This window comes from Camelus dromedarius, chromosome 11 (genome assembly GCF_036321535.1).
Source record: "Camelus dromedarius isolate mCamDro1 chromosome 11, mCamDro1.pat, whole genome shotgun sequence".
Taxonomy (NCBI): Eukaryota; Metazoa; Chordata; class Mammalia; order Artiodactyla; family Camelidae; genus Camelus; species Camelus dromedarius.
Window position 1 is genome coordinate 15,253,565 of NC_087446.1, and position 72,089 is coordinate 15,325,653.

Here is a 72,089-nt window from a genome sequence, read left to right on the forward strand (position 1 = left end):
AGAAAATTATTTTCATTTCTTTTTTCTTCTCTATGCACTTTAGGAATTCTCTATTTTTCCCTCCACATTACTGATACCATTTTCTATGGGACCAATTTTTATATTTACTGCTTCTATTGCACATACTTCTTTGTTAACTTCTGCATTTACTTATTCCTTCCCTTATTTCATGTAGCTTTTCAATAAAACTGTAATTTATCAACCTATCGCTTCATTTTAGTTCATTGCCTTATCATGTCAGCTCTCATCTACCCATTTGTGGTATTTCTAAAAACTTTTTAAGACTATAGAGGATACAATTAGATACTTTCTAAAATTTACATTTTTTAATTTAATGATAATATAGTTCATTTTTACTTAAAAACAGAAAAAATGTATTCCTTAAATTTTATATCTAAAAAAAGACAACCAGTGACCTCAAAATTTCCAAGTTCATAAGACATATATTGAACATCAAAGGACCAAGGGTATTCAGGTCCCCAGAACCTACTCACCAGTTCATAATATTTGGCTGTGAAATCTGTTTGAAGCTGAAGAAAACAGCATCTGTTATCAAAGCTGGTTTCTTTTTTGAAACATTACCTTTAGATCTGATACCCTCTTTCCAGAGGAATTTGAGAGGATCAGTGCTATCTTGAACAACATCATCTGGAGACACGAGACTTTGTTTTTATGACTTTCTCAGTTAAAAGCCCAATGAAGGCAATTTTTTAAAAAATCCTCAGGCTCTCTGATCAGTGAGATGTGTCTCATTTCTGAAGTACTTTTCACAGCAACCAGTATCACTAATTTGTAAGTTAGAAATTCAGGTGTTCCACGTATTTCTCCTTAACAATCATCATTGTCAAATTTCAGGCCATTAGGTCTGAGTTTTTCTGAGTTTTACAAGCAAAATCCTGCTGACAGTCACTTGCTCTAATCTCTGGATAAAAGGACTTTCTTCGTTTGCTTTATCATCATCCATTTAGTTTTTGAACAAGTAACTGCAAATTCTTCATCTTTAGATTTGCAAGTTGAATGGTCACATCACTCTGCTGGAAACCCTATAAATCTGGAGAGACTTCTTATATTTCAGTTTTCTCAGTGATAATTCCCATTTTTTCTTTTCAGGTGGACCTTTTGATTCTCTAAGTATAATTCTGATAGAAAACTTCTGGAGAAATTTGCGTGTCCTGCCAGCTCATGCCTAACATCTATAAGGCATGCTTGTTTACGCAAAACTTAGTGGAGTCATGATATGATGCCTTTGAATCGTTTTTCTTTTTAAAAATTCTTTGAATCAAATCTGTGACACACCACAGGGTATTTACAAAGTTCCTCCTCCTGGTACATCATCACTCATCTCAAGGATATCACCTTGGCCAATTTCTTTTTGGTTTTCAGCAGTCCTTTTACTTTCTTAAAGTCTGTATCATGATCACTTATTTCCCCCGCCTCGGATACCAGATATCACCAATAGCACCCACTACCTTTTCCCTAAGCTTTGGTGAAGCCAGGGAAGGGGCTGAGATGCCTAAATCAAGTGGCATATGAATGCCCACATCTTTTTAACTCCCGGTAGTACTCAACATCCAACTTCATTAATTTTTCCCCGTTTGGTATGGAGGTGTTGACTATGCATTCCACAATACTTAGTTGAGATTCCAAGGTCCTTCTATTTTATTTTCATTTCTACCCAAAGATATTTCCATGCACGTAGATAAGTGGAAAGTATACTATTGACAAGAAGTAAGATATTTATAAGATGTTAATTTAAAAATCCAAGACATAAACCCAGCCTCCCCAAACCTTTCAGAACTTTCTGATTTGCATCAGCAAGTTGACCATGCCCATTTAATTCATGACTTTCTAAAATTTCTCTTGTTTTTCCCTTACAGAGCAATTGGATATTGTAACCATCATGTTGAAGGCGGGCATTTAAAAACAAAGTATATTATCCTGGATAAGCTTGATAATGTTTCTGTAAATAGATATAACCATATAAGGGAGTATGGACATTTCTCTCTCTTTCCCTGAGATGGCCTCAATCTTGTTCCAAAGCTTTGGCGCCCTAAATTGGTGTTCAAAGTTATTGCCAAAAGATGTTCCTGCTTTCCTCACACAGCATCAAGAACAATTACCCTACCATGATACTAGAGATTGAAAGTGCTGGGGGCCTCTCCCCCCACCCCCAATACCTCCAGGAGAAAAATCTCTTTGCTTTTTTTGCTTCATGCTCTGGGGTAGATGCTCAGACATGACTAACCCATAGGAGACACTGCCCACAAAATTTTGAGACATGATGAGAACTGGCGGTAACAAAGACATAAATAATGGCCCACTATTCGCTATAACCACCTCTCTTTTCCCCTGCTGTGTGGCTGAACCACTCTGACTTTTCATTTTGTCAGCTCCATCATAGGTCCACAATCCTACCCTTTCCCTTTTCTGTGTGACTGAACATTAGCCTACCCACAAGGAATGCGCCCAAGCCAGAGAAGTTCCCCTCTGTTTACCCTTGCTTTCATCTGGTAGGAAAACTGGAAGAATGCTTTTTGCTGACCCAGATGGTTAATGGCCATGAGCTCCTGGGGGCGGGAAAAACCTCTGGTTCCCGTCGGTAAGGAAGTGCTTCTCACTTGGTAGTCAGATTCTGCTTTTAGCTTTGGCTGCCTTCAATCCCCCTGTACCACTTTTGGGAGGTACAAATGCAGCTGTGAAGTCCTCTGGATCATTGTCGGCCCCAACCTGCCTGTGTGCAAGTTACCCACAGTAAGCTTAATAATCACACTTTACGGAGTTGCCTGTGTTGCTTTCTGGTCTCAGAGTTCCTTCTCTGTTCAGAGGATGTTATTCAGCGTCCTCACCGCCCAACACCTGCCCTCTACCTGGGTGCAAACATCCGTCCTCCTCTCTCGGCTTCTGTCTTCTCTGCTTGCTTATCTAGAGATCACATCAGGAATGTTCTGCTCAGACTACATTTCGGTATTTCTTTTCTAATATTTTAGGGGCAAAGTCTTATCAGGGAACTCAGGTTCTTTTCCTTTTTCTTATTTTTATTCCCCTCCTTGTTTTCTGTTGTTGTGCTTTATTCTCCACGTAAGAGAAACTGGCCTAGATCTGTTGGGAGTCAATAGACAGGATCAGTGGATTCTTCTCAGCTGCTTTCCCCCCTCCCCTGTCATCTAGGTGCTGGGTGCTTGCGGACACCCTCTCTGGATGCTTCTGAAATCCTCTAAGATTTCAAGCAGGAGAGATTACCGAAATGCACAGACCTTAAGTAAATTCCTCCTGTCTAGATCATGTATCTGATTTTTCTCTGCTAGTTAAAGAAAACTTTTGCTCTTGGAGGTAATTTGTGTAGCAGTGTGACAGAAAGCTACCCTTATGCAGTGTAGAGTAGTTTGAGGTGCTCATAACTTCAGGCAGGGCATAGATGACTGTAATATTATATAATAGGTATCTCTACCCTTCCTTCTGCTGAGGTCACAGCTCAAGTTATAATGCACCACCATCTGGTAATTTCTGCCTTTGACCCTGCTGCTCTAAACAAAGGAGTGTAGAAGAAAAGCTAGTAATAAACGAATGACCTCATGTAGCTACCTGTGAACAGAGAATGAGATACTGTGCTATAGAGTTAGAAGGACCTTCTGAGTGGAGTGCCTAGGTTTTCAAGGCAGCAGAACTCAGTGGGGTTGGTGCAGTAACTTCTCAAGTCTTTCTGTCCTGCTGTTTTACTGCAGCATAGAGCACGTTTTTGCTATGGGAAATCCCACCTGGGCCTTGGTGGAGTTGACAAGTATTGCTGGTTTCAAATTCTGTCCCCACTTTACATGTTCTCTGAAATTCTTCTCTGTTCAACACCTGCAAAATGTTATTTCCCTCTATGCTTTTACAACAGTTATGAAAACACTTGTACAGAATTTATCAGATAGCATGATGTTTGTTCCTAAATATTGTGAAAAGAGAAACTGCCTGTGTGGTCAGAGTTGCTTGGTTCAGAAGCCTACGGATTTACTGAATCTGATTATGCATCCGTAAAAGCTAGAGGTTTTCCACCTTATGACCAGCCCATCATGTTTTCTTAACCCTATTGATTGGACTGACTTGGCACCAATGGACCTAGCATGTCAACATCAGGATCTTTAACATTCATTAGACAGTTGTAGATACAAGACTTGGTCATTACTGTGGAGCATCTTAATTACAATAAAAAGCTCATAGAGCAAGAGATTATAAATAGTAATTTGAGGCATGTCTTTTTTTATTATAGTCTGGGAACTCCTTGTTACCATGAATCTTGTCTTAGTTACCCTCTTATTAGCTGACTATGCCATAAAGTATGGCCCAGGGAAAATAATTTTTAATCATTTACCATATGAAATTGAAATGTTAGATATAAACATGTTGGCAAGGACTAGAGTTTACCACTGAGAATAATTTTAGAATCCTCCTTAAATTATAAATTTATTTATTCGATAAAAATTTTTGTGTCTACTATTACTAGAGAGAGTATTTTCAAAAACTCTTTCACATTTTAGAGATTAGAAAAAATATTGGATAGAATTATTTGAATGCTACTAAGCATAATGCTTAAAAGTAGGGAGGCCATCAAAGAATTGAAAACTAAAATAATCCATTTGTCTGGTCATCATTAGAATTTTGTACTTCCTCTTACTGAGCAATTTGCACAAGTTGGACCTTGTTCACAGATTCTGACACTTGGCTGAACTTAGCCTACCTGTAAGTTATTATAACTCATATTTATTGAAAAATAATAATGATAAACATAATGAAAGTTAGGGCCTACCTTCTGAACTCTAAGATGTCTCATTACTTCCTCAATAATTTTTCTTTTATCATTTTGGCCATTCTTTCTGATCTCAGAGTCAGACTGGCCAGGCAGCAGATCATCTAGGCACAGGGAACTAAAAACCAGTTTTAGCCCACCGATGCCATTCTGGCATGTTTCCTCAAAGGGAAATCTCCCACCGCACTGTGAGTGGAGCTCTATGCATTCTTTTCATCAATCGCAGAAGCTTTACAATGGATTGAGCAGGATTACAACCATAGTATTTATATATTTATAATTTCAGTAGGCTCAGAAAGATGAGAGTGAATTTTAATCAGAATAATGGGCTTTAACTCATGTAAAATATCACACTTAAAGATAGACATGAGTGATAAAAGAATGATTATCTTTTTATTAATCACACGGGTCATAGACCAAAGGTAAGAGTGTAATTCCTGCTCAATTCACATCATGGGTTGCTGTTTACAATCAAGATAACGTGATAGTAAATTCATTAAAACAGAAAGATTTCTCTTTGATCCAAGTAGCCTTCCACAGGGAAATGACTCAAATGGAAAAATATATTTTGACGGATTCCTTCCAATCCTAGTATTCAGGGCTCCTAAAGCTATTATGTCAACTAGGAGGCATTTTAGTAGATATAAAGTTCATAAGGCTGTCAAATTTGTTCCTCACATCTGAGAAATCTGTGTGCATTTTAATGGAAAGTTAACATATTAAGACATTCCAATTTGTTCTTTCCAGGAAGTTGGATTAAAAGAAGGAAGAAATACATTATTTTTAATATATCAGGTAGCTCAGAAATTAAGCCTTTGATGTTACAGAAAAATATTATAAAGTTTTATACCAAAAGAGTATCTGAATATGAAAATATATAATAGTTCAGAATTTATTTCACCAATGGAATCATTGTACAGTATATCTCCATATTGGTTTATGTATAATGTATAAAGCAAGCTTTGATTATTTTTAAGGCAGAAATACTGAAAAAGAAACTCTAAAATTTTGTCTGCAGCTCTATTGATCTCTTAGTAGATGTGTGGTCATGAAGTTCTAAACCTTGACCTTTTTTCACTTTTTTTTTTAAATAGATATACTGAAAAATACATTTAAAGGTGCACTCTTTGGAGTAGCAAACATGGCAATTAATACATCTTTTTCAGAGCTGTTTCCATTGATCAAAACTTTTTTGGACCCTTTTGAAATTGCTATCTGAGATTTTGAGTAACATACGACTGTTTATCTAAGTTGGCATTAAATAATGTTTGGATGTTTTAAAAAAACATTTGCTAAAAAAGTATATTGAAATATTTCTCGCCATACACACATGAACAAAATGATAACTATGAAAAAAAAATCTATGGAAACCTAAAAGCTAAAATCAGGATTTTGATGATATCTGGTATAGTTTGGCAATGAAAGGGGTTTCAGTTCTATATTGAGTATATAAATGGCCCTTATCTTATTTGCCACATTTTCCAATATGCCCCAAATATTTCATAATTAAAAAATAATAAAGATAAAAATAAACTCACTCTTAAAAGAGAAACCGTTGGTCTGAGGCTATGCCAAATAATACAGTACAAATTCTGAAAGAGTTCCATAAGTGTTTTGGGTAAAAGCATTACTATGAGAAGTTCCCTTCTGATTTAACAATTTCTAACATTAAATTGTGATGGATTTTCAGGTTTATTGGCTAAAATACCGTTGATGTTCCTTTACAGTCAAATCACATGGGTTTGTTTGCTGTTGTTGTTGTCATGTGGGGATTTTTCCTGAACGAATGTCCGTATTGCATTAATTTTTTTTTCTTCTGTATTTCAGACACACACATGATAGATACAGCATGAGATCTAAAGCCTGTAAGCCTCCGCTGCGCTAGGGGCAGCCTCCTGTGTTTCAGTCTGCTCTCTTCTCTTCCGTGATCAGTCAGGGGTCAGTTCTCTTTTTTTAACCCGTATGACACATAATGGACGGTATCAACACACATGACATATTCCCATGACGTCTAATTGGAACTCTACTTTCCCTGCCACTTGAGAGGGGAAACCTTAATGCTTTATTCACAGAAGTAAATCCCATGCAGAGCACCTCACAACTGGCTGACCCGTGTGAGTTCACGGCTGAGGATATCAACACTTGTTTCAGAAGAACTGTGGTTCAGTGCTGTCTGTTCTATGCCAAGATGTAGAGATGGAGAACCTATTCAAAACCAGAGTCCTTTGAGAGGCCTACCTGTGTGTCCCCACAGTGTCCCTGACCTGCAGGGTGGCTCTCTTCCATCCGTGTCCCATAGGTACCTACCGTAACATTTTTTTCTATCTGATTTTAGGGGCTAATATTTGAAAGGGTTACCCGTTTGATACCAGTTTATAGACCCTTTCAAATTCTTTATTCCTGCAGAATATCTTACTTTCCTTTTCAATTTATTGGGGTGGGTAGTGGTTCCCAATCCCTTCTTGTCAACATCTGTTCTTGTCTTTATAAGATAAGAATATATCTTATTTTGGTTTACACAACCTCAGGTGGAAATAAATAGGACCTACTATGCTTATGCCTGGAAACAATTCTTTCATATTTGTCCTCTGAAAATATTTCAAAGCAACCTTTCTCCTTAAGGCTTGCTGCTGCTGCTTTATTTCAAGATACTCTTGTGTTTTTAGAATATGACCTCTTTTAGGTCATCTTTGAAATCTTAGCACTTGGCACAACACCTGCCTTAAAGCAGGCTCCTGAAGTGTTTGTGGACTGAAGAAATGGTCCAGCCTCGCGCTGCTGGTCCAGCCTCTGCAGACCTTGAAGATTTTCCCTAGGTTCCTCCATCCCTGCCGGCTCCAATTAGCACTTGTCTCTTCTGAAGTCCTGTGCGCTTGTTCCCTGCATTCATTGCAGCCCACGGGGAGCTCTTTAACAATGCGGTTCAAACTCCGGCAGCACGTGGGCCAAATAAGGCAGTTCGGGTTACACACTGCTTTAAACTGTTCTCAGTCTGAAAGGCTTTAACTGGAACATTCATTTTCAGGTTTATCAGTCACCACCATCATCCCTCATTGTTTTACATAATAAGCCCGGCCCTCACGCTTTTGTTAATGTCTAGCTGGGAGGGATAAGGAAATCTTGACTCCCCTCTGTGCTATGTCCATCGCTAGCTAATGACAACATCCAGGGCTCAGGTGAATGAGATTTATTCTTAAAAAGAAGAAGTGGGAGACAAAGAGGAGGAGGAAGAAGATAAAAAAAAAAAAAAAAAGAGGAGGAGAAGAGGAGGGAGCAGGAATTAAAAAAAAAAGATAGGTTAAAATTTGAATATGAAAATTCAGATTATTATAAAATACAGAAAATGGACACCTATAGGTTTATAAACCCATATTTGCCAGATTTATTTTTAAGATTTATTTAGATTTATTTTTAAGAAATAAAGTGTTATACATATCACTAAAGCTCTATCCCTCCATTCACTTGATTTCCTTTTCAGAGGAAACGGCTATCGAAGTTAGCGTGTATCCTTTCTCTGCAGTGTTTTAGTAACTTTATTATATATTTTGCATGCTCCCCCCACCCCGAGTAAAATATAATATCGTGTCCTAAAATTCTATCGTATTGTACTACCTAAGGAAATTTTCCAACTTTTTCAGCTATGTTATATTTTGAGAAATCATTATTTTGATACTTGACAACTTAATTCACTTATTTCTACAATCATGTAGTGACAGATGGAATAGACAAACAGACACTTGCCATACCACGTACAAAAATAGAAGTCGGACCCACAACCTCTGCATCAAGCAGCCGAAGACAGTAAATTACTGGGTCAAATAACTACCAGCTTTTGGAATTTTTGTCCCTGCTTCCACCTTAGGACCAACTAGAGCAAGTTAAATATGCTCCCCTCACTAATTACACGGATGCTTTGCACTTCCCCAAGCCAGCAACCTCCAACCACCGTGCACCTGAAGCCTTGTTTTCCCCAGTTTCTGCAGGTTTCTCACTCCTCTGCCTGCCTTCACGTCTCTGCCAAAGGTGAGTGATGGTGGCTGACTCCTTTACTAGGCTTGTTCTCCACCTGTGGTCTTCATTTATTTCCATGGTAGAATTCAAATCTTATGTCTGTTCTCACAATGATGGATATTTAAGTTGTTCTTAAATTATCATTTGTATAATACCAAAACTACATCTGTGTACTCCGTGTGCCGAGTTTACATAGAATGTTTACCTCAAAGATACAGTTGGATTTTAGATTATTTATAACTTCAACTTTACTAGTTATTCCCAAATTGCCATTCAAGCTTGAAAAATTTTATTTTTTTTTTTACCAGTAAGAGTTTCTATTTCCCAAATCTTCCTGACAATTACTCTTATCAGACTTCATATTTTTTGGCAGTGACCAGAGTTACTGCAGGTTAGGACTGTAATAAGGAAACAAATGTTAGCAGCTTCATGTAATAAAAAATGTATTTCTCATTCACGTAGAACATAATGTTGGTCTCCATGTAGATCAGTTTGGAGAAGGGATTGATAGCCTAATGATATTGAGTATTCCAATTATCTCTCTACTTATTAGGTTATTCTTTTTTTAAATTTGTGATGCAGATTTCTGTGAAAGTCTTGCATAGTTTGGTAGATTTATTCCATGATATTAGATATCTTAAGAGGTTCTTGTAAATGTATCTTAAATTTTTTACTAACTGCTGGTATATATAAATATTAATTTTGTGTAAAGACTTCATAGCCAGCTTGCTAAAATCCCTTATTAATTCTTTATCTATGGATCACTTTAGATTTTTTGGTTATCTGGAAAGAAAGTGTTGTTCCTTTTTTCCCTATATTTATATATTTTATTCCTTTATTCATTTTTTATTGTTGGGTTTTTGCACTGGCTAGGACCTGCAGGATGATGTTGAGTTGAAGTCGTAATGTCAGAGTCTTTGTTAATTCCCGATCTCGAAGCAGGGAGTGGGGTCGTCTTTTCAACGATTCAGCGTTAAATTTGATTTTGATACAGGTTTTTGGAGAGTATTTTCTCAGGTGAAAAAAGCTTCCTTCCATTCATTTAATATTTACATTCATTAACTAATCAGGATTTTAAGCATCTTCTCATGTTGCAATTGTTTGTGCTTCCACTTTGATGAATTGATTTCCATTTCTATTGCCCATTTTTTTTTCCTTTGGAATGTTTGTTTCCTAGTTACATGTTGCTTATTTCATTCTTATTTACAGTTTTATGTATTTCTGTATATTTATCATTTATTAATTATAGGTTTGAAAGTATCTTTTCTTATGACCTTTCTTTTCGTTATGTTGATTGTATCCTTTATCATATTGACTTTTAATTTTAATGAAGTGGGTTAGATCTTTCTTCCTTACAGTAACTCTCTCTATTGCTAATAGGCTTTCTCTTACAGTCATTTCTAAGCTGATCTATCTATATATTATCTATCTGTCTAGTTTATTTCAGTTAGTATTTAACCAGAATGCATTTAAAAAATCGTTTTCCTTGCAATATTACAAGGTCCTTGTCTTCTAGGTGTGTTTCTCTTAAAGAACATACAGCTTTAAATAAAATAAAATATGCATTTCTTTTAACTGATATGCTGAGTTGATTTATATTTATCATGATTTTTAGTATTTTCAGAATTTTTCCTTTCATCCTATGTTTTTCTCTTTTTGAATAAATTTTGTAGTACTATTTAGTACCCTTTTTGCCTGTTTTTATTTGTTTTCTCTTTTTACCCTATCTTACATATTTTTTCCTCCTTTCATTCTTTCTTACCTATGTATGCATGTATGTACGTACGTGTATATGCAAGTGTATAGTTTTCACTCAATTTTTGGAAGTTATAATCCTATTTTTACTTATAATGCTTATTCTGAAAAAAATTGTAACATATTTAGCATATGTAGATTCATATAATTTTCTTTATGATTTCTCTCTGGATTAGAGGTTATTCAGAAACATGTTTTTAACCTTCTATATACATGGAGTTTTAGAGTTTTTTTGTGCTGTTGTTTCAATTTTTTATTTTATTTTAATAAGAGAACTTTATGTCTTAGATGATATGGATTATTTAGTTTTGTTGAAACATTTTTCTACTTTAGTAAATGATTAATATTTATAAATTTTCTAGTGTTCTTGAAAAAATGGATAATCTATAAAATTTCAATGAGTTAATATTCTATACGTATGCTAATTTGGTTTGCTTTGCTTATTCCTATCTTTCTGACTATGATATGTTAAAAACACTCCTACTGTAAGTGTGATTTTTTTTTCAATTTATCCCTGTAATTCTGTCTATCTTAAATTTATCTATTTGGAGGGTTTATTGTTGTATGCATAAAATTCAGCATTATCATATTTTTCTACAGGTTTTTCCTTATGCTGTGTAATGGCCTTCTTTATCCCTAATAATGCTTTTTACCTTAAAATCTATTTTATCTGATAATAGTAGTACTTTACCAACATTCTTTAGTTTTACATTTCTTTCATATGTATTATTTTCCATTCCTTTACCTTCTATATTATGTTTTATCTCAGTGGTTGTATATATTTTAAGAATCTAATCCAATAATTTAATTTTTATATATGTGAAAATAATCTATTCACCAACATATTTGTATTTAGTTCTTTTATATTCTTTTTATTTTTTATATCGAATTTGAGATTTTCATTAAAGGTTTCTGATTATTTGAATGTTAACTGGGCTACAGTTAAGGCACTAAGACAAAATTATTCCAGAAAACTATTTGTAAGCTTCCAGATTTATCAGTATACAATCATGCTTTATCATTCTGTACTATAAAAATATAAATATCTATCGGGTTTAGGAAGGGCTTTGGAGAAAATCATGTGAATGGCTGTTTTCTGCTGACACTTTCAATATCACTGCCATGGCCTTACTAACTGAGCACATGTTGGGTTTTTTTTTTTTTTTTTTTTCCAGTAAAGGACTTGAATAATACCTAAATAATAAATTGAATATTAAAGTCATCAGAAACTGTTTAGTTCCATTTTTTTTGTTTCAAAATGTAAATACAGATGTATTCTGGTTATGCCACTGATTGTCCAGGAAAAAAAGGCCTAATATTCGGTGTTTGCTGACATCTGTGATATGAATATTCCCACTGCAGTGAAGTTCAGGCTTCTAATGTGAGATCACAAAACACAGAATTTTGAAAGAACCCAGTTGGCTCCTTCTTGCTAGCACAAACCACTGGATGTACATGTGTTCACATTAATTATCAATCTGTTTTTTAATAATTATATTTTAGAAAGGATTTCAGGTGGCTCATGTAATATCCAATAAAATGAGACTTTTTAAAAACCATTAGCCTTTTGGTTTTTCTATCAACTGCATACATAATGGAGCAAATTTTATAATGGCTTTGAAGAGTCCCAAATGTGTCAGCAATATAAATTAATATAAATTATAACAGTTCTTTTAAAAAAATTAGTGGTAATAGCATGAAATGTAATTATTAAAGCATAAATTATTAAATTATTTGAACTTATTCCATATCTGTTTCCAGTCAGATTTCTGAATTTCTTCACTGATATTCCTCTGGGAAGTCAGTACATTTTCTGTGACTATACATAATTGATGTTAAGGAAAGTTTTATGAATCTAATGTTAATAATCTACTGTCCTTAGATTCTAAACCAGGCTCATGTTTCTTAGCATTATGTTAATTTGATTATAAGCATGGTTGGAATCCACAGATTATAAGATCACAATTATTTTATCTAGTTGTGGAGAAGGTCTGTCTGAATTAATATATCCTTACAGGTTAATGAACAGATAAGACTCTGTCATTAGTAACTTGATAGCTTTTATTTAAAGTCATTGCAGCAACACATGTTCGACCGTATGTACGGGCTTCAGTTGGATTTTGTTGACCACCTGCACGGTTGACACTCCTAAACCCAGAAGTGAAAGTACAGCTTAGAGAAGACCACAAGAAGAAGCTAGAATCAGACAAAAGGAAACAGTAAATTCAAGCTGAGAAGAGTGAAAGATTCAAAGATCTATTCTAGATAGAAACCGGTGGATGGTACACGAGCAGAGCATTTGGTCTGGGGACAAGCATCTGGGCAGTAGAGACAAACGAATTCACATGGAGAAAATTTAGTTATGTTGGTACCTTTTTTAAAAGGCTCCCATTCTGACCCTGAAATCAGGCTACAGTGAACTTAAACATGTCTTATTCTGACTGTACTGCCCCTTGCCTTCCCTTATGCCACCAAGTAGTTTATTATGTGGCAGGACTACCTTCTATGATGAAGTGAATTAAAAGCAGACATATTCCTAAAAACTAGAACTCTGACGAAAATGTTCTGAGAGCACAGCTGCGGTGCTCTTTTGTTGTGCCATTATAAAATAAGCACCTTGTCAAGAACACTGAAGGACTTGAGAGTGTTCCCCTGCTTGCAAGCCCAGAGGACAGCCTGCCGCAGTTTCATGGTTTCTGGCAGAAGATATAAGACTCCTAGGTCAAACACTTTGTTACCCTCACCTCAGCAGGCAGCGTGAACTGTGTGTTCACACCCTTTTCCCTTGTCCTCTACGTTCCATGAGAGCCAATGTGAAGTGGCCAGGTGGAAGCTGTGCATGTGGTCCATTTGCAATGTAGCTAAGGATGAGCTAAAGAAACTCCAGTCATTGAAAGGGATTGCAAACAAAGCTGTTCAATCTCTCATTATCAGGCATCAGCTTTGCTCTATTGGATGGCAAACAAATCTGCTCTCTGAACCAGGAGACACTATCTCTAGCTTCCAAAGCCGTTTGCTATATAAACCTCCTTGTAAAAGGAGTCTGAAACAAAAGTTGTCATTGCCTCTGCTGACAAGGTGTGCAGAAACATGAGAGACCTATGAAGAACATACCCATGATGTGGGCAATATTCCATTACTTATTAATAAGCAATAAACCAGCATCATTCCAGAGATCAGTGCCCTCAGCTAGCATAACAGTTTGGGAAGTTACTCTTCCAACTTTCCTATTTGTAATCAGCCAGTCTACTGCCGACTCTGAGGACTCAGCCAGATGTGTGTAGATTTTGAGTGTTCCTACTATAGCTACATTTGCTTCTGACAACATGTCCTTTACTCACTATGGGTTTTTCATCTAATGTCACCATCTCCTAATGCACCTGCTTCTGCAGTAAATTTCCATCCTTGGTATTACTCTTAGGTCTTAGAACCACCTTCACCCCTGCACGCCAGCCAGCAACTAAGGGAATATGAAGATGAGAGAGATGATGTCTAGATGTCCAAGGAATGGTATAAAGATACATGAACCAGTGTTTGGAAGTATATCTACATAGGAGATACTATTTATGTCTTCTCTTAATGAACAGATGTGAAGAAAAAAAGCTTAAGAAGTAAAACCAGGAGGCCTGCCCTACAAAAACTCCCCACACTCCTATCCTACCCTCTGTTCTAGACCCTTCAAATGAGTCCAGCTCACTCACACCGGCCGAGGTGCCTGAGAAAATTCAACTCTTCATCACTTCTACTTTGAAACAATGTAACATTCTCTAATTTTGCTCCTTTTTATCTATTCTTGTCACTGGAGCCAGAGCATTATTTCTAAATTGCAACTTGTAAACTCAAATCATGTCACTCTCTGGCTTAAGATCTTTCAATATCCAGCTTCATATACCACTACTTTCCCACATGCCTCCTTTCCCCCCCGCAACTACTTTAAGATATTTTAAGCAGTCATGTTTTACTCATGGTTTCCTTTTGTCTGGACCAACCTGTATGTATGCCCCATCGCCCCTCTTCTCTCCTCACTAACTCCTTCTTCAAGTTTAGTGTGGAACAGACCATCATAAACTGTAAGCCCCCCACAGAGCGATGAATTTGTTTTACTTACTGTCAGTCTCTGCTGTCTAGCAAATTATAAGGGATCCCTATACATTTTTAAATTAATGGTAAGCATGGGTCTATCAATTTTTATATATTAAAGTGAAGAGCTGTCATAGTTTAGAAATATATTTCAAACCACTTGTTAAAAATCAATCTAGATACCTTTGTCAATTACAATGTGAAATTTCAGTAGGAATTCGATTGTTGAGTTACAAGTAATACTCCTGCATATGTAAGTAGAGGCTTATGATTCTTTGCTGTTGTACAACCTGAAGAATTAATTTAGATTCGGGGCTACAGATCTTCCTGCTGATAGATGCCATGAGGGTGTCAGAACATTCAGCTGAACTCTATCAAACTGAGTGGCAGATTGGTTTATCCAAACTGAAGGGCTTTTTCCCCCCTCTACCTTTTAATTGTGGATCCTTCTTAAGGTGTTTTATTATAATTGTTCACAGCTTGCGCTGCTTTATTGATTAAACTGCTGTGACGCTCGTGGTGATCGTACAGCATAAACCACGCGATACAAGCCTTTTCAGTTATTGCTATGCTTGTAGTCTGACGGCTGCGGTTGTGATGGTGGTGATTGAAAACCAAATGAAATGTGTTTAGAAAACTGTAATCACATTAGTCTTGACATTCCACTACTCCCCTCTGGGTAAGTAATAGGTTCTTTCCATTTCTAAAAGGAAACTTCTAATTGAATATTATTTTTCTTCTTCTTTTTTTTTTTAAGGAAAGAATTCTGATTCTATAAAGACCTAAGAGCTTATGTAAAATTTCGTCTCTTCATAGTTGAGTGCCTACTAGACACTAAACGTGTTTGTGTATACACACGTATTTCAAGATTTCAAGGTATATTTCCTTAAGCTTGTAGGCACAAAGGATATGTGCTTGTGAGTAATTAGAGTAGAAAAATAACATAGAGCACACACAGGACTCAGAATGGATTGGTCACGAGTCATATGAAGTTACTAACTTCATTGAGAGTGAATGAGAAGCCAACAAAAGAGATGGACTGTGAGTTCTTTAGACTTCATAACACTGGCAGATACTCTACATTTACTAAGCCAGCACAGCAAAGCTTAATCAGGCTTGAGTCAGATTGCTGGAATTTGATACTAGGCTTTAACAGTTACCAGCTTTGTGATCTTTCATGTTCTTAACCTTTTATGTCTCCATTTCCTCATCTATAGAAGGAGGAGAACCAATATGATTACTGTGAGGATTTAATAAACTACTTCAAGGGAAGTATTTGGAATAGTTTAATCTCTCAGCAAATGTTAGCTCTCAGATCTATTTCTGTTATCCATATTTCTTGTCTTCGTTCAACTGAACTCATTATGAATAGATAGAGCACCTGCTTTAAGAGGCACTATGAGATGTGCAACATAAGGAATTTCTGTCCATCAGGGCATTCAAATATCCATCCTTTGGATAGACGATGTTTTGAATACAAACTTGGTGGAATTAAAGTATTGGCATCATTTCCCTTGGGCCGAAAAATGAAAGCCTCTGGAAGCATTACTAAGTCAATAGATGAAAACTATGTTGCATATGAAAAGCGTTTGTGTTTAAAGGAAACATTCATCCTGGGTCACTAATGCTGATGAATAAGTTCAGGCTATGGCTGGTCAGTATTTTCTTGAGAATTGATGTTACCATTTGCTTTGTATTCAGAGATTATATATAAGTAACATTGAACCACACATTGTAGCTCATTAGATGTGCAAGTGCATACACATAGTCAACTAAAAAAGAAATATTTAATTTTCTCTGGTAGGCAAAGTCTCAGGATATACCCATTATGGATGAATCTGACCAATATTAATTATTTGGCCATTGCAACATCAATATTCAATTTGCCAATGTTAGGACCCTTCTCAGGAGTGAAATAGCCATGATTTATCTCTCTAAATTAAAAAGGTTGAATGGTATTAACTCATATACGTAATTCATTTTAATTAAATGCATATTCTTAAATAGCTTCTTAATGGCTATCCAATGCCTCATTAATCTTAAATGTAACAAACTGAGATCCGTTGGGAGGTCATGTGATAACTCAGAATTCACAAACATAATGTGTAATGCCCAGCAGAGGGTCTATTAGGCAATCTGTACAGGTTGAGTATATACCAGTCATGATGTTTATTTCTGATATAGTTAGGCAAATATTAAAGAGATGGAAGCCATGGATTCAAAAGAGCTGATTTTTCCACCATCATCACTTTCAAAATTCTGTTCCAAGTAACACTGAGATACCCATGATCTTTTAATTTATCTTCTAGGGGGAGAGTTTATGGAAGTTTAGGATATGCTAGGTTAACCCGGATTAAATTATGCTTCTTTTGTGAAATAGGGGTTTCCCGTACACAGTAGACTATGGATTTCCAAAAGCAGAAATTTTAGTCTGTTTTGCTTAATTCTTTGCCATCAGAATCTAGAAAACTTCCTGACACAGTGGCATTCAGTAAATCTTCCATGAATGAATGCATGATCTTTGAATACATTAAAGTACATTGTGGCTATTCAAGAAGTGGATACATCATCACTGATCTACTTGATTTTGACATCCTTTGTTACATCTTTTGATACAGTAGTGTACCAAAGGAAGTAATTTGGGTTACATTCCTCTGGTCCATAGTTACATCTTCCACCACAATCTCTGGTGGAATTCATTCTAATTGTGGACATCAAACTAAAGAATATGATGTATGACTGCATAAGGAAGAATAGATGTGACCCATCAAATTAAAACAAAACAGAATTCTTATCCTATGGCCTCCCCAAACTAGAGGAATTAACCATTAAACAGCTGAGAATACCTTGTATGTTCCTTTCTTTGATTTTTTTTCACAATTCCTATAAGACATAAAACCACAGTATACTGTCTTTCATTATTTTGGCATGTTTATTTTTATGCTCTAGTTTCTTTACAAGGAAGATACTTCTGAAAGAAGAAAAAATAAGTCTCTGATGTTTCTCTAGTACCAGTTAATAGGAGGGAAATAATGAGAGTGATGCAGGATACACACACACACGCACGCGTAGGAAAGCCTGCAGAGGCTCGAAGACAGACAGTTACAGACAACTTGCTTTTTACTATCAAACTGCCTTCTTATGAAGTTTGAGAAATGCATGAAGCACTCTGCTTTCTGAAGCACTTTTATTTCATTAGTTAGGCAATGCCTACAGAAATTTAGTGAGCTGAATCAGAAGCATGGTCCCCATTTGACAGATAATGAAACTGTGACACCCTGAAGTAGGAGCAATTTGTTTAAAGTCATGTGAATAGCAAATTGCAAAGACAAGAGAAAAACCTGTACTCTTCAAATACATACAGTGCTGCGTCTATGAATGAAACAGAGAAGAGTGTTGTGGTAGAGAAGGGACAGAAATGGACAGGGAAGTAGAGACTGATATAGAAACCTGGTAATTTGTCACTGATCTCTGTAAGCCTTGAAGGAAGTTCTGTGGAAGAACTTATGCTGAGAATAGAATCTTATAATGCACTGTCACTCTGCTGGTGCCCCGTTGGTGTGGTTGTAGGTGGGAGAGCAGGAGCATTTTAGAATTTTCTGAATAATCTAGTCTTTTAGTGGCCCTGTTTCTTGGGGTTGTGACCTTCACAAGTGTTCCTCAAGTGGCACAGCTTTGATTCTCTCTTCCCCCTACTTTCTTTTTGACGGGGTTTTCCAATCTGTTTCCTGAAAGCCCTGAATGGAAAGGAATTCTCTTTCTGGGTTCCAGATGTGCTCTGGCCAAGCCCTTTCCCCTGGAGATCAGGTCTTTGTTGTGGAAAAGACTCTTAAGTGTATTTCAAAGTGGCTTCTCTTGCCCTTCCCTTCCAGAGCCACCTGGGGAATCCCTTGGATTCTTACTGTGAGAACCTGGGGGGTTTCCGGAGGAAAAACACAGGTGTATCCCCTCCCACCCACAAATGCAGCCCTCAGGAGTTTCTCGCCCTCTGGCTAGTCCATCATCAGCCTCCACTAGTCACTTTTCCCGTTAAGTGTCTCTACAAGTTTACGGCTCGAGCGGCTTCTGCTTTAGGGAAACAGGCTTCAGTTGTATCTCTCTAAGATGTTTCTGTCTCTTCACAGATTTAAAGGTGGTGGCTTGTTCTCAGATCTCTTAGGGGTTCAAGAAAAGTCACCAATTTTCAGTTTTTTCCACTTTTTCTGGTTGCCTGGTTGAAAGTAGTTCTTTACATGTTAGAACTGAAACCGGAAATTCTATAGCATTTCTTACACGCACCATGTAGTTGGATCATTCATATCTAATCTGACAATCGCCTGGAGTGCTTAGTCCATTTGTATTTACTATTATTATTCATGCGCTTCTATTGGTTTTTATATTTAATTCATCTATTCTGTTTCTCTGTTTCTCCTTTCCTGACTTTTTTCAGTGAGCTGAACATTTTTTTTTTTCACATTTTATCTCCTCAGTCAGTTAAATAGCTATACTTTTTTGTTTTGTATTTGAGTGGTTAATATCAAGTTTATAAGATTTGTCTAGAACACCACAACCTAGGTTTAAATAATATTATGTAACTTCATGGCAAATGTTTTAGCCTGACAATAGTATTCCATTTGCCCTTCCCTCCCTTTTAACTCCGGTCAAATTTGATACTTCTTCATATGCTAAAAACCTCACAGTGCATTGTCCGATTTTGTTCTGCATGATCAATAATTGTTTAAGGTGTGTTTACTCGTTTAAATGTGTTATTAGATTTCTGCAGCTGTTCCCTTAAAGTTGGTTAAGGCAGAGAGGGCTTCTTGGAATTTCCTTTCAGCTCTCTTGTCCTGACTCCATTCTTCAGTCAAGTGTTGCTTTGTTGAGTGCAAGGCCCCCCTTGCCTCTAGAAGGGTCTCCCAGTTATTTCACCTCGAACCCAGTCTTTGGTCTACTACTCCTGAGTTTGCTGTAGGTCTATGAAAAGAGTTGATAGGTGAATATGATGCAGGAAAAACGGACGTGGGGTGTGAGGAGGGCCACGTTCCAGGTCTCGGTTGAGCCCATGGGTTGTGCCCCAACAAATGTGGGTCCTTGCCTTCACACAGGAGGGAATTCAAGTGTGAGCCACTGTTGAGTAAAGGTAGATTTATTTACAGAGATCCATACTGCATAGAGTGTAAGGCAAGAGAAAGGCCAGGAAGGAGGTGTGGGAATTGGGTGCTCAGGTTAAAGTAAAAGTAGGCACACACTCCATAGAGTGCGGGCTGAATCCAAAGAGGAGGGAGTGGGTAAAACAGGCCACTAGGCGTGGTGGTGTCAGTTTTTATGGGCTCAGTAGCTTCACACGCCTACAGGTAAGACCATTCCAACTGCCCTGGAGAAGGGGCTGAGACTCCCAGAAATTGGGCCACCGCCCATTCTTTGGCCTTTTGTGGTTAGCCTTGGGGCTGTCACGGCACCTGCGAGCATGTTATTTGATCACGCTGTTACAATGAGCATATAATGAAGCTCAAGTTCTGCTAGAATTTAAACCTCTTAATCCTCAAGGCCAACTAGGAGGGGAATCTTCCACCATTTTGGTGTTAAATTGCTGTCATTCCTTGAGTGGCTGTGCCCTGCCCCCTTCCCTCCTGTCTCAGATACGACTGGCTGTGTGTTTGCGGCTCTTTGGGAGTCAAATTCACTATGTCAGCCCAAACGTGGCCTTAACAAGTTCGATGTGAATTTGTCTGGTGTCTTCTGTCCTCAGTCTACTGTGGAAACTTCTTTCTTCTTCCACTTCAGCAGGGATGAAAGCACTGATGACATCGTCTCGTACACCATGGACGTCTCCCTTTCCGGATTAGCTCATTTTGACTTTTTTTTTTAACATTCTCATCTCTCTGAATCTGAATCTATTTCAAAGTACTGTTTACATAAACATATTTAAAACTTGTTCAGATTGTTTTCATTTTTATGGGTAGACCAGCAGTATTACATTTTAAATCCTAACTGGAAGTGGAAGCCCTCTTATTGTTTAAAATATCTTTCTCCTCGTTGGTGGGTGCCGTCAGCCAATTTGTAGATAACCTATTTCACATGCAAATAAAACTGCTCTACATCTAGTCTTCTCTATATACTAATTTATGCAGAACAACTCTGCTTGGGGGGCATGGATGAGGAATCAGGGCTATAGGAAGATCTCACCAGTCTAACTCAGAACTAATGCTGAGTATCACGCAGCGTTGGTCACAGGTTATGCAAGCAGTTCAGCTTGACTGGTCAAGCACATGCCTGTTTTTACTGTGTCAATCATAGGTCTTCTTAAGGCTTTGATGTCATCAGCCTCAAGGAGGATTATATGCACACTAGGCTACGAGCAGCAAGGGAGAAGTGAAAGCAGGAGTTTTTGCAGAGATAAGAACACAAATAAAGTCAGAAGAATATCTGTTCAGCAATCTGTTTAGAATTTCGGAATGTCTAGCTTCTTCTGTGGTGCCCACCCCCCAGGGAGAGGCGGTATAAAATGACAGTTCTTAATAATGAGCAGTCCCTAGTCTTAAAAATGCACAGCATGATGGTGGGCACTCAACCCAGTCATGGAACTACTCATTGGATAATTACCTTTTATAAGGATGCTGCTTTCATATCCTTTCTCCTCAAGTGCACTGTTTCCTGGTGCTTAGGAGCTCTCTCCATCCACACCCACCCCAGCCTCGCACACAGGAAACTGCATGTGTGAGCACATATTTTTGTGAAGAGAGCTCTTTTATCTTTTTAAAATAAATTTTATTTTTTTAGAAGTTTTATATTTAAACAAAAACTGTGAATAAGTAGTACTTCCGTACACCCTAAACCCTACTATGAATATTACATGTTACTGTGATATTTATTGGAAAAAGAATAATTTAATTAAATCTGTACTTTACTCAGATTTCTTTAGATTTTACCTAATCTAAAAATCCTGTTTCAGGATTTCCATCTAGGATGCTGTATCCCATTTAGCTGTCATGTTTCCTTAGTGCTCCTCATGCCTGTGACAGCTTCTCAAACTCTCCTTGTTTTTGATGACCTTGACAATTTTGAGGATTATTGGTCAGATATATTTTAGCATATCCCTCTATTGGAATTAAAAAAAAATTTTTTTTTCCTCTAATGATTAGGCTGGAATTGTAGGTTTAGGGGAGGAAGATCACAAAGGTAAACTGTTCTATCAACTTGACTTGATCACTTGGATGAGGTTGTGTTTGCAGTCCTTCTGCTATAAAGTTACAATTCCTTTTTCCTTTTATATATTCTGTACTCTTTTGAGGGAAGTCACTAGGGGCAGTCCACATTTAAGGCATTTGGATATTTACTTCCCCTCCAGACATTTGTCCCTCATCCTCCTTTGTTTATTTATTCAATCATTCATTTATATCAGTATGGACTCACTGAAACTTTAGGTTACAGTCTAATACTATTTAATGTATTTTGTTGCTCAAATTTTTCCAGCTTTGGACATTGAAAGTTCTTTCATTTGACTTCTGTTTCCTTGATTTACCGCCATTATTATGTGTTTGTTTGTTTTTTAACTTCCTTACTTTCTGATACTGCAAGATGCTCAAGCCTCATCTCATGCAGTTTCTGCTCCATTTCTAGTCATTCGTTTTGCCAAGGATCCCTGGCTCCTTATAAGGAAGTATGGTATTAGACACCAAGATCTAGGTATATTATTTATTGCTACCTTTGTGTATCATTTCTTCTATATATCTTTGGCTGACAGAGTAAGGAAATATATGTGTGTGTACTATACCTGCCTTTATATATTTCTATATGTAACCAATAATATCTTTAAGCTAAACATGAGCTCATATTTATGTCTCCAGCTCTAGTCCATTACCTCATGGACCATTCTTGCCTTATCCTATTGTTTATCTATGAAACTGGGTCCCACCACATCTCAGTTCATCTCATATGATTAAAACAGACAAAATTTTGTTTTCTGACTGCAATGGTATTAAATAGAAATCAAGAGGAATAGCAAGAAAATCCCCAAATATTTGGAAATTAAGCGATTCTGGATAACTCATAGGCCAAAGAAGAAATCATACAGGAAATCAGAAAATATTTTTAACTGAATAATAATAAAGAAAAACTTACAAAACCAACAAACAGAAAAAGTCCCATGTGTTGCAGATGGGCTCTGTGGTGGAGCCTTTCAGCACTTAACAGGGGAGATCACTTACAACTCTGACTTAGCCTTAACTTCCTGTTTGCATCAAGACTACAGATTAGTCAGAGATGAAAACTTAAGGGTCTTCTCAGGTCTTTTCTGAGCATGCGTCCTGCCCTAGACATGCACACGTGCATGATTTCCCAAATACCCTAGCTCTTCTGAATACCCTAATTTCCCAAACTCTCTCTCCAGCGTTTCCTCCCAGGATTTCAGCAATTCTTTGTTGGCCTCTACTGTAATCTTTCGTCCCAAGTGGCAGCAAGCTGTACATCTCTTTTAGAATATTTTTGAGGAATGATGAGTGAGTCTGCCACGAGTAAATTCTGAGTTAGGAGAAACAAAGACATACACCTTGTGTTGGTCCTTCAGGCAGCTTCCAGGCAGGTCAAAGCAGACAAACACGGTTCTTTAAGAACAGGTTCAGCTCTGCTCCCTCCAGGACCAGAGAACAGGGTCCTTACACAGGCAGTATGGGCTGCCATCCTCGAGAATGCCACTGAGCTGGAGAGGACTGTACGGCAGAGCAAGTAAAAATATTGCAAAGCTTTCTTATAATTATAAAGCTGTCTTGCTCCTGTTTGAACATTTTCTTGGCTGCTGTAGACCTTTGACAGTTTTCTGTAGTTCTGATGATGTTTATGCTGACAGTTTTTGCTTGATTTTGAGATGTTACTTTGGAGAGATGGTACTATGGAGTTATCTGTACCGCCAGGTTTGCTGACACCACACGTATACATTTTTCTGGTAAGGTGGCTGTTCAAATCCTTTGCCCAGTTTTAAATGGCATTGTTTGTTTCCTTATTTTGAGTTTTAAGAGTTCTTTGTTTTGGTCACAAGTCCTTTATCAGATATGTATTTTGCAACTATTTTTCCTTAGTAGTTGGCTTATCTTTTGATTTCCTTAATAGTGTCTTTAAAAAATTATTTTTAATGTATTAATTGGTTGTTTTTTTTTTTTTTGGTGGGGGAGGGAGATAACTCGGTTTATTTATTCATTTATGTTGGAGGAGGTACTGGGGGTTGAACCCAGGGCCTCATGCATGCTAAGCATGTGCTCTGCCACTTGAGCTAATCCCTCCCCCAATAGTGTCTGTCACAGAGAAGAAATTTTTTAATTTTAAAGAAGTCCAGCTTAGCAATATTTCTTTCACGAATCATGCTTTTCTGGTCTTGTATACGGAAATTCATCACCAAACCCAGACTGGTGATTTTCTCTTATGTTGTCTTCTAGAAGTTTTAGAGCTTTTCATTTTACATTTTGAGCTGATTTTTTTGAAAAACGTGAGGTCTTTGTGGAGCCTTCCTTTTTTGCATGTCGTTGTCCAGTTGTTCTAGTACCATTTGTTGAAAAGAATTTCCTTTCTCCATCGCGTTGCCTTGACTTTTTGTCTGACATCAGTTAATTTTATTCATATGAATCTCTTTCTGGGGTCTTTTTTTTATTCTACTGATCTGTGTGTCTGTTCTTTCCTCAATATCATACTCTCTTGATTACTATAACTTTAGGTCAGGCTATGAAATCAGGTGCCATGAGTTCTCCAACTTCCATCTTATCATTGTGCCGGATCTTCTAGATATTTTGCCTCTCTGTCACTTTTACAGCCAGTTTTTTAAAAATCTACAAATAACTTTCTTGGACCCTGGGATTGCGTTGAATGGATAATTAGAAATACAAAGATTTAATATCTTAATAATATTGAGTCTTCCAATCCATAAATAAAAATTATCTCTATATTTATTTAATTTGTAATTTTTTTCCTCAGACTTTTGTAGTTTTTGCATATACAGATCCTGTACGTATTTTGTTTTGGGGGTACAACTCTAAATAATGTATTTTTAAAATTTCAAATTACCAATGGCCATTGCTGGTGTACAGGAAAGCAACTGAATGTGTATTAACACTGCGTCCTCTGACTGTGCCATACTTACTTATTATTTCTAGGAGTCGTAGTTGATTTTTTGGATTTTCTTCACAGACAGCCATACTGTCTGCTAACAAAAACAGCCCCCACCCCAATCTGTATAGCTTTTATTTATTTATTTAGTTAGTTAGTTATTTAGTTAGTTAGTTAGTTAGTTAAGTTAGTTAGTTAGTTTTTTGTTAGTTATCTTATTGCTCCCAATATGCAATTGAATTAGGAGTGGGGAGGGATGATGTATTTGCTTTTCTCATGCTCTTAGGGGAAAACCATCCAGATCCTCACAAACTAAGTATGACACTAGTTATAAATTTTTTGTAGATGTTCTTTATCAAGTTGAGAAAGTTCCCCTCCATTCATAGTTTGCTGCAAACTTTTATGATGAAGAGATGCTGAATTTTGCCAAATGCTTTCTGCATCAACTGATATGATAAATTGATTTTTCTTCTTTAGCCTGTTGATGTGGTAGATTGCAATGATTTTTAGAGTTTGGACTAGCCATATGTACCAGAATAAATCCAACTTGATTATGATGCATAATTTTTTATAGGTTGTTTGATAATATTTGATATTTTGTATCTATGTTAATAAGAGATATTGGTTCGTAATTTTCTTTTCTTGTTAAATCTTCATTTAATTCTGTATTAGAAATGTTGTTCTCATATAATGAGTTAGAAATTATTCCCTCTGATTTTCTGGAAGATTTTGATGAATTGGTATAGTTTATGTCTTAAAGAAGAATTTCTGGTAAATCTTTTAATTGTTTTAATTTCAATGAGATCTCTAGTGATAGCTCCTCTTTCATTTCTGATATTAGTAATTTGTGTCCTCTTTTTGCTTAATTAGCCTGGCTAAAGACTTACCAATTTTATTTTTCATCCTTTTAAAATTTTTTAAATTTTACTTTGAGATTTCCATTGCTCTATCTTGAACCTTATTGATTTCTTTAATTTGGTCATGCCCAGTCTTCAGATATGCCTATCAAAAGCATTCTTTATTTTTGTTACTGTGTATAGTTATAAAATTTCTTCGTGATTCTTCCATAGAGTTTCCAAATATCTCACTTTATTACCAATTCATTCTTGCATATTGTCTAATTTTTTCATCAGAGACCTTAACCTATTTATCATAATTATTTTACAAGTCTAATAATTTTAAAATCTGTGTCATATGTGAGTCTGGTTCGTATGTTTCTTTAGCTCTTCAGTGTGTGTTTTCTCTTGCCTTTTAGCACACCTTGTAATTTTTTGTTGAATGCTTAACAGATTTATTAGGTAACAGAAACTTAGATAAGTAGGTCTTTAACGTGAGTTGATACGTTAAAATCTGGCTAGAATTGGGGCTGTGTTTAATGTTTGCTATAGCAATAGAAGCCAGAGGCTTCAAATCCTCTTTTTTTTTGTTTGTTTGTTTTTCCTTTCTTTTTCTCCTGTTGTCTTTTGACTTCCTTAAGAGCCACTCCTCTCATAAACTCTTGGGCTTTCAGAACCTTCAGTTGTTGCCCGCCTGTACCACACTGAAGCTCTGCTGGTACGATGGTTAAGGTGTGGGGTAGAGTGAGTGCTCTGTAATCTTCTGCTGTGTTTAAAGGGCTGTGTCCCTGGATTGTGACTTACACAAGTGTTTCTTAGATTTTATTTTATTTTTTTTTCTTCTAGGTTAGACTGAAAGGCTATAGGAAGATAAATCTGGAAAATGCCCTTTCTCCAGTTGGATAAGACTCTGGTAAAGTCTTTTTCTCTGGAGAGTAGGTTTTTGGTATGGAGAACGCTCTGGCCATATTTCACAATGGTTACTTTTCCCGCCTCCTTCCCCTAAAGCCATGAGGACTCTCTCTTGGCTCCTCCTTTGGAGAACCTAATGTGGTTCCTTAAGGTAAAACCCATGAAAGTGTGCTGGTCCCCCCTAAAACTGTGCCCTACAGGACCTTTCTCTCATGCGAGTCCACAATCAGCCTGCAAAAATTCATCAAAGTTACCACCGATGGATGCGTCCTACCACTTTGTGTTTTCAGTTCCTCCCGATTTAGGTAAGCATTCAAGCTGTGACTCTGCGCTTGCTTATTTCTCCAGATTCTGTGGTGGCAGTTTGACTTGTGACCTCAGTTCTCTCTTAAGGTCAAACAAAGCTGTTGATTTTAAATTTGTTCAACCTTTTTTCTAGTTGTAAGGATGGAAGTAATTACTTCCAAGCTTTTTGCATGTTTGAGCTAAAACTGGAAGCAAGTATATGTGTTTTTGAGGTGGAAGAATAGGGCATACTTTCTGCAGTTTTCTCTGCTATGGAGTGAGGTTTTAAACAATCCAAATTAGGAAAAAGGTAAAAGGATTAGAAATAGTGGTCTACATGGCAAAGAAATTATGAGGTCTGGAGCAAGGCGCTGTATTATTTCAACGGAGATTTATAGCTACTGGCTTTCTTTCAATAATTCTGTGTCTACATTGTATTTACATATATATATATACATAAAAATATGTATATTCAAACTACATTACTGAAAAAATTTCTCAATAAATATCAAAAACCCAGATTAAGTCAACAATAATCATGAAGTATACTGTTTTTGTTAATCATCTTAATTTAAACACATAACTAACATTTCCAAATTATCTACCTCATGGAGATAAACAGCCTGTGATACATTTTCCTTATAGTCATTTGAATTTCATGACTGTGAGTGCCAAAGCATAGAACAAGGATCTTATTACTGAAAGTGGTATATCAGTGAACATAAAGGGAAATGAATAAACTGATTCAAAACTTGGCCGAGTTCTCCCTTGCCCCAAGCAGTCCCTGCTCCAATAACATCAGATACTCTACAGGGACCCATGAGAGTAAAAGTCTTGCACTTTCTTTATAGCCCATCGTGTAATGATGGGACTCTTTATTTTCATAGATGCAAAGGCAGTTTGGGGATTTCCACAGCCGCGTTTTAAAGATATTCACAATCTGAATAGGCAGCTACAATGCTACGTGGATCTCTCCAGGACAGCAGTAGAGGGATCTGTACATCAATTTCAATCTTTTCTAGCAACAGCAGTGTGTGTGTGTGTGTGTGTGTGTACACGCGTGCATGAGCGTGTGTGTGTTGCAGGGAGGGGTGAGTATGTGGGTGTGAGTGTGGGTATGTGTGTATGTAGCGTCAAGCTCTTAAAGAAAGAAGCTTATATGTTAAAAACAAGATTTAGACAGACAGGTAGGTAATCAAAGAATTACTTAATGAATTTACACTTAATTTAAGGATTTATATTGAAGATACAAATGTATTTGTATGTTGAATCTGAAGGCTGGTGTGGATCAAATCTGAAAAATGTGTTCAAACAGATTTTCAGTTTAGCTTTTAGGAAATAAAACTGCAACCCTCTTTAAAGACATATCTTAAAGAGAAATTAAAATATATTAAACACTTAGATATACAGTATAAAAACAAATTGATTATGTGCGTACCTTTATGTATGTATGTATTATGTATGGCGTTAATTTTAAGTCTAGAATTTGCTCATAGTTATTCTTGAACAATGATTTAAATGGATTCATGTAACGGTTGTGTAATTGAAATCTCCATTCTCATCCTGCTGGCTCTCATTGCCCAGGTGAACCTAAATATGCCTGATGTAAACATTTCTGATATTCAAAGGGTGGGAGGAAATGTCAAGCAAAGGAAGTGAGTTTCACTAGCTCAGATGGGCAACTTTCTGAGCAATAGTGAAAAAAACGTCTGTATTATAGGAGAGACTTGTCAGGTTATCTCTCGCAATTACTAGTTCATTTGATCCAGAAGCATTAGCTGAAATCATTATTTTAAAAGGCAAAATGAAAAGAAATGGGTTAAGATTTTAGAGGATACATAAGTTAAAGGTTAGAAGTCTCTAAAAATAGTCAAATTAATCTCAGTGTGAAGGCTGAGGTGGCAGTTTTAAAAAAGTACTGATAGTTGAAGCATACGTGGAATAAAAATAGGACGTAAAGATAACTTCAAAAATAATTATTTTTAACATTCTAAGTATACGAAAGGCTTCTCTGTTGTAGGAGAAAATTTTGATGATTCAATATATGTTCTTGAGAATTTTAAACAATATACGTTGCAAAAGAGTCTTCCTTTCCTGGCTTTGGTTATTAACCCTAGATCACCTTAACTTATTTCAGTTGGAGAAATATATTTCAAACAAAGGTTCGCCTACGTGCCATATGCTTTAGTCCACTTTTATTTTTCAAATAGCATATTAAGTGTAGTCTCAATTGCTAAGTCTTCCCACCTCCACTTTGATGTCTTTATTTGAGCTTGATCTTAGCAGGAGGGTGAAATACAGTGTGCTTTAATGCAATATGTTTAACACAGAACTAAAACATAGAGGCGCTCAATAAAACTAACAGCAGTTGGAGCAAATGAGAACAAAATATCAAAGAAATCTATCTTTGTAAGATTCAAGGCTGTCGCTCCTCTTTAGACAAGGGTATATTTTTAAAATTTCTTTTTGGTAATGAGGGTTCATGACTCTTGTTTTTTTTACCCAATATTTTTCTTACTGGTTGGAATGATAAATGGTGGTGGTATCAGGAGGGGTGATGTCAAGGAAAAATGAGATACTCTGAAGAGAATAATGAGGAATTCTATGCAACTTGGCCGAATAAAACTCTGTGATTCCACACTGATGGTCGCTGTATATCTCACACCTTTATTTTCCTACCAGGCATGAATGGAACACTCTGATTAATTCCATGATACTCTACATGGTATAACATCAAAGGGCGAATCACAGAAAAATTGCCTATTGAAAGCACAAGAATACAATTTTTATCTTGATTATTTTTTAGAGCCTGGAAAGCAGATAAGACAGGGATGACAGTTATTGAAACCAGTGCCACCGATCGGCTCTAACCTTCTCACACAAGGCAGGGCTCTTTGAGAAAGAAATGAGAGGATTCTTTGAAGAAATGAGATCTACAAACTAGTCCTTTCAAAGGGACAAAAGGGAAAAAATTACAAATTGATGATACCTAATCTTTTCAACTCTTTAAAATCTTCAGTTTATTTACTGACCATAGAAAAGCTTGGCGTTACATATTTTTGTAGATTCTTGTGTCCTCTGTAAAATGAAGAGGTTCATTTTTTTTCTGGCGCTAAAACAATAAATTTGATTTAAGAAAATTTCAGTTGAATTTTGATGATTTATATTGATGTCTTTCCAGTAATGTTAATTTCTAAGTGTAGGATCTGTTCAGAGTTGTTTTTTGAACCATAATTTTGACAGCAGCCTTGTCGTGTCTTGCATAATCACTCATCAATGGTTTTATTACCAACCTGTGATGGCTGTTTTCTCTCTAGAGCTGGGTCCTTTACTGACCATCTGTTCTAAAGCACAGTTACTGGAACTTCAAAAAAATGTATCGGGGGTCTACTTTTTCTATTATCATGTCTGAAGTGCTTCTCTTCAAAGCAGTTTTAATACTTTTAGCTTTTTTTTTTTTAGTTTTCATGTTAGCAAACATTTATTGAGTCTTGGTTTTGTGTAATCATTTTTTTTTTTGTTGAAAACTTAGTGTTTTAATAAAGATGCAGATAACTTGTGTCCTGTCTGTAAGGGTTTTGGAATTCTGTGGGAAAACTGAATGATAGTATCATTTGATAGCTAATATTATGTGCATTTGTGTGCAAATTAAATTTTGAAATATCAATAGTAGTAGAAGAGAAGTTTATGTATTTATTATTCATATTTTATTTAGAGGCCATTGTTCAGAAGTTTTCTAGCCCTCATAAAAGTTGCAAAAAATTGTATTATGAACATCTGTATGTCTTACTTAGATGCACCAAATGTAAAATTTTGCCTATTTCATTTTGTTTGCTTTATTTCTTCTCTCTCTGTCTGCCTATCTGCCGCTTCTGATGTATTTAAGAACAAGTTGGAGAAAGACAAATAATTCACGTAAATAATTCATCATTTAGCTTCTAAAATATGAGAATTCTTCTCATAGCTACACTACAACGATCGCACGCAGGGAATTTAACATTGCTGTAAAATCGTTACCCAATATACAGTTTATATGCAAATATTCCCAATTATCTGAATGCTGCTCCTTTAAGCTAATTTTTGAGTCAGGCTACTTGTTTTGCTGAATGACTCTCAATTTTGATTTGTCTGATTGTTTCCTCATGATTATTCTCAGGTTAAACATGTGGAAAGGAACCATGTCTTTGGTAATATTGTCATCTTCTCAGTGTGTCACGCTGAGAGCAGAATGCACTGTTGAAAGGCCATGCTGGTTGTGAAGTGCTTCGTGGAAGTGAATGCGTGAGCTTTGAGAGGGTGGGGAGTAGGTAGATTGAGGGGTCATGTTTGATTCCAGATACAGCACGATCCACATTGCTGAGTTTTTTGAACATGTAACTGTTTTTGGATATAAAGGATAGATGAATGGAGCAACATTTAAACCAATATTAAAATTGCTAAATAGCTGAAATCCACTCAAACCAAAGGGGCAGGTGCAAAGTGAACTTTATAATCTTCTGAGCCAGACTCTAGTTTTTCTCAGGAGACTGACTGAGATGGGCTGGCCACTACTGACATCTTAATTCTGGTGTTTGATCATTACAGATACAGAAGCAAGTCACAATAGTTAAGACAAATGTTTGCTTTTTCCTCCTGTCCCTGATTTCTAGAAACTGTAGCTAACATTTATGTATTTAATGGTTCAAATTCACAACAAATCTGGAAAAAGAAAAAGCTGGAAACTAGAGGGTGGGAGTTGTTGGTGTATGTATTTGCTGACCAGACATTGCAAATAAATTTTGAAAATGAAAGCTGATGCTTTGGTGGTGACCATATTAAAAATAATATCAGCACAACACAAACCAAACCAAACCAAAAGCTCTTTGAACTTGCAGCTCTCTCCACTTAGTCCTCATACCTTTCACAGCACAGCTTCTCAGAATAGTTGTTCATTAGCTGCTGCCTTCATTTCATTGCCTCTTGTTCTCTCCTTGTCCCACCCAATCTTTCATCCACAGCATTTCTCTAAAACTATTGTGTTTAAGGTATTTAGTGACTATCATCAAATGACGAATAGTCACCTTGTCTCCATGTGACCCAATTTCTCAGCAATGTTTGACAACTGAATACTCCCTCTTTGTTGAAATGCAGTCATCCCTTGACTGCCCTGATATCACGTTGTACAGTCTTCCTCTTTCCTTCTTTACAACTCATTCTTATTCTCCATTGTGGCACCTTCTTTTTTGCTGCAGAGTCTGCCCACCTTCCTCTGTCACCGCGGTGATCATTCTACCCCAGGCCACTATCATCTCAGCACTGGGCTTTGTATGGCCTCTTATGCCAAACATATTCTTTCACTCCCCTAATTAAGTCTCTCATAAGGCAACCCATAAACACAAAATAAATCTAACCTCCATCAACAGCTTACGAAGTCTACCATCCTGCCACTCCACCACCCGACCACATGTGTATCAGCCAGGTTCTCCAGATAAATAGAATCAGTAGAACATATACATTTATATATATATATGAAAAGATTTATAATAAGAATTAGCTCACACAAAATTATAGAGGCTGAGAAATTCCACAGTCTTCCATTTGCAAGCTGGAAAAATTAGGAAAGCTGGTGATAGAAAGTCCCAAGTCCAAAGCCCTGAGAAGCAAGGGAGTTGTGGGGAACTATGGGGAAAGCCCCATAGTCCCAGGCCCAAGAACCAGGAGCCCTGATGTCCGAGTGTGGGGAAAGACAGACATCCCAGTTCAAGAAGAGAAAGAGGAAATTCCCCCTACAAAGTCTCTAAACAAAACAAAGTCTCTTTGTTCCACTGAGGTTCTCAACAGATTGGATAATGCCCACCCACACTGATGAAGGCAATCTTCGTTAACTGTCTCCTGAGTCAAATGCTAATGTCTTTCAGAAACACCCTCACAGACACACCCAGAAATAATGTTTTACCAGCTATGTGGGCATCCCTTAGCCCAGTCAAGCTGACAAGTAAGATTAACCATCACAGCACGCTTCCAACACCAATGGCCATTTTTTCCCCCTAAATACTCAAGCTTGGTTTCCAAATCAGAGCCTTTATGGAGCGATTTTTAGCTATTTTATTTCACCAAGCATTCTGCTCAGAGCTTCTCAAAACCATCTCCATCTTGTCATCCAGATCTTACCTTAAGTACTTTGTGTGTGTGTGTGTGAGAGAGAGAGAAAGGACTGTACTGACTACTTAATCTAAAATACGTTCCAGGCTCTGTTCCAAATCGTGTAACATTCCCTTTAATCTTCTCAATTGCCTTTTGAAATAGTTATCAATATTCTCATTCCCATTTTACAGGTAGGGACGCTGAAGGTCAGAGCAGTTAAAGCAATTGAATTAGGGTGCTTTAAGAGGCAGAGTCCTGAATCCTAACTCCCAACCATTGTTAGACAACCACCCATGATGGTTATCGTGTCCCCTTTCCTTATTTTCTTTGGAGCATCTAGACTAATATCTCCTTGTTTGTTTATTTATTATTCACTGCTGATTATTGTTTGAATACAGTCTCCGTGACATATTTTTAGTCTTCTTCAACACCCTACCCTATCACCTGAAATAAATCCCGGAACAAAGAAATTACTAAGAAAGTGACTGATAAATGGATCAGTGAATCCCATAGACAGAAGGAAACCGCAATCTAAAACATAAAGGAGATGACTTCTGTGAACTTGGATAGGGTTTCAGGCTTGCTGGCTGGAAAACAAGGAGGAGGGATCTTGGTAAATCTCTGGGTCTTTGATTAAAAAAAAGGAATATAATTGGAGTGTTCAACGAGGCTGGCTCCCCCTTACTTCTCAGCCTCATTTTTAGCACAAGTGTAGGCCAGCCAAGGCATCTATCTCCCACGGCAGCGATTGTGTGCACTTGTGTTGCCAATCAGGCTACGTCAGTTTAATCTGAATTAGAAAAGTGACTTCTAATAAATAGACCTTTTCCTCGTATGGCATTCCATATCTTAACATGTTTTACATGCAATTAATCCTCATAACTACTGGAGACAGATATTATTATCTTCATTTTACAGATATTAATTGGAGAAATACACAAATTAAGTTACCTGCTAAACTTGGTACGTGGTATATCTGAGACGCAAACTCAGATTTCTTTTTGTTGTCAAGTCCTGTGTTTGTTTATTAATTGTGATAAATTTGCTCCTCTCATGACCAATTTTTTATTTACTGTTTTCACCTAAGATATCTGTTCATAATATCATTAGTCAAAGTATGTAGTCAGCTTTTAATCCGTTTTTCCATTTCATTAATTTTTCTTTTGTTCCTAATGAATTTTGGCTAACATTTTGGTCACGATGTCTTGGTAAATGGAATTGAACATATAATGGAATAAATATACTGAACATATTATTGAAGCATCATTTTACAGAGTCAATTTGGAAGAATCATGTATTTAAAAAATAATGTTCTAAGGCATAATATGGGAATATAATAAAGTAAAAATCAAATTTTTGTTTAAAACATAAAACGGTGTGGTGGACTACTTTGCCAAGTGGTCTCAAAATATTTGGGGAACAAAATAATGAATGCTGAAAGTAGAATAATCTGAAGAGTAGGCATACAGTTATATCTTTTGGTAAAAAAGCTATGATTAGCTGAATTCTATTCAAAGGAGTTAGACAAAGATTTCTAAGGTAGAGCCAGACATGTTAGCATTTTATGGTACAAAAGATTTGCTGTTTTCATTCCCCAATTGAAATGAAAAACCCCCTTCACTGGAACCACGGAGATGGCAGCAGCGAGTGGAGTCTGCACACCTCTCTGCATGTTACCTCCAAGGTAGTTACGTCGACACTACGCACCACTTACTACCCTGTGATAGGCAACATGATATTATAGGTGTAGGAGTGAAGTATGGACTTTTAATTCAGTCAAACCTGAGTTAATTCAAAAACCACCTCTGTCTTTGATGTTCACAGACTCTGAACTAGTTTCTTAACTTCCCTGGGTCTGTTTCCATCATAAAATGGAAACCATAGTATCATTTTAAATGATTCCTGTGAGACTGAATTAAATAATGAAAAAGCATGCACTGTCTCTAGACTAGTAAGTGTTCTGTCAAAGAAAACCAAGTCAGCCCTCCTTGCCCATCAACTGTAGTACATCCCTGTAATCTGAGGTGGGCTTGCTGGTCAAGAAAGTATTGAATTTAATGGTTAAAATAGAAGTTTTCATCTATCTGTCCATCTGTCTTTATATGTTGCTCTACCTCTCTGTTACTATACCTATTATCTATTGATATAATTTAATAACAGAAACCTGTAATAATGGAAACTTCCTTCAGATGAAATTTTAATTGAAATGCTAGTATGTAAGACAGCGTAAAAGCTCTGAATGACAATCGGACTTCCCAGAAACACCTCTTCAGATCTACATGGCACTAAGGGATAGTTTGAAAAATCACGGGGCTAAGTAAGCTTTTACGGGTCCTGTATTCATCCCAGTATAGCAAAGCCTTGCAATCTTAGTTTTTCAGACTGCATTTGCTTGTAGACACAATGGACACTACATTATCAACAATGGCTGTAATTTTATTGGTTCAGTCAACCAACTTTTTAATGGAGCATCTTGGTTTTCTCTCCAAATGAATTTCTATAAATATCCAGAAATAAATTGCATTTGATAGTGATATGGGTATTATATTTTTTTAAATTATAAGTCACATATGTATATATGTCACGTCTACATGTCAGTCAGCATTTGTACACATACACACACACATTAGTTAATAGTACTGTATTGTATATTAAAAAGTTAAGAGAGTAGCTTTCTAAAGTTCTCATCAGAAGAAAAAATAGTAGCTACGTGAGGAGATGGATGTTAACTAAACTTATTGTTGTGATCATTTTGCAATATAAACATATATTCCATGATTATGTTTTATGCCTTCAGCTAATACAATGTTATGTGTCAATTGTAGCTCAATAAAACTGGAAAAAAAATAAAATAATAAGTCAATACAGTTTTATTCCAAATAACACCCTAATAGTTCCTAGCTGCAACTCTGCATTTAAGAAGAGGAATATATGGCTTTTAGGAAGAAAAGGGAAGATTATACCTAGAATAAAGATGTCATTGCTTTGGCAAAAACTCAGGTTTTTAAGTTCCATCCAGGTAAAGTTAGACTTTGTTGAGAGAAAAGAGACCTAAATACTTGCAGCACAGAGTTATTATAATGATCCACGGAGTAGAAAGGACAAGGCTTCTGTCCAAGAGAAGTTCCTGCTAGGAGGTATTCAGGAACAGGGAAGACAGAGAGCAAACACGAAGATATAAATGTAGAAACACTCAGATTTCATCCCATGCCCCCTTTCCACGGCTGTATCCTTGGGAGACTATAAACCTTCCAAAGACATCTTGCACTAGTCATGACTTCCTGTCCCTTATGGCACGGAAGGAATAGAGGACCAATTTTATGGGTGGGTCTAGGTTGGTGCCTCTGGGCAAACTCACCCAGGGTCCTGAACTCCTCAGTCTGGTGCAGTGAAGATGATCCAGAATTTCTGTGCTTTACTGGTGTTTTGGAAGTGTGGAGACAGCCAGTCAACAAGAAATTTGAGTCTGGGTCCAGGAAACCATTGAGCAAGGATTACTCCAACTGGAGAAAATGGCATGGTTATGGAAACAGATGTTAGTGTAAACACAGAACGTCAGGTGTGCCAAGCTCCATACCAGAAAGCAGACAGACTCCAGAGTTCATGAGCCAGATGGAATGAAAAACCCCACCTAGAGGCTATCTTGGAATCCATGGTCCTTCCCTGATTTCAGAACGCACAAAATCCTGAAGAGAAGGGTAATAGCGAGAGGTAAGAGTAGGTGGTTGAGAAGCTGCAGAATGATTGAATGTTTTCTTCCTAGTTCCTGAACTTTGAGGCGGGCAGTGACTTGAATTTTACGGACAGATCACCTGACTCTACTGAATAATCTTGAAACAGGACAGGGTATAAATTGTGTGCTGAAGGCAGCCTGAAGCTAAAAAGCAAAGTTGTACGTCTCTTTAGGAAGTAGAGAAAGTTACAGCTTTTAAGAAACATCTGAGACAGAGTAGATACATTTCCATTGCATTGGTACTCGTGACCTCACCCTCCTGTCCTGCTGATTTGCTGATACCAGGATCTCCCCCTGGGCATCACCATGGCTCGAGCAGAAATCAGTCTCCCACCAGGCAATGCGGAGCAACAATCATTGCAGTCACTCACTAAGTGAGTATCCACACCAGCATAAAGCTGCCGGGGGCTCGTTGGTACTGTGGGAAGAGGGGCGAAACCCCTCTCTCTTTTAGGTTAGATTTGGATAAAAAAAAGTCTTATGGCAAAGTTGCTTGTGCACAATTTACAGAAGGTACTGAAACAGTTCCTTTAAATTTTTAAAATCATAGCCCTATTAATCTCTCCCCAGGCATGGATTCAGGCATGAATCCATGCATCCTCAAGATAGATTTAAATGACTACCACCGCATTCAAAATGATTATTTCTCTCTAATAAACAAACTTTCTTTCTGGATAAAATTCATCATGCCTGCCTCCTTTTCCCAGCATGAGTTTTCCCCAGCAGGGTGGGGAGGGGGTGTGGGAGTGACGGGGAAACCCTTTAAATTTCTAAAACCATCTTGCAAGTTTGCTAGACATAGAACCTAGTTAGGTTTAAATATGACCCCAGGTGCCTCTTTATTCCTCTTTGGTGTTTGGAGTTGCATTATAGCATCACTATTCAACCTCTTTGTGAAAAAGGTATAATGGTGTATGAGAAGAGCCCTGGACATCAGAGAACACACATTTCTTCCCTGTCCTTCTATGCACAAGCAGCATGACATTTGACAAGCCGCCCATCTCCCTGGGCCTTAATGTTCCCATGTAAAATGCGTAAGCATGATGCCCTGAATTCCTTATAGATTTTAGGGAAAATAACATGATCCCACGTTATGTGAACGCACCTTGCAAAGTGATACACACACATAAATATTTTTATTGCTGCCCTTATCTCACAGCAACCCGCATATGCCATCAGAAGTCCCGGCACCCGCCAATGCAAACAGATGGTCTCCCGAACGATTGAAGGGGTCTACCACCTTCGACTAGGTCAGAAAAATGTGTGTACCTTTAATGTAGTTTATACGTAAATTCACTTTTACCACATGGGTGAGTTTTTCTTCTCCTTCCTAAATTTTGGTTGTTCCACTTAAACCTCCACATATTCTACAATAAGTAGGAACAAAAGAAAATATCTTTCTTGTGGCTTAAAACAGGTAATTATTCCGAATATGTTTTCCCTGCAATTTGAACATTCATGAGCAACAAGACGACTGAAACCCAGCTAAGCATTACGACAGCTTTTTAGAAGTAATATTACTAGGCAGCATTATGGTGAGTCTTAGTTCTGCTTGGAATACTACATCTGCATGGGATTTCTGTATTGAAGTAGAATGTGTGCACATCAAAATTTTCCCCACATTAAAGATCAGAACATTCTGCCTCATTTTCATCTGCTTCCCATGCCATCTCCGTGCAGAGATCCCACTGACTTGAGAAAATACTAATCCATAGGGTGCTGTTGACAAAGTTAAGCCTAAACGTTAAAGGCACTACTCAATTTTTTCTCTCTGTCACTGTGTCTGTTCTGTAATGTCTATTAATAAAGAAAGCGTTTTAGTATAAATCATAAAATTCTCAACCCATCCTTAGAAAGGGCCATTTCTTATATTACATCTGTAAACTGGTCAGTGTAATCCACTTCACGGTGAGTTTTAAAATTGCTGGACAGAATCAGTCTGTTCTGACTGTATTTTGACAACAGTGTTGCACATACAGAAGACTCAATGCTGACATTCCAAATTTCAAAATTGTCACTACTGGAGGTGTGGTAGATTGCAAAAAACAAAACAAACAAACAAACAAAACCACCACCACCCACAGTCATTACTTCTTAGGTCTGCCCCTTGTACTGACTTTGTAGCTCCTCTAATCAAGGGGTGGAGGCTGCTTCCCCTCCTCTTAAGTCTGGACTGGCTTTGTGACTTGCTTTGGCCAGCAGAATAAAACAGAAGGGATATGCCATTTTTCCAGCCTAGTCCTCAAGAGACCTTGAGCATGTCTGCTCACTATCTTGGAATACTACCCAAAGAGCACACTGAACAAGCTGTGCTGGCCTGCTGGAGGATGAGGGGCGATGCGGAGTTGAGCTGAGTTGTCTTAGCATAGATCGTGCTGGATCAGCCAGTTCCCAGTTGACCCATCAGCTGACTGCAGTTGTGTGAGTGAGCCTAGCCAAGATCAACAGAACCGAGTCGAACCCCAGATTCATGAGGAACATAAAATAGTTGTTGTCATAAGCCATGGAGTTTTGGGGTATTTTATTATACAGCCAACAGGTAACTTACATAGAAGGACTGATAGTTTATCTAGGAAACATTATTCTTTATGGTCCTGACACCATGATTAGAATCTCATTTTCTATAAGAAAGTTATTAAAGCAAGAAAAAGCTTTAAAGATCTGACAAATTCAAACATGAAAAAGTAGTGATAATAATGGTCATTTATATAGTCACTTGGAAACCAGTCAATATGAAAATGACAAACTGATTTTTTCAGCTTATGAAATAATCATTAAAAAAAAAAACCATGAGCGGAAAAGAGCACAACGAAAAAGTGGACCAGATTTTGCATAATAAATTGGTGAGAGGTAAGGATACTCTTAGAAGGAATTTTCCACCTGTAATAGAAAATGTCCACAGATAACTTTAGCCTGTTGATTCAGATTAAAATGTACAATGTCACATCGCATCCTGTCTATGCTACAGGGACCTGCTCTCAGCAGTCAAGTGTTCATGCCATTTAGATAGGTGGCCAGGATGGCCAATGGAAAGTTACAAATGTTGTTCTGTACATGCCTCCTCCCGGTTGGCTGAACATAGAGCTTCAGTGCACAAGCCTGGGAGTTTATCAAGGGGCCTGTGAAGTAGAATCATTATTAGAGAAAAATCATCTAATTCTCCATAGGATCTGTACCTACACATGCCACTCGTCCTCACATGACCATGTGTGAACAGGTGATGATGTGGCATGATGATTTTGACAACGCTAGTTGATTCTAATAAGGACTGTGATGCATTCTTACATAAGAAAAGGGGAAGATTTGGTTTTAAGTGTGACACTAATGAAACCGCAGAAGTCACCATTCTCAAGTCCTGGTGATTTGAGGGGGAAAATGTTACTAACCATCTCTCACGTTGCCTCGGAATGTTCTTAACATAATTGATCTCCGTATAAAACTGGAGCTCTCTGAAGAGCTGAGGAAGAACAATTGCATCTAGTTATATTCTCATGAGTTTGTATCAGAAACTCGCTTTTTTAAAAAAGTTATTATTACCTGAGAGCTATTCCTTGAGAGCTTACACATAACGACCCATTTGCAATAGCTTTGGGCGAAGGGGGGCTTCTTGAGACATCTTTTCTCATCAGATACTTTAGCCCATTGTGGTCTTTTTTTTCCCCTCAACTGATGGATATCATGAAAAATTAAGTGAAAGGACTGACAGAGAACAACTTCTAAAAGTACCTTTTTGTCCCTGAAAAGACATACTGATGTGAAAACCAGATAGCGAGTGCCTAGAATAAAATGCGCTTAATTTCAGCTTTATCTTGATGAAGCAAGATCATCTAACCATATTGTATTATGAGGGTGTGTCAGTGGCTAATGAGAATTTATGTGTAGTTTCATTTTTTCAAAATATACAGCAGTGGTTCTCAACAGAGGTGATTTTGCCCTTTCAGGGCACATTTGGAAGCATCTGGAGACATTTTTTATTGTCATGACTTGCAGATGATACTGGAATCTAGTGGGTAATGGGCAGGGATACTGCGCTACACCTGACAATACAGAGGCAGCTCCCACCACAGGAATTACATGGTCCAAAATGTCAACAGAACTGCTGTTGAGAAACCCCAGTTTAGGGCATACATTGCACACCTTCGTTCCAGCATCGGATATGCCTCTACATTCAAAAGAGGAAACATTGCTTAGTTCTTAAGAATGGACTCAGAAATCAGACTTTCTGTTTTCAAATTCTAGTCACATTAGCTGTGACCATGGACAAGTTATTTATCTTTTTTATCCTTTGTTGTTCTAACCTGCAACTTCTGAATAATAACTAACTCATAGGGGTATTAGGGTGATAAAATAAAGTCAAATGGAAATAAAACTGCCTGGCACATAATAACCACTCAGTAAATAGTAGTTGTAGTGATGGTTGTTATTATTATAATATGAACATTATAAAAGTTGGTAAAAATTATAGATAACTGTAGTAAATATTTGTAATCACACGTGAACTCATCTATGAAGGTTCGAAGTGAACCTCAGAAGTTACAATGATGCTGAACAGCTGTCTATTTATCTGACATATTCAATGGTAAGTGACCCTTGAAGTCACTTTTTAGAGATGGCAAACGTGAAAAAAGTTTACTGTTGAACAGAGGTATAATCACACATGCACAAAAGTTATGATTATTACAAATATTATTGAGGCTAAGAGCATAACAAAGAGATATAGAGCAATAAGTATATGGGTTTGGTCCAAAAAGGAAAGATGGGAGGTTGTTCACAAACTGTTCTGTCATCACTTGGGAAGCTCTGGCAAAGGCAGAGCTGTGCTTGGAGAGAACTGAGCACGACCAGGTTGGGGACATTGATGAAATGCATGGTTCATCTCCGTGGAGAATTTCTACCAGGATTGGGTGTTGCTCTAACAAAACACATAGAAAATACATGGAATTGACTTTGGATCCTGGCAGTGGGTGGCAAGGTAAATATTACAGGAGTCTGGAAAAATGGTGATCATATGTGGGAAAGCATTTGATAAAACTTTCTCCTGTGGTGGCGTAGAAAGCAAGTGATGTAGTTAATAAACTTGTGTCTGCAAGGGCAAAGATTGAGAAATGAGTGGTACTAACTAGAGTGTCTTGGTCACAATTAACTATATTTAAAAATAATCTCAACAAACACCTCTTGAATGAATGAATCTTCCCCATTGGTCTTTAGTTCAAATCCCTAATCTTTATGTAAATCATTGTCTTTGCCTCCTAGCTAGTCTCTTTACTATTAACCTTATTTCTAGCATCTAGTTTCTTTTTCACTCCCCAGGAAAATGATATATCAAAAACACCAATTATTGCCTTGCATCAAATGCTTCAGGTTATATTAAATATCATACTCTTATCAAGTCATATAATAATTTGGTCTCTGCTTATCTTTCTCCTTTTTCCTATTGTTTTTCCACGTGCAACAGAGGTGATCTTTCTATTTCTATTTCTATTTCTAAAAATATCAGACACATTCAACTCCTTTCATTTCCACAGCAGTGTGTCTATAAGTGGGAAATCTCCACAGTTTGAAATTGCTCTCCTCAGTTTTGCCTGGAACACAGTAGCTGCTTAATAAGTACTTACAGACTTAAGAAATGATGAATTAATATATGGATATAAAGATCAAAAAAGGAAACTCATTGAAAATATCAGGCAGATACTATAGAAAAATTATTTGAAATAGCTCAAGTTTTAATGTGCGTACACCTCACCTGGGCTCTTATTAAAAATACAGATTCTGGTTCAATAGATCTGGAGCAGACATGAGATGAATTTCTAACTACAGCTCACGGTTGATACCAAAGGTAGTGATCCACAGATCACCCTGGGATTAACAAAGTCCTAACAGAAGAATTTCCCATAAAAGTAGAAAGAGACTATAGGTAAAAGAACCATATTAATAAAGTCAGTGAGACAGAAGATTATTGGTTGCTTTTAGCCACAGTGAATTATTTCTATTTTGTGGTCACTTAGGATGTATGGAGAGGAAATTTAAGCAATGATGCTGGAAAGATAAGTTAAGGCTGTATTATAAAAGATCTTGAAAACCACAGTGAGAAACATATACTAGTAAAGTCGGCAGTGAAAAAATTAACCCTTTCTGTCTTTTTCTTTTTTTAAGAGTAATGGAACTGGAGTTGTAATGTATATGTATGTATTTATGCATGAGTGTGTGCCTGGGAATTCATTTTGGTTATCTGGATTGTGAAAAAATAAGTTAAAGGAAAATAATGTGGCATTATATCAAAAGGGAAGTCAGGCATAACAGCACCAGAGGGACGAGAGGCTGAAATTCTGTAGAGATGTTTAGTGTCACAGACGTATCTTCAAGTCACTGCAGTACCATCTCTGAAGCATTGCCCCTTCCCCTTTCCTCTCACGGATTCAGATTCAGTGAAATATTAGTAGGGTTTAAGTTTGGTTCAGAAAAACAGTTTACATTATTTTTGTACCTGTTTCATCAAGAAATATGTAGATTCAGTTCCTGCTTGAACTAGCTGGCTGAATGAGGAACAGATAGGCCCATAAACAAACAAACCAGCATAAAACCTGATTCAGTTAACAGCTTTGCCAACAGTTTTACATTTGCTCTTGGTTAGAGGTAAAGAGCTCAAAGAATATATTGAGTTTATTTCCACTTTTAATTTACTTTTTGCTCGAATCATTGAATACAAATGCTGGATGGAACACCCACAATGGATTTGGAAGCACTCGAGTACACAGCGCTCAACTGCAAAATCCCTGAACTGAGACTGGTTAACGTGTGGGAGCTTATCTGGTGGCTTTAGTTCAGTGGGGAAATTCCAGTGGTATCTGTGACTCAATACGTGTATGCCCAGGAGGAAACATTCTCAGTAGAATTTGCCTAAGCTGTTTAGGTTGAATAAAGGGAACCTGAGGGGTTGGCATCATATAACAGTAATCCAGCCCCCCAACCCTGCCTTGTACTGTTTATTTGCAAAATAAATCAAAGCACTTTTTTTTTAAATGCAGCTAAAGCCAAACCTACCTATTTGATAATTCTCTGAAAACTTCTGCAGAAACTGCCTTAGCAAGGTTGTTTGCTATAGTATAGGAAAAAAAAGATGAAAAGGTTTTATGTGAGTGTGTGAACGTTCATTGGGTCTGATGCAGAAGACAGATCAGGATACACAGAGCTGACTACTATAGACTGAATGTTTGTGTCCACCCCAAATTCTTACATTAAAGACCAGTCTCCAGTGTGATGGGAGAGATGGGGCTTTGGGAGGGAATGACGTCCTCTGGGTGGAGCCCTCATGAAAGGAATTAGTGCCTTATGAAAGAGACCCTAGATTGCTCACTTGCTCTCTTTCCAACCATGTGAGGACACAGCGGGAGGATGGCTGTCTATGAACAAGGAAGAGGGCTCTCATCAGATGCTGACCGTGCTGGCACCTTGATCTTGGACTTCCCAGTCTCCAGAACTGTGAGAAATAAATTTCTGTTGTTTATAAGCCACCCAGTTTATGGTAATACATTATAGCAGCCTGATCATTTTGCTTCATTCTAGACTATAAGCATCCTGAATTTATGATATTGTCTTAAAAGGTATTTTGAATACTCTCTACAATCTTCATAATAACCATTTAAAATATTTATGGAATCGCATAAAAACAAATGAGCAAGCATATCCATCTACCTTCCTGGAAATTAAAACCCAAATAAATTTCCTTATAACTCTCTAGGTTCCTAGAAGATCAATATGGGAGGAAAAAGAACACAGGTTTTAGACACACACTGATTTTGTTCAAATCCCAGCTTTCCATTCACTACATGTGTGATTTCAGGAAAACTACTTAAATTCTCTGTGCCCGATTTCTTCCTCTCTCAAATTAAAAGAAAATTTTGTTGCCAATATCAGTGTGAGGATTGGAGATTAAGAGCTACCATCATTCCTGATGCATAGAGGCCATTCAATAAATGCTACCTCTTATTAAGATATAGTTGTCAGTTTTCAACTTGACCAAGTCTCCAATTCACAACCAGCAAGACATTAAGAAAAAAGTCATTTCGACCTTTCTTTTTTTCTTAGTTTATTCAAAGACACCAAGAGCTAAGTCAGAACGGGAAAGTTGAAAGCTATGAAAGGACAAAGGGAAATAAACATTTGAATCAGGGAGTGTTGTGAGCTCTCAGGAGACAGAATAAATCCTGAAGATGATGGACAAAACTGCTTCCTTCTAGCTGGAGATGGGTAAAAGGTAGTACTTCACATTTTAAATGCTTTTCAGTGGGAAAAACAAAACTGGAAGCAGTAAATAAACTACTTAAAGCCTACCTCCAAGGTCAGCATAGTGATTTTTGGAAGTTTCTGCCTACTACTGAGAAATTTATATGGGGAAAAAGAAAGCATGACTCAGAGATCCTTATAAATCTTCTTAACATATGAGGATCATCTTCTGGAATACCCTTCTAAATTCTAAGAAGCTAAAGCAAAAATCCCTTTTAATTAAAGGGTTGATTCCTCTTCCAGCCAAGCTAATAGGTTTAGGCCAAATTTCAGATACAATAGTTATATGTTATATTGTTGTGGGTTTTTTTTTTCCCCTCACGTAATCAATGTGCACATTGCATTGATATTCATTTTATATGGTCTAGAGCATCATTCTGATTACTTATATGATTATACAATTGTGTGGGTTTTCATATGTTTGTGACATAGGTTAGTTCAGGCTAAGAGTTATTCAATGCTGAATTCTTGGTCAGGAAACACAATACTCAATTCTAGTATTTTTATTTTATGACTTGCCACATTATGGCAAGAAGAATGAAGTGGATTTTCCTGAAACAGTAAACATAAAAAAGCAAGCAAACAAAAAGTCTATGAGAAATAAATGGTATCTGACTTCTACAGGAAGTGACAGTTTCACAGGTAATTATTGCGTAAATTACACAACAAGGTTATTAAGAAATTAATGTGTGAATTTGGACTATTTTCTGACACTGCATCTTCATGTATGCTTACAATTTGATATGATTTTTGGCTACATTTATGATAACATTGTTATTAAAAATGAATACTGATTCTTCCATGTAATCAAACTTTAAGCTCTCAGTATTAACAAGATAGAATTAAAATATTTTTGTTTTAAATCTGTAGTCATGCTTTTTTTCTGACAAAGAAAAAACAGAAAAATATAGAACTCCTTAAATTGATAATTTTTGAAACATGTAAGCATTTGGAAAGACATAACAAAAATGATGAAATAATTCCATTTATTTTTTGGCTTTCTGGAGTAAATTCAAGATTAAATGAATTTTTGAATCAAGATTTATTTAGAAATGATTATTACATTTGAAAACAGTTTAATTGAAGAAATGCCTGATTTATAAATTGAAATAATTAAAGATAATGCAGAAAATATTTCAGACATTTGGAAACTAAAGTGGAGTAGATATTTTATTTTTAGGATTTTTTAAAGAAAATTGAATATTAGAATGCAAGGGAATTTAGACGTCATCTGTTCAACCCTTGAATAGCATATATTTTTTATTAATTATGTGGAAAAATAACCATCCAGCCCTCCTGGGAACATTTCCAGTGAAGGGGGGGTTCTCTTCCTCCATTTGTGAAAGTCTACGTTTAACTGTTCTTTCTCATATTGATTTGACATTAAGATCTATGTCGGTTATAACTGTTCAATTGTGTATGTGAGGTTCAAACATTTTTATCTGTGAAAAAAGTGTTTTCATTTTGCTTCTCAAGTTTCACAAAGTGAAACTAACTTGTTTCTCATATGACAGGTCTTCACAGGCTCTAATGTGTCCATAAAGCCCTTCATCCAGGGTAAGCATACCTGGAAAAGCAGGACATAACTAGTTTGATAGATAAATAAGGAAATTTACATTTCTGACAGTATATTAGAATAGACAGCATAAGTAATCCTCTCTGAGAAAAACTACTTAAAAATATCACTGAGTTGAGAAGAAACTAGGTAACTATAGAGACCTAGATCTAAAACACTGTGAAAACGGGGATCTTGGAGGAAGGATACATGGATGTCAAAGATCTCATTTGATCACAAGTTTTCCACCAAACCCTATTGTTCATAATCTGCAGTTTTAAAATCGTGGAGGCCCTGGAATTGTGATAGGGCAGGCTGGAGATGAAGTCTAAGAGAGCCTCTCATGATAAGCAGACCCAAGATGGCCATCCCATCTGTGTATGGGTGAATGAAGAATGAACCTAACTATCCTTTCTCCTCATGGGACAGCAGGGATGAACCAGGAGGTCACTGTGCTAAATGAAATACGTCAGAGTCAGGTGGAGAAAGGAAATACTGCACAGTATCACTTATCTGTGGAATCTTAAAAAAAAAAGTTAAACTCATAGAAACAGAGAGTCAAAAAGTGGTTGCCAGAGGCAGGGTATAGTAGAAATGGGAGAAGTTAGTAAAAAGATACAAACATTGTCATAAGATGAATAAGGTCCGAGGATGTAATGTAAAACATGGTGACTACAGTTGCTAACACTCTGTTGGATAATTTATATTTTCTAAGAGAGTAGAATATGATTATTCTCACCAAAAAAATAAAAAGTACATGAGATGTTAGTACCTCAATGGGGGAATCTTTTCACAATATATACGTATAACAAATCATCATGTTGTACACTTTAAATATCTTGTACTTTTATTTAACAGTTATACCTCAGTAAAGCTGAAAGTAAATAAAGTAAGATTACAACTAATTTCAGATGAGTTAATGAATTAATGAGACCATGAACATCATTTTCACATTTTGATAAATAAAAAGGACCATCTTGACTCTCCATCAGTAAACAGGGACTGTGCTGAAAGTAAATAAAGTAAGATTACAACTAATTTCAGATGAGTTAATGAATTAATGAGACCATGAACATCATTTTCACATTTTGATAAATAAAAAGGACCATCTTGACTCTCCATCAGTAAACAGGGACTGTGCTGAAAGTAAATAAAGTAAGATTACAACTAATTTCAGATGAGTTAATGAATTAACGAGACCATGAACATCATTTTCACATTTTGATAAATAAAAAGGACCATCTTGACTCTCCATCAGTAAACAGGGACTGTTTTTTACCCTCATTGGATAATTATGGATTTCTGATGATTCATCCATTCATTTTGGCTAGAAATCATGCAGAAATTGAAATTTCATACTATACTATAGTGCTCCATAGTAAAACAAACTTGCCTTCAAAGGGATTAAATCTTAATCCATTTAGCCCTTACTCAGAAACATTTTGGTTTCCAAAGACAACAAATGAAGAAGTATTTTGATTCTCTCAAAACTCTTTCCAATCCTTTTTCACTAGAATGCAGAGGCTGGAGATATAATATTTACTATTCCCAGTTTCCTTGTGGCTAGAGTTCCAGATGCAATTTGGATTTGACAAATCAGATGCACGCATATACTACTTTGGTTTGTATCTAAGTCATGAAGGAAGAAAGGGGATGTTTGAGGCATCCAATTTGTTGGCCCAGATCATGGCAGCGAGCTTCCTTAAAGCTCTGTGCCTCTGTAGTATTGTATCATTTTTGGAAGCCCAGCCAAGAGAGTATTTCTTCAGCCCTCCCAGCAATTCTGTGAATTGTGTCTGTACCAATTAATATCTTTTTGCACTTTTCCAAGAGTGGAGTGTCTTATTCATAATTTCCTACATCTAGGGATGTATCAAGTGGATATATCTGGATACTTAGAAAATCTACAAGTTAAGCAGAAAAAAACATGTAACACTTTATTGAAGGCTAAAATAAGTTGGTTTACTAATGACCTAGACATTTCTATTTAACTGGTTAATACTTTATTTAATCAAATAGAATAAGTTGTTTTAATGTAAGCAACATTTTTGGAAATCTATCAGAGGAATTCTTTCCACACTTATCTTACTTGACAGAAAGAGGTGAAGGCTAGTTTTATTAGCCTTGATAACAATTATAACGAATAAAAACACTTTTTGCATTATTGGACCTTGGACACATCTCAGTGTGAAATGATCATTTTTTTTAATGACTGTGAATGGCTAATACACTATATTGATTTATGTTGTCAATTGTAACAATGCTATTCTACGAATACTCTACTTGAGAAAGTTCAACTTTTAGTTACCGGCCTCCTTTCTTTGTTTCTGAAAGTTGTGGTGATTCCACCTGCTAGCTGAAGGATCTCATCAGGAAGGAAAGGAAAATTTAACTCTGATAGATGTTCATGACAGTTATATTCCACCTAAGATGTGCATGACCAGCCCACTAATCAAGAGTTTCCTTCCCTGTCTCTGTATGAATTGCATACGTGTATAAGTTTATCTTCTTCTAAGTCATCCCAGTGTCAACTGCCAGTTGCTGCTTTCATACAGGGAAGTGCATGCTCTCAGCAAAAGTATTATCGCAGTTGACCTAAAACCTTATTGCTAGTGATACAAAGCAATGGAACTTAAGGTAAATTTAGTTCAACAGAAAGATGACCTTTTTCCCCATGGTCAGCATGGTCTTGTTTCTCATTGCAATAGCCAAACCAGTGTGTAAGCTCCAGAAAACTGTATTGATACCAGAGGAACTGTGCAGCTCAGAATTTCAAGTGTATATTGGATTAGCATCCAAAAATTTAGTTTATTTTTATTTTTTTTAAACTTAGTTTATTTGCTTGTGTTTGTTTATTATATTTATTTGAATCATTAGAATCTTGACATTTATAAACCTAGAATTAAAAAAATGTAAAGATCTATTTTGTAAGTAAAAAAGAGTGAGGAAATTTATAACTGGTTTCCGTTTTTCCAGAAATGCCCTCACAAACCTATGTGTGTGTTTAGATGTGGGTCCATTCAGGCAGGAAGGAAAAAAAAAAAAACAAAGAAAAGAAAATCACTTAACCTACTTTAGAAATAACAAAAGCTTAGGGTTTTAATGTGTCTTTAAAAGTGGGCCAGGATCAGCAAGAGTTCTGATTTTATCTAAAACAGTTCTCCTTAAAACTTAAGTATTTTAAATGCGTCAGAAATTCCAACCCTTTCAAAGTTTCTTCTTATTTAATCAATGTCTAAAAGCCAAGGGACGCCAAAGGAGAGCTCTACAAAGTGCGTTCTCGATGACTTCAATTAAGTCCTTGTTCTACGCTTTATGCTGATGAGCACTTACACATTTTCCTTTTGTCAAGGAACACTGAACTCAGAAAAATCCTAACTTTCTGAATTTTTGTACCTTTTCCCCTTTGGGCAGATGTTAACAGGTGGAGTATTAAAGAATCTAGATAGTCCTCATTTAATACAGTTCCATATAAGTTATGGGAGTGAGAGGAGAAAAAAGGTGTTTTGCTTCAAGTGATAAAGGGTTTCTAGCAAGAGAATCAATACATACATTTACCTGTTTTAAAAACAGGTATGTTTTAAGACAAAATGAATTTATGTAGTTATATGTTAAACTTAAACCAATAAATGATCATGTCATAAAATGAACTAGAGACACTAATATCAGTGAATAGGTTTTCTCTAGTTTATTAAAAATGGTGAACGACATTAAAAGAGAAAAGGAGCTATTTTTAGCAATGGCTTTTGTTTCAACTGCACTCTGGCCATGGGTTAACGTGCACATTTTCAGCTGAAGCTAACTCAATTCAGCATCACTTTCTTGTTTCCTAGGAAATAGGACAGTGGTCAGTAACCCCGTTAGCTATGAGTGCCAGTAGTGGGAATACAAAATGACCATTGGTGTCATTGCTTTTTTTATTATAGAAAGGCACAGTTAGAAAAGAAAGAATAATGGAAAAGGAAGCACAGGTGTAAAATGAGAAGAGGTTGGTGGAAAGGAAAGAGTGGAAGGTAAGAAAAATGTTAATATTGGGGAACACCAGTAGTAATTGATTTTGGGACATTGAGACTCTCCAGAGCTAATACTTAAATTTATAAGAATTAGTTCTGTCAATCAGTTCTTATTTTTGAGTTCCTTGTAGGCAGGTAGAAAAATGCTATAAAGAGAAAAAAGAAAAGAACGAAGAATAGCAATCTTGCCTTCCAGAAGATTACATTTTAGTTAAAATAGTGATTCTAGCTCATGAAAAAGAGCATTTTCTTTTTCTTTTCATGACAATATCTATTCACATTTGACAAATTTGGCTAGATTGCAGAATTCATTTGGAAGCTTTTTTTAAGTGTATAACTAACATTTTTGTGGATTACAGCTGCTTTTCCCCAGCATCAATTCTGATGGGTCACATATCTAAGCACAGCATTATCTGAACAAAACGAGGCCTACTCCTTTGAAGATATATTGGGCATTTTATTTCAGACCAAATATTAGAAATAAAATGGCAAAGCTAGTCATAATTTTGTCATATTTTGACCCTTAGTTAATTCTCATTGTGTAACTGACTAAAAGGCTAATTCTGAGCTTTTTTAGAGGGAAAGAAAGACACTGGCCACTAACAGGATTGTTGTAAAAGAATAAACAGTGAATTACAAAGCACTTGGAATGGGGATATTAGTATTTCTTCAAAAGAGTCTGTGTTGTATGCATTGCTCTATATAGCCGCAGTATCAATCCAGAATTCCAAAGTGTGGGCATCATCTCTTGTTGCTTACTGGTCTGTTTTGGCTTATTTGTATAACAGGAGTCTAAATGTGACAGCTAGGAAACATCCCAGTTGTTATCAGCACATTTTGGCAGTCTCTTTGGTAATGTTGCTTCTGGTCCTAGCTCTGTTTATATTTTAAAGAACAATGGGAAATAGGATGATTGCTCTTATCACAAACAACAGAAGGACACAGAGAGCCGAGCTGTGTATACAATGACATATTGTACTGGAGATGGGTCGTATTATTACAGCTGATTTAATTCAGCTGATCAGTAAAGTAGGTCCTGTTGGTTCACATTTTCTGTCTGCCCTCTTTTTTTCAGTTCGATAATCTTTTGGTATAATTTGTTAAAAAATTTGAGTCTTTTCCTTTCTTTGTTCTATAATACTCCCAGTCTGTTTTTCCAAAGTAGAATAAAAATAAGAATTTTTATCTACACTAGATTTTTGTTTGTTTCTTAGGATTCTCTAACTCTTATTTGTTCCATATCTATCTATCTATCTATCTATCTATCTATCTATCTATCTATCTATCTATCTATCATCATCATTCTATCTACCTATCATTCTATCAGTCTATCTATCCATCCATCCATCTATCTTTAGAGAATTATAATTTCCCCACATTTTCATAAGACCTTTCTATATACCTATGAGTTCTCCTCTGTTGAAGATGACCTCCCTATTCATTCACTTAAAATGAGGAAGTATAAGAATTTGACTTTGAAATTCAGTTACTTTCAGTACTTTCAAATTTCCCAACTGAGAACATACAAACATTTTCCCAGAGGACACACCAAAGGGTTGCCAACAACTTTTTCCTCTGGCATGAGAATTAGTTCAAAGATTAATTATTATCAACTCTAGTTCCATACTTTCTCTCAGTGAGCTTTACCTCGCCAGCCTTAACAGTTCCTGGGGGAGGGATCTCTCCACTGTGAAGTGTCTGTTGAACATCATGTTGTTGGCAGAGCTGAACCACAAGATGAGTTGCGCCGTCTCTGTTTTCCATCCGAATGAATGGGGGTGTGAGGAATGTAATACTTGGTGTAGCCTCTATGTCCAGGCAGCCTGCTCACAGGGATAGGCTTGCCCCAAACAGTCTTCTGTGTATTATCTATTATAAGCCCCTATTTCCCAGTGCATTGTCCTTCTTCTCCACAAATGTCCCTCCAATGTCCCAGAAGGTACCTAAAATATTTCCTCCTAATTTGGTAAGAAAATGTTATTGTTTTGTTTTATGAACTTTCAGATCAGAGAGGTTAACATTCTTATGGACAGTTTGGTCATTTTAGCGTCATCTTATACTTGGAGAATTTGTATCTATGCCTGATGCAGAATTCATCTTATTTTGAGCTTGAACCGAGCGTAAACAGGACAGCCCTTAAAACTAATGGGAAAAGTAAAATGAACTAGTATTCACTGAGCAGCAGTTTTGTATCATACATTTTCATATTTATTATTCCATTTAATTTCCAAAGTAACACTGGCATGTAGGCATTACCAATCTTGGGTTTACACATCAGGAAACCAACATTGAGAAGGAAGTGATAGGATTGGACTTAAAAGTCTGTCTGTATGACTACAAAGCTCATGATCTGTTCATTAAAGTTTGCTCTCTTTTTGATATCCGAGAAGTAACAGAAATTTTCCTTTATCCTGAGTCTGAGATGGAGAAGATTGAGTGGGTATCCTTTCATTAGGAAACAACTCCCATCTGGCCTCATCACGTGGCCAACCATCCCCCTTGGAAAGGCTGCCCATCCTAAAACTGTCCTAATATGTGTCCACAGAAGCCAACTTCACTCCAACAACTTTGATGTCTCTAAGCCATGAGCGAGCTACTTTCATGTTTGTTCTAAAGAAGCATGAGAAAATTTTAAATAGCTAACTGAGTTATGTATAATTTTAAGTCAAATAGACCGCCGTGGGCAATCTACCTTGTGTCAAAATCGCAACAAACATTATTTCTGGAGCTTACTGAAATACATTATTCAGATAATTTCTATGCTATCTGTGTAATTATAATTCCCATTTACTTTGACTACATATATGCATTTAGAATCAGTTTAAAGTAATCATCCATAAGATGAATCAGGTAGCCTCCTGATTTGACAAGGATTCAAGTAGCTGAGGAATTGCTCCAGAAGGGATTATCCTCAGTATTAAGAACTACTGCTTGTTACCGGCTATCCGTGTTCACGCCAGGCACTGTCCTAAACAATAAGCACCTTATCTCTAATCCTTATAAAACCCTGCCAGGCAGATGTAAACAGCCTCATTTTCTAAATGTGGAAACTCAGGCTCAGACTGTTTAAATAACTCGTGTGAGGTCACAAGACTAGCAAGCGGCAGAACCAAAAACCAAACCCAGTGTTAGTTATGAAACTCTGTGCGGTAAGCCATCCAAGCAGGTCTTTTTAATTGGTCCCATCTTTTGTCCAGCCAGTGCTTCAGTGGGAGTCAGGGACATTGGCATCCCGAGTCCCAGAGTCAGATGGAAGTACAAGGCTCTGTTCAGTTATGTGACCCAGTCTTGTCTATCATGAAACCCATGATATTTTGATACTTATTTGGTCCCCAGTGTTCATCTTTAACACGCCTGTTGGTGGTGAGTGATTAGCATCAACAAAATTCCATAAACCAAAAGCCAAGTTTTCTAATTCCAAACTTCAGCCTTTTTCATTACACTGTGCTGTCTCTGTGAAATTTAATTGGGTTTTTTTTTCCCCTTCATTTCAGGTGACTAATTATTTTTCTTATTAGGGCACAATTCAATAATACTGAAATGTATAGAATAATATTAAAAAAAACTAATATCCCCGCTACTAAACTTATCAAATTTTAGTTTTTTTAGGGCATGCATTTTTTTTTTATAAATACCTTACACCTTCCTGTAAATTCCCAAGCCATTTCCTCTTCCTCCTGCTCAACAAATCCCCACAATACAGAACTTCCAGTTCATCATTCCCTTCCACACTGATACACTATTACCACGCATATGTGTCAGGAAAACAATATTTAGTATTGTTTTAGATCCTTCTGTAAAGCGTAGACACATTTTCACTGTGCAGTTATCTATCTGTCTGTATAACAACCACCCCTAAAGCTTTGTGACGTAAAGCACAAAAACAGCATTTATTTTGCTTCTGAATTTGCAACTTGGGCAGACGTGGGTAGGGACACCTCACCTCCACTCCCAGTGGGAGCTGGTATAGTTCAAAAGCCGGAACCATGTGAAGGTTTGCTCCCCACAGGTGATGTCACCTGTTGGCTGGGGCTTCAGTTGGGCTTATCAATCGGAATATGTGCACATATATGCATTAACATCCAGACATATATTTCCTAGTCGTCTGCTGAAAGCAGACACCTCAACAGCCATGCATATACCAAGCGCCCAAATATTAGTGTCTAAACAGCATTTTCCAGTACAATGAACCAACTTTTCTTTGAAGAAATGTCTAATCTTAGGGCTGGGGCAGAGAAACGCAAGCTGAACTTGGGGCACCTCCTATGCCAGAAAATAAGGAAGTGCTCCTAAAGCAAAAGGCTAGGGGCATGGCAGCGAGACAGGAAGCTATCTGGAAGGGCTCCCAGTGGCCAAAGCAGGAATAGGTTGAGGAAGAAAATAAGTTGCATTGTACGGGATTATAACCTAAATTAATAATAAATACAAATGTATCCATACTGATAAAAATAAGTTATTGAATCAACAGACAAATGAAGGAAAAGAGACAAACCTTCTTTTCAGAAGAACTCTAAGTATTATATGTAGATACCATCTCCTTCAGGTGGTGAGGCTTAACTACCCCATCCCTCCACCTCTTACTTGAATGTAGGCTGGACTGAGTGATTTGCTTCCAAAGAATACAGTTTGAAAAGGCAAAGTAACTTACAGTAGAGAAACCTGGCAGACAATAAATCAGTCGAGGGATAAAGAATGACACCAACAGTGATGTCACACTGATATCTGTAACCCCTGAAACGATGTGATGAGACAAATACTTCACTGTAATATTCTTCCACAAAATCCATAACCCCGGTGTCATCGTGAGAAAAGCCCCAAATGTGGACTTTCTACAAAATCTGTAATCAGAACTCTTGCAAACTGTTAAAGCTATGGACAAAATGAAACAAAGCACTAAGAAACTGTCCCAGATTAGGAGACAGTGCAGAAGCATGATGACCAGATGCAGCAAGGTATTCTAGGTTGGATCCTGTATCTACGACAGAAAAGACAATGGTAGAAAAACTGGAAAATCAAAAAAAGTCTTAGTTTCATTTTGCACTACTATTAATTTCTACCTTGATTATGTAAGATCTCATTATTCTGGCAAGCTTGGTGAGGGCCAGAAAAAAAAAAGAAAAACCTCCTTGGACTATCTTATCAATTTATATGTAAATCTAGTATTATTTGAAACTAATTTTGAAATTGAACTAAAAGGAATATCTCACAAGTTGTTTCTTATTTTATTTTATTTTTATTGCTCTCCTTTACAACAGTAATCCAAAAACTAAAATCTAGTCTCAGCTTCCCTTGCAGCTAAGGGTTTCCAATGAGGGAAATAAAATGTAAAGAGAACTTTTAGTGTGCTACTTTCTGCTTAGAATCCAGTCAGTGACTCAAGCCACCTTAATTCAAGAGGAAGAAAATTATGTGCTAAGGATGATGGAGAAGGAAAGTGAAAGAAGTGTGATTCCTTAATGGTTTTATCAAATTTCAATACCCCCGGGGCTGTCTAACGTATTCTTGCTGCAAGAGATGAACTTTCATATTTATTCTACTCATAGGCTTTCTGATTACATGATGGATATTTTAATTTTATAGCATCACATCTTCATCCCTACAGATTTCTCCCTGTGTATGTGTGTGAGGGGAATTGATATGTAGTAGGACATGCACATTTTTACCTTTACTAAATAATGCCAAATTGCTCTACCTAATTGTGTGTATTTTATCATGATGAGCACAGGGGTTCAAGTTTTCTCACCTCTTCATCGGGACTTCAATACTTTCAATATTTTCCTTTATGTATTTAATTTCTTTCTTTCTTTTTTTTTTTTTTTTTTACTTTTTTAAGGTGGATTTCCTACTACAAATTGATAAATACATTCTCTTAGATTCTGTATTTTCTTTTAATACAATCATACTTTATATGATGTTTAAATCTCAGTGGTATCTTGACTATTTATTTTTGAACTTCTAAAACCCAAAATGACAAACTCATTTACCTGTATTTTCTTTTCTAATTTTCAAACATGTAGGAATTTATGTCATCTGGGATTTATTATTGTGAAGAGTCTGAAGGTGTGGCTTAACTTTAAAAACTTCCCTAAATTGGCAGCTTATAGAATTAATGCCATTTATTAAATAATCCACCTTTCCTATTGACTTGAAGTGACCTATATATTACTTGCTTAATTCCCATGTACACAAGTTCTGTTTTAGCTCTCTGTTTGCTTTAATTGATTGATTGGTATATTAGCACACTGATACCACATTATTTAAATTGCCACAACTTATAAATAATAATAGTGGTGGCTAATATAAACTGAATACTTAAACTGTACCACTCTTTCAAATTATTTCCAAATGCTATTTCAATTAAGCATATTTCTTTTAAGAAATCACAACTATTGATGCCCACATTTTGTGGGTAAGTAAATTTAATTACAAAAGAATGGAGAAAAGCTACAAAGTTTACATATCCAAGAGAGAATTTTTGATTTCTTAAGTGTCTCTTACAACTCTATATAAAAAATTTTCTTTTCATTTAAAAATACTACAAACTGAAATGTATGACCGTAAAATATACTCAAATGATATTGAAACTGGAGTTCAATACCTTAAACGTTGACTGCTGATTGGTTTTTGGCACCTACTTACTATTAGATTTCAAACCACATTGCAAAGCGACATTACTTATGACATTATGGAGCTGTTACGAGGATACAAAACAGACAAATAAAACAGAAGGAAGAACTCATCAATAGACCCACACATTTATGGTTATTTAATTTTCAATAAAGTGCCAATGCAGCAGTCCCTTCAATAAACAACATTGGTTTCAGTAAGTGTCTACATAGAATAAGTGATCTTTGACTTTTACCACTCGTCCTAACCAAAAAAGCAATCTGAGCTAGATCATAAGCCTATATGTGAAAGGCAAAATAATAAAGCTTCCAGAAGAAAGCAGAGAGAAACATACTATTTTATGGTAGGAAATAGTTTCTTTAACATGAATCAAAAGCATTAAATATAAAAGAAAATAATCAGGAAGTTTTATTTTACTAAAATAAAAGCATCTTTTTTTTAATCAAAGGACATCGTTAGAATTAAATTAAAATTAAAAATTTAAAAAAGTGAACTATAGACTGGGAGAGCATATTCAAAAAATATACTCAACAAAAGACTTACTAGAAATATAAAAATTGCTCCTTCAAATCAATAAGAGAAAGACAAAAACACAATTAAAAGAAAGCAGATACAGATTTAATTCTTCGATAAAAAACGATACATAAATGGCCAAAAAGCATATTGAAATGTGTGTAACTATATAACTTACCAGGGAAATGCAAAGTAAAATCACAATGAGTTCCCAATTACTAGCCATTGAGATTGGCAAAGAAAAAAAAAAGTTAATTCCAAATTTTTGTTAGGCTGTAGATTAGATCAACTGGAAGAGGAAATTATAAACACTGCTGGCTGGAGTCCAAGGTGAATATACACTTTGAAAATCTGTTCAGCAATACCTACAAATTTAAATATATTTCTATCCCATGACCCAGCAATTCATTCCTAGATACATACCCAGTACTCAACATATGAGAGAATATGTTTAACAAAATACTTAATGATACACAGAGCAGCTTTATTTATATTAAAAAAACTGGGAAAACCCCAAATGTCCATCCAAATGAGAACATATGAATAAATTGTGTTATTGTGTTAAATTCATACAATGGAATATAACTCAGACATAAAAGTAAACATACCGCTTATACTCATGACAAGGATGCATCTCAAAGCTGTTACGTTGAGAAAAAGAGCCCAGAAACACTTTTGTTTCTCTAGTACATACTATATGATTCTATTTATATGCTAAAATGATTGAGGAAAAAATTTTTACCAGTTATGATTCAACTAGAGGAAAATCACCTTATATATATATATATACACACACACACACACACACACACACACATACATATACACACACATATATATACACACACACACACATATAGACACACACATATATATACATATATATGTATATATATGTAGGCTTATGCAATTAATCTAGCTGTGCAAGCTCAAAGTCTATAGGCCATATAAGTCATTAGTCATAAGAGAAGATCATGAGCAGTCTGGAATCCCATGGGCAGGATCTGAAGCTCATAAAAGAAATATTGGACAGTCATCTCTAGTAGAAAAGAAGCAAGAATATATAGAAAAGAAAAAGAAAGTCACAGTTGGAAATGTGCAAACTATAGTGATTAGCAAAAGAATACACATGAAGATGTAAAAGAGGAGCTCAGAATCATAAATTGTGGGGAAAGGGAGTAAGAAAATGTAAATTTTTTGTTTTTCTTTTTAGAATGTTTGAATCTATATGATTACCAGTCTAAAGCAAGTAGATACAGTCATGGGTTAACATGGTTAAAAAACAGAGTAGCCACAAATTAAAAACATACAATAGAGTCACAAAAACCAAAAAGAAAAGAACTCAAGCAAAATACAAGAAAAAAAAAATGATCAAACCAAAAAGAAAAAAGAAAAAGAAACAAAGAAGAAATAAAAATCCACTGGAAAACAAGGCTTAAGATGTCAATAAATGCATATCAGTAATTACCTTGAATATTAATGGACTAAATGCTCCAATCAAAAGACAGAGTGGCAGATTGAATAATAAAAACAAGAGCCTACAATATGCTGCCTACAAGAGACCCACTTTAGGGTGAAGGAAATACATTATCTATTGTCCACAGGTGGGAGTTTCTACCTTTCCAGGAAGGCTCAAACTCCCTTTTACAGGACTTATGGCTGATTGAGTCAGAATGGCCCAGGGTAATCTCCTTAATATAAACTCAACTGCTTAGGGATTTTAGTTATATCTGCAAAGTCCCTTCACAGCAATACTTAGATTAGCGTTTAATTTAGTAAATGGGAAGAGGTGTATACATACCACAAAATGGCGGGCGTACTCCTTCTGCCTTCTGCTTCTTTTTTTTTTTTTCCCCTTGGGGGTAGGTAACTAGGTTTATTTATTTAATGGAGGTACTGGGGACTGAACCCAGGAGCTCATGCATGCTAGGCACACCCCCTACCACTGAGCTGCACCCTCCACCCCTTGTCCTCTGCTTCTCATGCACGGATATCTCTCGTAGTCCACCTTATCTGGAAACATACTAACAACTGAATTTTGGGAAATGCAGTTTAGCTTTCACAAAGTTATCACACTCTTTGATGCCGACAGAAGTCATAAAATTATTTCCCTGTGAGTAGGCGAATAGCCATTAACCAAGAAGGAGCAGGGGTTGTTTTTTGGAGTACTGGAAATATTTTATAGCTTAATCTGGCTGGTGGTTATGCAGGTAAATGTGAAGGTAAAAAGTTAGCTGGACACTTAAAATTAGTAAACCTTATGCCCTTTATTATATGCTGCTTATATCTCGATTTAGGGAAAAAAAAAGTGGGAATAAATAGCCAGCCTAAATTAGACAAAGGAATTGTGAGCACCAGATGAAGAAGAAAAATATATCTCAGGAAGCGAACATCTTGTAAAATGGCTTAGAAGTAAGAGAGGTTTCTCCTACATGCAGGGCTGCAGGATAATGAGCATATATTTGGGAGCAAGTGAAGGACGGAACACAGTGTAGGATGTGGTTCCTGGATGAGTGAGAAGAGCTCAGGATTTGAAAAGGCCTTGTGATCCATGTTAAAGAATTTGGACTTCCTTCTAAGGATAATAGAAGGGTATCAAAAATTTTAACTTGGGCAATCACAGATGGATTTTGATAAACTCACGCTGGCTGCTGTGTGGAGAATTGATTGGCCAGGGGCAAAATAGAGGGAGAGATCAGGCTTCATGTATCAGTAACTTTGTGGCAGTCAGGGTGTCATTGAACTTGTCAGCGCCTCTATTTCCACCACTCTAAAAATATATGTTATCAAGTCTGTTTCCTTGCTTCGCAGGATTGCTCCAAGGATTGGTGGGCACGACTATTTATAGACTGCATTTTATAAGTATTTACTAAATGAAGGAATGAATGAATTTGCCCAAGAGATTGCCTTAATTGTTAGTAAAGCTATAATGTAGCACCGGCTGCATCACCCTGTGTCAGAACCTGCCTGTTTCCCAATATTTTTCTGTTCTGGTTACCAAAATGATAACATATTTAGCCAGGCATATGTAAGCCTAAAAAAAAAAAAAAAAAAAAAAAAAGTCACATTATCCAAGCATCGTAAAGCTAGGTGTTTCCATGTGACTAAGTTCTGTCCAGATGGGATGCAAGCATATCTGATTTGCAGCAGTTTCCAGGATCTTCCTTAAGAGCTATGTAGAGCAAACCACTCACGTTGTCTTTTTATCTTTTCTTCTGTCTTGTTTTTTGGAATGCACATGCTGCCTTGAATGATAAAGACAAAGCCACACTCCGGAGATGACAGAGAGGTGAGCTGGAAGTATTCTGATTCTCTAAAATTCTTTTACACCGCTGAGTTGCAAAGTTTCTGACATTTATACAGGTGAGGAATTAATTTCTCTCTTATTTAAGCTGCTTTTATCCTGGGTTTTTGTTACTAGCTGCTTAACATAAGGCTAAGAAATAAAGAATTTGGTACCAGCAGTAAGATGTTTAGATTAGTGAAAGCTGAACCTTTTTTATCGGCTTAATGGAATCACTCATGTGGCAGCAACTCAGTTATTACAAGTTCAGAAAGCAACCTCATTCGTTTTTGGCAGTGCATCTTATGACACTAGCTCCTGAATTTTTTTTAGAAGGCTATGGGTTGACAATATTATAGTGTTAGGGGAGCAAATAGGAATTTTTAAAATTTTGGTGTGTCTTGGCTGCTTTTGTCACTTTCCATAATTCTTTAAAAGTGAGGCGAACATGAGTATGCAAACGGAATCATTTCTCTGAGGAGAGGGTGAGTGTGTTGTATGCATGGGAAAGAAAGTGTGGACATTTATTGAGGTATCCAAAATGTTGGACTGTGCAGACTGTCTGTCAAAAAGAATGTGAAGAGATATGTCCCATGGCAGCTTGTGGGAACTTCCCTTAAGGGACAGCACACACAAGACTTTTGCCTTTACTGCAATTCTTTTTCTCCGTTTTGCTACCTGGAATGTAAACAGGAATGTCACAGACTAGGCAGACAATGGGAACCCCCTACAAAATAGGGGAATGGTGACCCAGGAGATACCCAGACTTTGAACAGCTTTTTAGGACAGAACTGCCATTTGCTCTGGACTGCAACTTTCCACTCTTTTATGTGAGAAAGAAATGAACTTAAAAATTTAGCCAAGCCACAGTTATTTGGAAGTTTTCTAAATTTGTAGCCAAACGTAATGACCAAGACAACCTGAATGCTCCCCTTAGCTTGACTAACCTTTGGACAAATTTCTTCCTGACTATAGGCTCCTGATCTCTCTGTTTTTAGAGTATCCTCCCCTTCAAAATGTAACTCTTCTCCTAGCCTTCTTCTGGGTTTACAACAAAGGGATGTCTTTTTCAAGAATCTGACAGCCGTCCCTTTGGAAGATAATCAAGACAGATCACACCCCTATCTCCCAGTTTCTGAGAGGCAGGAGCCTAACTCTGATAAGCAACAATTAGCAAACACAGATGACTTAATCGCACTGACCAACCTCTTCCTGATGCCCTTTGGTCATTTCTACTAGCTCACCCTGGTGTTTAAAAACTCTCCTGCCTTTTGTTTCAGTGACCTTGAATTCAGTCACTTTGCCCTTTTGCAATTATCTTAAATAAAGTCTTCCTTGCGTATTTAACTCTGTCCAGTGAAATTTTAATTTGACACTATTCCTAATTAATATATCTTCTGTGTAAGGAAAGATTCCCTGCACAACATGTCAAACCATCCATTCATTATTCCCATGTTAGCATAGCCAATGAGATTTAATCATCTCGGAGAGGGAAAAAAGAATAGAAATGTCAGAGTGCAAGAACAGTTTTAGAAGGAATAGTGTGGAAAAAGATGAGAGGCAAAACTAATGCGAAACAATAATAGACGAACTGGGTGAAGCAAAAGAAAAGAAAAGAAATAACATTATGATGGTGCAGTAATAAAAAAAAAAAAAGTGATTATTTAATTCTTTTACTCAGATTTTGTCTCTAAGTGTTGGCCACAAATGGAAAATTAGTAAATTCATTCCTGGTTTTCAGATAATCAGAATGCATCATATTATTCTCGAAATAAAAAAGCAATATACCCCTCTAGCTCTATGTTGAAACTAAACACAAATATAAGAGATTAGTGGCATGAATACATTTCCAGTAAAATGAGACAATAAAATAAATACAGATATAGCTTAAAGCTTCTGTCTCCCTCAAACTTATACCAGTGTATGCTATTTATGATGGTTGTTTTTATAACCATTACTATAATGCTACTTAATTATGATTGTTATTATGTAAATTTTATGTAAATTGCAGTGATTATTATGGAAATTGAAGGTAGATCTCATTTGTATTCTATTAGTAATGCTTTGGATGAAGATGTAGGTTAATCATGAGAGAGTTATTTGAGATTAGCTTTAAAGAATGGAATAGGGAAGTTTCTAGTGAGATCTTTAAAAGCATACACTTCAAAAGTGTATAAATAATAGTCGATGCATAGACTTCGGTCATTTAATTTCATCTTTTTGATGAAATAATGGATTGATCAGTATATATGTCAATGTACTTCCAGTGGGTGAAACTTCACCTATGAGAGCCTGGAAATTTCTAATTTAGGAAATAGAAATTTTAATGCATTATTTTATCTTTTATGGGGTTATAACTTCTTAATATGCCATGAATTTTGACTTTGATTTTTAAAATATTAAAATGAATATAGATAGATAATGACTAATCTAATCAAATATAAACTAATTTACACTTTCTTTTAGTAAGATTTTACCATTTAAAATTTTTCTCCAGTAAAATTTTATTTGCATAATCAAAACTATATCATCATATGGTGGAACAGATGGCTAGTAATAATACCTTATTTGTATATACCATAACAGTTTACAGAGTACTCTCATTTACATTAGTTCAATTAAATTCAATGAGATGATTAATGGTGATTTTTGTATCCAGTAGTCTCATTAGTATTCAAGCAGGGAAGGAAACAAATCCAATGTTCACTCTGTTTCAATGGAATTTTTATATGCTTATAGATGTGAACTATAATAATTTCATTTTAATGTTAAACTTAAAAAAATCTTGACTTTGAACCTGAAGCCTACTTTATAGAATTAAATAATTAATTGTCCCACATGTATTGAGTACTTGCTGTTCCACAGAGACAGGACTAGGGAATCCAAAGGTTTAAAAGAGAATGTTTACATACCTAAAATTTTTGGTTGGATCACTATAGATGAAGTCATTGGCTCTGTTCTCAACCAGGATAAAGGGCGGGTGATCAAAGCTATAAATACGTAATTTGAAGAGTTGACTTGATTGAAAGAGGAGGAAGGGCAAGAACGAAGCACTCATATTGGAGACAGAATACAGAGTTGATCTTGGGCAAATTATGTTGTTACAGTTTACACTTTTCCTCAGTGACGGGCGTCGGATAAAATGGAAGATTCGTAATTGTATCCCTGGCTCACAGATTATCAAAATAATCTAGTCAGCATCTGAGGGACTATTCGGAGATGCAACCTTGTTTATCTATTCTCAAGGTACTTCTTGGGTCCTACAAAATTGTTGGGCACAGGCGCAGAAATCGACTGGAAATCTGAGGAATCAGAGAAGTGCCTTAGTGAGGAGGATCTACTGATAAAACCAAAACTGAAAACTGACAAGCTTTACAGTAAAATTTCTTTGCTTTCTCTTAATTTTTTTTTCTCATACACTTTTCTTGGCAATAATATTAAGAAATTGTTTTCATTTCTATTTTTTTTTCTTTTACATCTCTGTTACTACTAGTGCTAATATTAATATCTACATTTTTCTTAACACTTATGTGCTCAGAACGGCTTCTTATGATCCTACCCCATTGGGGTAAATGCTATTTCAACCCAAATATGCAGATAATAAAAACAAGTCTTTGAGAGACTAAATAACATGCCCAAGGGTTCACATCTTATAATGGGAAAGCTAGAATATGAAATTATAGCTGGTCTGACTACAAAGCTATTCTTCATAACCAGTAAGTTTTTCTATCCTTGAATTCTTTTTGAAAGATGAACAATCAAATAAAGCAATTTGGTATGTAAATTGCCACAGGAGTGAGGCTTCACGTCTGTGACCAGGCATTCAACTGGCTGCCGGAAGCACCTTATTGCAAGAGTAATAATCAGCACCTGCATAGATTTCTGTGTTTATTTTGTGTGGGGGGTGTGTGTGGGGGGGTGTTATTCTAAAGATCTAGGAAAGAAATAGTAATCCACCTCCTAGTATTAAACCACTAAGCTTCATATGACTTAGACTAAACCAGTCAGATTCTCCCAATGTGACATCACAGAAAATATAGAGATGGTTAAGACATTATTCTCAGTGGTACCTGAGGATTCCTAGGTCATAGACAGTGGTGCCAAGCATCCAAGGATAGTTTGTCGAGGACGGCAACCCTCAATAGACTGTTTGTCAGAACTTGGTGGCGTTACTCTGGCCCCATGCTTCTTGGCTCCCCCCTGGTTTTGAGTCTATTTTAGCTTTTGCTGGCAACTCCTGGCTCTGAGGATGCCCCTATTTTATCATCTTATGAAAATACAGGATTACTTGGTTCTTTCTCGAAACTATTATCAAAGAGGCAATGTGACCTCATTTTTTTGGTACCCCCCCCAAAACCAAGAAAACAACTTTGTATTATGATTTCTATGAGCCTTTTCACTAATTCTTATTTATTTCCCTGAGAGGCTTTCAGTAAATCGTTCTTTCTCTTCAAGTTATACAAAATCTCTTACTGTTGCTTTCCACCAAGAGCCCTTGACTGATAAAGGAAAGATAGAAGACTTTACCAACCACTGTGATACATCAGCTATTATGGGTTTCTGTGCTTCACTTTGTCACCAAAATAATATTATGGGAAATAAATCAATTCAGAGTGTCTTAGAGGATGTTGCCTTGAATATCATAAGAAGAGATAACTTTTACTTTACCTTCAATAGTCTGTTTCTCTGTTCTGGTTATATTAAAGATTCTTCTTCAAGCCACCCTTGTAATTAAATGAATATAAATTAAGAATAAGTTATTTTAAAATTTCTCTGTAATAAGACATACTCTTGTTCCCTTTTTTTAAACTGGGTTTTGCAAATGGGAATTCAAGATCTGGTGGAGACATTCCTATAAGGCAAACATACTCATAAATGTAAATTTATTTATGTACTTTATTAAGGATTAGAGTTTTTAAAATTAAAGTGGCTTATTTACTTTATTATTACTTGCTTATTGAAATTTCCCTAAAGACATAAGTCCCCCTCTTTTTAAAGGAAAGGAAGAGTATAACTGATTTGGTTAGAATGTAAGCAGAATTCACAGCCCATATCATCCTCTTTTTCAGCTGTTGATGGTGGCTCCTGGACTTTGGAGATACTCTTAATTTCACCATCTCAAGGAACTGTAGGATCATTTGGCTTAGTTCTTGAAACTACCATCTAAGAGGAGGGAGGACCCCAAATCCTTCATTCCTGAAAACAACATATTACCGTATTTTTCTACAAGTGCTGGAAGATAAAAAGAGAAATCTTCATAGATTTTTTTTATTTCTCAGGAAAGAAAATCCCGCCATTAGTGACAGGCTTTTAAAAAAGGAAAGCAGTATTTTTCAGTCTCTGTTTTTCACTTGTAACTTAGAGACCCTGGGTCAGTTCTAAAAAGAGTACATCCTAGGGCTTTGCAAGCAAACCTGCTAGGACCTAATTCTGAGGAATTGGAATTTAAAGGATGAGCTGATAACTTCCAGCGATAGAGCTCTTAAATTATCTACATTTAATTCTTGCTCTGAATAGCTCATGACTGAAAAAAAGGAATGTTGGGGTTTAACCGGGCAGAAGGAACCTGCTACACATGAGCAGTGGAAAGTAGAAGAGTGAGGCGATAGTAGAGCAAAACTATTTTATTACGCATGACATAGTAATTTTATAATTGGGGATAACTGATGACGATGTCTATAAGAACTAAGAAAGTGGAAGCTGTTTAAAACGTTTTTTTAACAAGTAACAGTTTTCATAATATTTTTTCTTATCTAGCTGACTATAAGAAAAGGAATTGTTAGAGAAGTTTTAAAAATAATATTTTAGTAGCAGCTTGAACATCTCCTCACAGTGATTCTTTTACTTCTTCTCCATTTCTTTTAACTTTTTATTACGGAAAGATTCTAATATACACAAAAATAGAGAGAAACATATTAGGAACCTCATGTACCCATCACCCAGTTTCAACAATCATCAGCACGACCAATCTTGTTTACCTATACTCCAACCCACTTCCACACACCACCAATCCCTGCTCGATATAGCCCATCTGCATCCAATACCATCTCATCCTCACAAGATTATTTTGAAGCAAACAATAGATTTCACTTCCTTTTTCCATGAATCTTTGAATGTTACTCCCAAAATTAAAAACTCTCAAAAATATTCTCATACCTGCATCACACTAAAAATAAGCGAACAATTCTGTAATATTATCAAATGAACATTTCTGTAATATTATCAAATATCTGTATCTCTCAAATAGCTAGTTAAATGTTCAACTTTTAAAAATTTTTTTTGGGTTCCTTTTTGATCTTCCTTTTTTCTTTCTTTTTTCTCCACCCTCTTTTCCAGTATCTTTCTCTCTCTCTTCCCACCACCCTCTCTCTCCCTCTCTCAGCTTGTTTGAATAAGGGTTTGAGTGGGGAGTTTGCATTGCAATTGGTTGAAACATTTTTAAGCCCTTGCAACATCCTTTCATTTTTTATCATTATTTTTTCTTGTAAGTAATTTGTTGAGGAAACAGTTATTTGCTCTGCAGTTTCATATGGTGTAGATTTTACTCACTGTTTACACATGGTATCATAAAAAGCGTGCCCCTCTCTCTCCTGTATTACCTCTTAATTGTATATGATCAGGAGACAGTCAGATTCTAGGTCACTGTTTATGACTTTTGCTGTAGTTTCTTCTTTTTTTAAAAAGGACTTTTTAAAGTGGTTGTATACTTCTATCATAAAGAATCCATCTGTCTCTTTTTCTGTGATGTTAGCTGCCCTTGATTTTCATTAATATCTAGACATGTTAATTCAGTAGGGGTTATAAAATTGTGATGATTCAATAAATATCTTCATTAATGGAGTTTTTCTATTATACAGATATTCCCTCACCTGCTACTTGCTTACACAGAAGTACAGTTTGAGAGAAAAGGTAGAATAAATCCTAGATTGTTTTCCTTTGTTTACTCATTTTAAAAAATAGTAAAGGCATTCTCTATGATCCTTTATAAGATGACCAGTTAGGTACTTTGTTTCTTTTTTGAGTATCATTATGAATCCATAGATGTTTGATGTGTTTAAATCCATTGCAAATATTATCTTTGATGATGTTCTGATTTTCCAAATTTTGATCAGTGGAATCTGTTCTAATGGGTCCTGAATACCTTGATAGTTTTGATGGCTCCCTTGTTTTTTATGTGGAAAGACTCATCTTGTATATTTTCTACTACAGATCTCAAATCAGCCATTTCTTTAAGAAGTCCTGTTTTGTTTTAAGGGGAAATAACACTTGTAGAAATGGGGAACTCACTTGCTGTTCTTAAGACTTTTCAGTGGACAAGATTGTTTCTTTCAAGCTGAAATGGTTCCTGGATTCATAAGAACAGATACAATTCTAACTTAGGACTATAGAGTCTTTTTCTTCATCTAATGAATCTTAGATCTTTATATCCTTTCTCTCATATCTTGGTTTTCAACAATACCAACAATTTTCTTTTTAACTCAGCATAAAAATGGAGAAACTAACTCATACTATGATTACTAAAAATGGTTTAAGAGCTTTTGCAGTCTGTTTTCCCTTAAGGTATATCCCACTAAAGACATAGAGTCAAATTACTGTATTTTAAAAATCACTTGGCATTATCCCTGTCTTACCTTATTATTGTTACTATAAAAAATACAAACTTAGTGATGTTAAAAAGACAAAATTATTATCTTACAGTTCTGCAGGTCGGGGTAAAATCAAGGTGCTGGTAGGGCTGCTTTCCTTTCTGGAGGTTCTAGAGGGAAACCATTTCCTTGCCTTTACCAGCTCCTAGAAGCTGTCCACCCTGCGTGGCTCATGGTTCTCTTCCTCCATCTTCAAAGCCAGCGGTGTTGCCGTCTTTTTTGCCCTTTTTTCAGTCCTCACATCATTCTCTGAACAAAGCTGAAGAAAGTTCTTCACTTTCAAGGACTCACTTAGATAATTCAGGGTAATTTTCCCTTCCCAAGGTTTGCATCCCAAGGTCACTCACATCTGAAAAGTCCCTTTTGCCATGAGAGGAACATATTCACAGGTTCTGAGGACTAGACGCTGGACCACGTGTTGGGAAGACCCATGATTCTGCCTATTATAAGTCCTCTTTTGAGGCTACACTGCCAATAGTGCACGCAGTTTAATTTGTTTCACTTCCAAGGATTATTTATCCACATGAATAAAATTTTTGGTAAAATATTTACAGAACTCTAAAATAAAATCTACAAAACAAGATATATTCAAAGAAGTCTACCCTCTGTTCTGTCTACTCTACTTCCTCTTTCCTGTACAGATAATTGTTATTTTTATGGTATATCATTCCAATTGGTTTATTATTAATATAAAATTTTATATATCAATGTATAATTATACTCCTCTCATATTTTTAGATAAATACTAGCACACTGTACACATTTACCCCATGTCTTTTTATTCAATATGATATCTTGGTATCACTGTTTTATATACAAATTTAGTTCTCATTCTTTAATACTGCTGCACAGTACTACATTGTATGGATGTTCATGGTTTATCCAACCAGTACCCTCTTATTGGGAATTTGATTGTCTCCAACCTTCTGTCAATTCAAATAGTTCTTCAGTGACTAGCACAGCCTTTTTATTCAGTGAAGAACAGAACTTAAATATATTTAATCTATTCTTAGAAAAGCGAGACATCTAAACCTCTAGGATCCGACATGTTAAGAGTCTTCCTTTTCTGTAAAGTCACCTGAATTGATAAACTATTTCAAATACATTTATGGAAATGCCACAAACCCATATGAAGAGTTTTTGTTATCTATTATCCATAGAAGATATAACAAAGTTTAGAGAATTAGCAGTTCTGTGGCCTGAAATCTTGACATCCTAATCGACAGGTATTTTATTTTAGAGAAAATTGAAACTCATGATGATTCATTAAAAGATTAAATATATCCAGTTCAGTCTCCAGTTCTTCATAGGACTCCTCAGACAAGGAGTCACCTGGACTTTACTTGAATCCTCCCAAGGACAGACAAGGAGCTAAGTGGCATGGCAGTCCATTTTGTGGTAACTGTTAGGATGTACTGACCTAGAATTGGCTGAAATCAGCTTACTCATAATTTTACCGATAGAGACTAAAGTCTGGATCTCTCATGACACATACTGCTCTTCCTTCTGGCAGTACTTAAATATAGTGATTTGAACTGATTGAAATCATAAATTACAATTTTTCTAACACTCTCTAGAGTTTTCTATATTACTCAGTTCTACTGAATTAAATATTGCATGAGACCATATGTTGTTTTCCTAAATTGTTTATTCCAGTCAGGCTGGCATACTGTCCTTGAACACTATACTCTTATTTGTAGTTTTAAGCTTCAGAACCTACTTCACTACCAAACAAATAATTTTCCATCTCAGCTGTAATTCCCATCCTTTCCTCCTCACCATTTATTGAGAATTAATTATGTTTCAGGGATTGATCTGTGTGTCAGAAACTCAATAAGTAAGGAATACTTGCTGCCTTTTTTAAAAAACAGTATGAGGAATAAGATGCAAACAAATTCATTGTAACATGGTAAATGTTAGCAGAGACATGTGCAGGAAGCACCAGGAGAGACTGTGGAAGATTTTACAGTAGAGGTTATGATGTGCGTTCTTGAAGAATAAACTCTAAATCTGCTGATATGGTGCATGAACAAACTCATGTAGAACAAAACTAAGATAATACAATCTCAAGATTTTTCCAGTTTCAGCATAGAGGATCTAAGTGAAAACATTGTGGATTCAAATCTCTCTTTTACTCCTTACCTTCTTTTATTTGGATAAGTCACTTAACCACTCTAATACTTTTGAGACACCCGTGTGTGTGTGTGTGTGTGTGTGTGTGTGTGTGTGTGTGTGTATGACTGTACATGATTCATGAATAATATATACAATTACCGCTGTATAACCAAGTAGGTTGAACTCAAAGAGACTCAAACCAAAACAGCTTATTATAATTAAACTGTTGAAAGACAAAGACAAAGGGAGAATCTCGAAAATAGCAAGAAAAAAGGAACTCATTACATACACAGGATCTAAAGACCTCAGTAAAAGTAAATACATGGGCAAGTATAAAAGCTGGTATCAGTGTAACAATGGCTTGTTACTCTACTTTTTGTTTTTGACATTAAGAGACTAATACATTTTTAAAAACCTCACCAATATTTGTCTAAAAGCTAGTATTATCATGACATTGATTTGGAACTCCATATTTTGTTTTCTATGTAATTTAAGACATGAATGAATCAGAAAAATATTAGATTATGTTTTTGGACACCCAATGTATAAACATGTAGTTTTGTGACATTTGATATAATGAAGGGACTGGGAACAGAACTGCAAAGGAGCAGAGTTTTGTATGCTGTTGAAGTTAAGCTGGTAAACATTCAAAAGAGAGTCATAACTTTAGCATGTTAAATGTAATCCTCATAATAAACACAAAAAAGGTTATTAAATATGCACAAAAAGAAATGAGAAGAGAATTAAAACATCTCAATGCAAAAAATTAACTAAACACAAAAGAAGACATGTAGGAACTGAGGAACGAAAAAGATATAAGGCATATAAAAAACAAATATCAAAGCGACACAAGTGAATCTCTCTTTATCAGTAGTTACTTGAAATGTAAATGTATTAAACCTTCCAATAAAAAGACAGAGTCTGGCATGGATATAAAAATACAATACAACTGTATGCTGTTTATAAGAGATTCACTTTAGGCTCAAAGACACGAAAAGGTTGAAAGTAAAAGATGGAAAGATATAGTCTGTACAAATGGTAACCAAAAGAGTGCAGGAAAAATGTAGTCTGGGCAAATGGTAACCAACAGAGAGGAGGTAATCAAAAGAGAGTCTGACTACACTACTGTCAGACAAAATAGACTTTAAATCAAAAAAAGTTACCAGAAGCAAAAAAGACATCATATATTAATAAGAGTTTCAATATAGCAAAATATGTAACAAATATAAACTTAATGCAACACCTAATAACATACCACTGAAATATAAGCAGAAATTGGCAGAATTTAAGGGAAAATAGACATTACTACAAAAGTAGTTGGAAACTTTAATACCTTATTTTAAATAATGAGTAGAACAATCAGAGGTAAGAAAATAAACGATTTGAACAACACAATAAATCAAATAGTCCTAATGAACGTATACAGAATACTCCACCCAGTAACAATAAAAAGGCACAT